This window comes from Drosophila elegans, unplaced genomic scaffold (assembly GCF_018152505.1).
Source record: "Drosophila elegans isolate 14027-0461.03 unplaced genomic scaffold, ASM1815250v1 contig_208, whole genome shotgun sequence".
Taxonomy (NCBI): Eukaryota; Metazoa; Arthropoda; class Insecta; order Diptera; family Drosophilidae; genus Drosophila; species Drosophila elegans.
The window spans coordinates 20076100-20137047 of NW_024545578.1; the positions used below are offsets into that span (position 1 = coordinate 20076100).

The following is a 60948-nucleotide window of genomic DNA, read 5'->3' on the forward strand; positions in this document are numbered from 1 at the left end:
ACGCAGATTTATTTATGGCTATTTTTACTGCATACTTTTCAGCTGCTGCTCGAATGCTCGGCTGTCCCAGCCCCGATGTTAACCCCAATTCCCCAGACAGAGTCCGACAAAAACGAAATCCCTTTTTCTATTGATTTTCCACTGGCCAGAAGCGATTATTTGTTTTGCATTTTCCACGCCGTCACCCAAATGACCCCAAAAACAGCACGCAGCTTAGAGGGGTTTGCTGGAGCGGGTGGATGGTGTCCTGGATTTTCCTGGATTGCTGATGGCATCTCAAAGCACAAGTCCCGGCCAGAAGCTCCCTTCCACTTCACGGTCCCAAGTGTCCCAACACTTCGTGCAAATATTTATTGACTACTGCGCTCTTTTGCATTGAATTATCATGCCGCCCGTCATGTGAGACTGAGACACCAGCCTCCATCGCGCCAATTCCCAGCGCCTATTAACTCATGACAACGCCAACTGATTTCCCAGCGGCCTGTTTCCCACAACTTACACACAATTTCAAATTGCATTTATCTAATTTTGAGCTAAACACGCAGTCGCAGCCTTGGACTTGGACAAACATGGAGCCGAGTATTTCCCCAGGCGTCGACGTCTTTGTTTGCTGGCCAGAAGCCGATCCTGTGACAGCAGCCCACTCAAAACATGGCCAGTGGCGATTGCCGTAAGTGATTATTCAATGCCTTTTGCTTTGGCCAACCGGGTGTATACATTTCACTCCCATTGATCAGACGGGCTTTCAATTTAATAGACGCCACGCTGATGATTCAGCGGAATGCATTCACCTTTTGTCCAGTCTTCCATACACCTTTGCATCTCCATCGCCAGATACATATATAGGAAATAGGATATAGGATATAAGAGCTGTATTGATTGGCCTGGCCATGTTTATTGTACAATGGCAAATCCGCGACTCAGCTCAACTTTTGCAGGTCGTGCGTTTCAATTGATTCCCGTGCCGGCTTTCAATGCCGTTCTTCCTTGTTGCAGTTCGTTTTTTATTTCCTCTGTGTGTGTGAGTGTGTGTGTGTGTGTGTATTCCTGTTTCCTGTCACGGATACCTAACTGGGTAGTAGAGAAAAAAGAAAAACAATGGAGCTTTGCAAATTACTTGGCAGCAGATGCACACACAGGCGGTTAAGAGCAGCTGCTCCCGTCACTTTAAAGCCAATGTACCGTGAAATCGGGCCTGCGACTCAATTACGCGGCATAGAATGGACTCCCGACGATCAGACGGCATTAACATTAACATTCTCATTTGGCCTGCTGCCTCGGCGAAAGTATTTATTTATTTATTTATGCATTATTGAAAAGCATTAAGCACTAAGAGATTAATGCGTCGGTTAACCCTAGCCATTTCATTGCGGCATATGTCAGGAATTTCGCTTCAGGATGAAAGTCGCCAGAAGGAATACACTTTACTGGACGCGCAGTCGTTTTCTTGGCTTTCCCTGTGGGCTGACCAAATCCAGCATCCTTTTATTCTGACTAGCAATCTCTTTGAATGTCTTCTTAGATTTCTGGTCCATTAGCTCCGTTTCATCGTTGTCCTCCTCTTTTTCAGACTCTTCATTTGGTATCTCCAGGACACAACAGCTGGGAAACCAGCCCCTAATGGCATCCTTTCGTCTCGAACCCTTTTTGTTTTCCTCCTCCGACCTCACTCTCTCACCATATAGCCAATAGTCCTGAATGCGAGTCACCTGCACCAGATCATCTGGCTGCAGGACAATGCGAGGATCATCGGTGCAGGGAATGTTGAGGGATGTCCACAAACCCTGTGAAATAATGGGCACCCAGTTGCCCGTGGCAGGACGAATGCACCTGTAGCTACGGGTACGAGCCCTTTTGTCCTTCTTCTGTTCCAGTTGTTCCCTGGTGATGGTGTATTGATCACATCCTGGCAAAACTGGCCAGGAGATGCCATCGCCACTGGCTAGGAAGACCTCGCGGCAGTTGGCCTTCCAGCCCAAGTTGTAGGGGAAAACAAATGGCCTGATCCTGTTGCCAGGATATGCGTTGCGACGAAAAGCCGCCTTCTTCACAATCCAGCTCTCGATTTCAGTCTGGTTCCTGAGTATCACCTTGAGCTGCATGTAGAGCAACTTAATGCTGGCCAAACCCGTGCCCGTGGTCACTCCCAGACTTAGGACACAGGCCATCAGATTTGAGGGGGTCAAGTGCACCGTGGCCATGTGATACAATCCTTGTTTGATCAGCCAGCGTCTTCCCAATCCCCGGACTACGGCACCAGCAATGCCTTGACAAAATGATACAGAGTGCCAAAGGTGTGAAACCAGATCAGGCTGTAGTTGACCACTGAGCCAGGACTCTCGCCCGGCGTCCACCACATCGCATTCATGTCGATTACGGTCCAGGTGACCACCAGGGTCAGACCCAAAAGAGTGATGGGACCCCAATGCAGGAAGCGCCGTAGATCGTCCTTCAAGTCGCAACTCATTGGGGCTGTTTGGGGCTAAGTTTTCTAAGGATTATCCAAATATTTTTCCAAACAAGGCGATTTAATCAATTGACTGATACGGCCTAGAGTGCTGTGAGTCGTCGTTTGAGTCCCACATCTAGTGTAGTTAACCTGACCCCTTTGACTCGAATCGAAACTGCTCCTGGCCAAATGGTGGATTAATTAAATGACCCGGCCACATGTTTAATGATGGGCTTGCATAATGCCCGCGGTGTTTGTGTGCAATTAAATTAAGCACAACTATTGAAAACTCCGCGGCAGTTCCAGTATAATATATAAAAACTTATTTAAAGCAACGGCAACAGGCGGGGCTCGCCCAGTTCGAGTATAAATTTGCTCTTAAGCCGCAAATGAAAAATATTTTAATCATAAAAAATGTAAATAAATTTAAAAACAATAAAAGTGCAAAATGCAGGCCATAAATAAAGTGCAGTCGTCATCGTGGCAGACACACAGCCAGTCTTTACCACGTTGCTGGTGCTATTATTATTATTATTAAGAATTAATAGCAATATTTGCTGGCGCTGTGTGGCTTAAAAAACGAAATATACAAGCCGATTGGCGGAGGCGGCAACAAAGCAACGCACGGATTCAATTGAATTTAAAATGTGCCATAAATTTATTGCATTCAATGTGCGAGTTGCCGAGTGTGTTCGTGTGTTTGTGGTGTGTGTGTGTGTGGTGTGTGTGCGGGCACAAAGAATGGTATTTTGGTATTATTTATGGCCCTGCATATATAACAATAATATTTTGGTAGCTCCAAATTCTTTGCCAAACATTTACTAATGCCATTAATTGATGATAAATGTTTCGCTGCTCGCCGACAAAATGTTATCGATGCTAGGCAATAGAACGCACTTTAGCTATGCACAGAAATATGAGCATTTCATATTCCTTTGAATTTAAAAGGTCCTGATTTTAGTTTTATATAACTTTGGTTAATTCTTTTAAAAAAATATTTTTTATATTCCGACTATTATTGTTTACATGTTATTGTAATATTTTATTTGTATATATATGGACCTAAAAACAATATTACATTTCAAATCAGAAAACTCTTTTGACATACTGAGTTCAAGTGTCTTTATTGCAAATAAAATAAATAAATAAATAAGGTTTTTGTTTGTTATGCTCTTGAATTGCGCCACTGAAAATACAGTTTCTATACAATTTATTATACTGATGTGTTATTTTTTTCTGGTCTCAGAGTCAAAAAAGTTATATAAATAAATATCCATGTTTGAAGAGTGTTTCACTTTTTTTCTGTGCACCAATGGAGCTCTGAAATCAGGAAATTCGGTTAGCGGGCTTTGTAATCGGTTGGCCGGAATATTTCGGACCTCCAGCTGGTGCCCTGATTTTGTTTATGAAATAGTTGCGTGGGCAGTTTGGGCCAATTACTCGCAATCAGTGGGACCCCCTGCAAACAGTACACCCTTTGATTTTCCCGACTGAGCGAACACATGGCTTTTGGCCCGTAATGAGTCTCCGAGCGGGGATTTGTGCGACTTGCAAGTCTCGTTAACTCGGCTAACAAGCGGCGTCATTTACCACAAAGCGACACTCGGGCCTAACAAGCCAAAGTGACAATTGGCCAGGAGAGGAGGTGCAAAAGTGGCAAGTCGGCAGGTTGGCAAGTTGCAGCAACGTAAATATAGCTTCCGCAATTGGAATTTAAAACATATCCTCAGAACTCAACGGAATGACATGTGTTTGTGTCTCCGATTAAAAATATTGTATTACCCTCACTATATGCTAAATTTTACTATTAATTCAGCTTTAAAATTAGTTGGGCCAATGACAGGAAATAAAACTAATATTTTAACCTAAATATTATACTTTTTATTTAAATTCCAAAGTTAGTTCTAAAAGACTAATTAAAGCTTATAAGACTGTTTTGTTGACTGCTTCAACTGTAATAAAATGTATGACTAAATGCAAAATGTTACTATTTTTTCCGGTTTTAAATTAGTTGGGGCAACTGCAACACATCAAAACTAAACTAACGTGTTAACCAAACGAGCATTGTCAATAATGTTTTCCGCCTTTATTGGAAAATATGGAAGCCTTCTCTCTGATTCAGATGAAAATAATTGAATTCAAAAAAAAAAACAAAAACAAACAAAGCGAATTCATTTTCAAACTTTGTTATCGGATCCACGAAAAAACTACAACATTCTCTCATGTCGATTCGCATTCTGTATTGGCTCTACCGCGCTCTGTTTGTACAACCGAAACAAATTGATTCCATTTTAATGAGTCAACATGATCAAACCCCTTACGAATGAAGTCTTAGGAAATGGAAAAAACCTGTTAATGTTGCCAGGGTGAAAAGGCACGAACATAAAGCTTCTTCAATCGGAACTTAAAACACATATCCATGGCTGCCCCCAAAGCTGATGGCTACATGTCCTCAGTGCTCTGCAAAAAGCAATCTATTTTGCTCCGCAGATTAGATGGCAATAAAATTGATTGAAACATAATTGCAAATTGATACAATAGCCGAGGAAAATTGCCCGGAAATGCCAAGAGCCAAAGGCAATCTATAAGCGAAACGAAAATTACTTCAAAGCGAGAATCGAGCAGAATCGTAACGCGTCGCCATCGTATCGACCATTATGTGCAGTTAGCTGAACATCTGAGAGCAGCTCATTCAGTTGGCCCAAACGGAACTCGAAACTCATCCTCAAACGAAAGGGGTTTCTAAGAAACCGAAGAAATTCTAAGTCGCACAGAGCTCGCTGCATAAAAAACAACATTCCGCTGTAATTTCCATATTTTTACACTCGGTTCTCATGGAGGTAATATTTTTGAAGTCATTTATTTGATATTTATTTTAGAAATTAAAAAAATAACTTAATATTAGTAGACATAATCCTTATCAGGTTTTGCGTCACCCCCGTCTAAAAAAATAGTTAATATAATAATTACAAAATAACTACATTATGTCATTATAAACTTGTAGGGTATTATTATTGTAGTGGTTTTCCACTCTTTCCAATTCCACATCGTTATTACTAAAAAGGCTTATAGCATTTGTTACTAATTAAATTTAAATGCAGTTTATACTCCAGTTTGGTTTAGGCATTTTTATTCAGCTTACATTCGAATATAGTTCTTTCAAATTACCTTCAATTCCCTTCAATTACAACTCAAGTGCCACTGAAACGTTAAGTATCTTATAGTTTATCATACAATTTTTGCTCAATGCCAAGAGTTCATTACGACTGCAGAGTGACTGCAACTGGCGAAGTGAACAGCCCAGGGCGGCTTTTGTGCAAAGCTCAAGATGAAGATACTCGGTTTGTATCCATAGAAACTTTTTACGCGAACTTATTTACTTAATTTGAAAATTAAATTCCGGCATTAAAACGCATAAATGACACTTGAGCCCGACTCGCTGTGCCTGTGTGATGTGCCAGTGTGCGAGTTTGTTTTTCTTATCAAAATGCCTGCGGCAGAGTGCTGGCAAATATCCTCGCATACACCAGAGAGTATATATCCCTTAAGACAAACAACGCGTACAAAACGAGTGAGGCTTTCGGAGGGAGGGGTTGGAAGCTAGCGGCTGGGTTGCGGCTGAAAACGAGGCTGAAACCGAGGCTGAAAGCGAGGCTCTGAGCCTGGCCAAGTGCACGCTTAAAAGTCAAAAGTGCAGAAAAATGCATGGCACACAAAAGGGGGGCACTGCGGCAGGGGCAAAAACGCAGAAGACGTTGCCAAGACAAACAAGCCAGCCAGTGAGGAAGGCATATAAATTGCGTTACTAGTGCGGGTGGTTGAAAAGGGTAAAAAGGGTAAAGAGGGAAAAAGATGAAAAGGGGAAAAGGGAAAAAAGGGGAAAAGGCATGAAAATGGGGAATACCGGCGGGGAGTAAACGTTTTTGGTGTTTGACATACGACGTGCATTAGCAGCAAAGTCAAGGATTAGCGCCACTTGAGAGTCTTGAGAGCCCGGCCCAAACCAGCACCGCATGAAATTTAAATACACTCCAGCCATTAAAGTGACTGCGAATCAATTTGGCCAACAGAAATACACACCATACATATATGCCGCAATGCCGCAATGGGGCGCGAGCGCTTAATGCGACCAATTCAATTTGGCCAGCACACGGGAGTCCCATAAAAGCCAGGCCCGCACATTGGACACAATTCGGTGTTTAAAGCATTCGGCTTTAATGGCCTGAACTTTTCAACTGTGAGGCCAAATAGATAGCTCACCCAGAAACCAAAAAAAAAAAAGGGGGATAGAAAATATGAAGGAAAAGCGGAAAAAGCGGAAAGACGTCAAGGAAATGCCAAAGCTATCGCAAACGCGTTTCGCAATTTTTGAAGGATGTGTTAAGTCAAAAAATATGCAAATTCGACGCACACAACCATGTTCGGCCGGGCAGAGTTAATACGGCCCAAAGGCGTTCCCAAAAGCTGGCAGGCATCCTGGATCCTTCCAAAGCCCCACACATACATATACATAGTAGACAGCAGTTACATATAGATGGGTGGCCGTGCGGGCGCCGTACGTGTAATGCATACGAAAGTAGTGAAAATATCATCAATGGCAAAATATGAATATCTAAAAGGGTAACGAAAAATGGAGTCAAAACGAAGCGAAAAAAAAAACAAAATTGCTAGATGGAAGTGAGACGAGCGCCAGGAACAGAAGGCATGGGCCTGGGAAAAAGTGCAAATGTCAGTTTCGAAGTGCCACGAACTCGACGAAGGGGGCAGCTCCACTCGGTTCATGACATTTGACTGAAAACTAGACAATTTCCCGGGTCTCAGGCTGTTGTGCCGACATGTTCTGGTAATCAGTTTCCCGTAATTGCATCAACTTTATGGCGTGCTGCCAGCCCCACGAAACTCCGCGAAAGGTATTCAGTTTGATATTATCACATTAATGGGGAGTTCATGGGCCACAACTTTATTTTGTCCTCGTATCGCGGTGCGGAAAGGAGCTTTTAAAAATCGCTCAGACAGAGTCCACGATTTGGGCTCAGTCTCAGATTTACAGATCTTGTTCCCCAGCCCGCATAAATTTGGCTGGAGTCTGTTGTAAATTACATTTCAAGTAGCAGCTCGCACATAAATCTTTAGAAGCCAGACCAGAGCCAGAGGAAATAAAGCAAATAAAAGTAAAACAGCGACAATACCATATTGGAACCGTCGACACCAATATATACGGACCCTTTACTGTGGGAAAACTTTAGAAAATTGTCTGAAATCACTACTTACTTTTATTAAGTACTTAATTTACTTGATTACCTATTAATTTTTTTGTTGGCTTGCTAAGCAACAATCAAGTCACCATTAATATACAATAACAATCACTAGCCTGTCGATTAACGATTACGTATTGAGCTTAGGAGTGTCCTAGTACCAATCAACAAAAATTGTATTTTTAAATGCTATCTTTGTATAAATTTATTATAATTTAATTCAAAACCTAACATAGTTATATATTTTGATTACCAGCTTTAAAACACTAGTTTATTCAATTCCGCTTACCAACTTAAGGGGATATTCTGGTCAAGAATCGTGAATTTTAGGCATATTTTTAAGTAAGATAAAAAAGAATTGAAAAACATTTTTAGTGAACAATTTTGTATATGTATTTTATCAACAGTTTAAGAACTCAAATTTCTAGACCAGAGTACATCCCTAATAGGAAAACATATGAATATTTATTCTTCATAGCTTAGAGCATAAATCATAAGTGCAGGTAAATCGAGTAATAAGTTACTGAAACCCGTTGCGACTCTTTAAGTACCGGGCATAAAAACAGAAAAATAAATTGCGCAAATACCCAGCCATGCAAACACAACGCGACAAAACTGTGTTATTCCCAATTCATATCCTGTGTGTGTGTGTGTGTGCCTCTGTGTGCCTCTGCATCTGTCTGTGGCACACCGACAGTGTCCTGTTTCTGTTTCTGTTTATGCTCCTGTTTGTGTTTGTGTGCGTTCGCATCCGCCATTTCGTCCGAGGAGCAACTTGAATTACGTACGCCGCAAGTGAAGTAATGAGCACACAGCTGCAGCTTGAGGGACTTGGCGCTGGGCACCGGAAACGGAAATAAATATTAAAGCTGCAAGAGGCGGCAACGGGCAGCCACAATAAATACAATATAAATATGCGATATTTTAAAAAGTCCAACTAATAAATAAGCGCTGCCAAGTGCTCACCCATAAAGAAGGCGAGTCCCTCGTATATTTCTATGGCCAGCCAATTGGATCGCGAGCGCTTGGACATCGCCTGATAAACGATGCTAAGCAAATAGTATAAATGCCAAGCAATTTATGTGGTGTAAAAGTTTGTATTTACCCGTAAGTCCATATCGCTAAAGCGTGACAGTAAAAATAAGAGAATTGAAGATGTTTTATAGAGTTATGACTAACACTTAACGGAACAAACTGAATAGCTTTATTTGGCTCTAAAATGGTTTGTGTATCTTTACTGTGTTCATCAAAGGTTCGTTGCCATCAAATTGATTTATAAATGTATTCAAGCTTTTAACTCTTTTTTTCGAAAGTCACAAAAAATAGATTATAATTGTATAAATAAATCCCTGAAACTTAAAACTACACTGTTACCTGTTTAAAAAACTTATTAAATGCAATTACTTTATACTCAATTCAAATATTGTTGGCTTTGATTTTCATCCATGCCGATTTTTAGTTATCTTAATCATGGAAATTTAAAATTAAGCCCTATTAAACCTTACATGAGGCGTTCGAAACAAAACACTTTAAATCCAATGCTTTCATAATTCATTCAATTATTTTAATATTAAGCCATTCAATTAAATATGTGTTTTATCCAATGTTATTATTAAATACTATTAAATATAATATACTATAGAAAAAAGGAATATAGGTAATTTTCAAATCTATTTTTTAAAAATTTCATTATATTTAAACCTAAGGTCCTAACTTGTAATTCGTCTTAAAGAACAACTCCCAAATTTTAACAAGCTCAAGAACCTTGTCCTTCTAATATGGCCAATTGCAATCGTAAAACCCATGGAAAGGCAAAAATTCACAGTCGGAATTGCCATAAGTTTCCCAGCTCATTTTATGGCTTTGTTTCGTTTGGGGTACTGTTCCTCGGTCTGTTTATGGTCTGTATTATTGAAATTGACTGGCAACTGGCAACACGTTTTTGCCAAGGGGAAACAAGATGAAGTTCATCTCATTTCGGACGGGACAGGTGCACCAGGTGCGTTTCATTTGGCATGCAAAGCTAAATGAATTGCAAGTCAAAGTAGTTAAAAGCGGCCAGACATTCGGACGGATGAGCAGATGGATAGACAATCTGGCTGGCAGACAACAAAGGCGAAGTGCAAACTCATTTAAATTGCTCGAGGACAGCCAAATCAAATTGTGAGACAGGCGGAGGACATGCAAAAACTTGGAGCGCGCCACATGCTTAAGTAACTGGCGAGAGACAAGAGCAACATCCATGCCAGCAGCAATACATACCAGCAGCAACACAACGTCTTCCAACAGCAACAGCAACACCAATGGCAATACCAATACCAATAACAACAGCGTGCGGGCCAAATGGGGCATGCCGCACTAATACACTCTCGGTTGCCAGCGGCGACGACATTGCAGCTTTGGCCAACGGAGCGACACCAATCTGGCCCAGTGTAAAGAGGATACCCTATTTCCAGGCCCCAATCCCAATCCCATCAACATCAACAACCCAACATCCCAACATCCCACCATCATGATCATCACCATCGTCGTCATCCTCACCAGGAACCTCTGCATTGTCGTCATCTTTTCAGAGTGCTTAAGGGCTGCATAAAAGCATTTATTATTAGATTTGATTCAATTTTCTATTCACTTACGTTATGAAAATGTGGCTCGCCGTGTTTTCCCCACCAGCTTTTGCCGCTTTTCCAGCTTTTTCCGCTTTTGTTGCCCGCTGCACTTAACTGAGAGCGGTAAATAAAAATCAATGTTTTGCTTTTACTCGAACTAGAGCCGAACGATACGAACGAAACGGGAGCAATCGCGTAATTTCATTTGCATAAAAGTCAATTGGATTTCGTGCCATGGAACAATTTCAATAATTGCAAACGCCTGCCATACATTCTCAGTCCCTCTAAGCCGCAATAGGCCAGTCTTCTATTCCAGGACCTGGTTCTGGCCGTGGTCGTGGTCCCAGGATTCTGTGTTGTCGCCATTGTGTCGCCCGCCCACCGAAACGCCGCCCAATTCGGGGGCAAACTGAAGTTTCTGGCCAACACAGAGACACATGGAGACCAAAAGCCAAAGGCGATGTCCATAAACTGTAATCAAAAGCTATTATCTCTGCTGGGGCCCCACCGACCACCCACCATTCCGGTCTAGTTTTTGGCAACATTTTTCTAAACCATAAATTTCGAAAGCAAATTCAATGGAATTTGCTTGCCAAAAATCGGAGGCTTCCGCTATTTTCCCGGCTACCCGGCTACCCGGCCATGTTTAAAATTTAAAGAATTGGCCAGAAATTTAGACCGGCAACCGGGAATAATGAAAACTGAATAGTTTATTTTTTTTTCTGCATAAATAAATTATGAAAAACTGAAATGCTGCTCGACATAAGCTGATTGCCGCCTGTCTATATTTATTTATTTAATAACTTTTTTTTTTAATTTTGCCTTTTTCCTTTCTCGCCTGCAAATCCCTCGAGCGAAATTGTAAATTAATTTACGCGCAACAATTTCGATTTTAATAACTAGAAAGATTGTCACTTAGTTTGCATATTTAATTACACGTTTTTTCCGGCGTTGCTTTTCCTATTGGGAGCTTATGCACTTTTTACTTTGTTTGAAGCTTAGTTTGGTCAGCACATTAAAGCAATTAGAAAGGTGACTTAAAGCCTTGGACCGAGGCCACCGAATCACATTGGCCAGCAACTAAATTCGATTCGCAGAGCACATAATTAAGTTAAACTAATGCCAATGCATACAACAATAAATTGTCATGGACCAGACCTAAATAATTCATTACGCAACGAGATGACAAAAGCAGGACTCTCGTACGACCGTCCTTTTGAGATGTTAAGAAATATTACTTTGATTTTTGGGGCCGGCCGTGTGTGCATATATTAAGACATAAATATCAAGTACAGAGCCAAGACCATACTGTAATGTGACTGCACAGGAATGCGATTCCATGTTGCACATGACGAGCTGGGAAAGATGGCAGAGGACGTGCGCATTTGCCAAAAATTACAGTTATTACTGCAGACAGTCGTCCTTGCCGGCCATCCCAGTGCCACCCCCCAAAAACCCAACCCACAAGACGCGATTGCGGCTGCATTGGAAAATTTAATTCAATTGCCGGGTGGCAGGCACATAAATCCTGCACTTTATTGCATCCGCAGTACGCAGTGAGCAGTGTACGGCCACAAGGCGAGCTAAGAGCCATTTTAATGAGCTAACGAAAATTTGGTTTATTAGATGTTGTTGAGTGAGATATATGTGTGTGGTCGAGCTGAATCACGGGCGGGTCCATTGAAGTGGGCCATCAATTTTTATTTATCCTCCGCTTGCGTTTCCTTTCCCTTTTCGGCGAGAAGTGAGATGCAAGCAAGCAATAACAGTTAGCAGAGCGACCGGAAGTGGGGCACTTTAGCGACTTCCGGCGGCCATCCTAATGGCCACTTCCTACTCTCGATATTTGCGTGCTACTTTTGAGTTAATTCCCCTGTACTTGCCTCGATTTGTGATTTCCTTATTACATTGCCCCACTGCCGCCTACGTGGCTTTAAGTCCCCAGCTGGCAGCTGAAAAAGGCTTAAACTGAGGCGCTTAGCCTAAGCCCCCAAGCTGAAGTCCAAAACGAAGCGAAATATCATATCGCACACAATGCAGCCTCGCAATTAGACTTAAATGCATGCAGCCGTGCAAGGAGCAGGGTCCGGATCCTGCGATCCCTTCCATCCTTTCCCCTTTCCCCCTTCCCCTCTCCGCCACTCCGCCTTTTAGACAAACAATCCCGGGAAAGACCGAAAAAAATATATGAGAAATGCGCCAACTGAACGTCGCGGCGGGGTAATTGAAAAGGAAAATGAAAAACATGCCGCGAGCCAGAGGCACTGAAACAAAAAATGAAAAGGTGGAAACAGGCAGGCCATGGAACGAAGTTGGGAATACCCTTCAGCCAAAAGAAACGAAGACAACGGTGGCCGGGCTTCGGTGAAAAATATAATTCTTTAAATAACTACCATTCACTTTGGAGGCAGATCTTCGGCAGTCCCCAGTAGACCGACCGACCGACCTTTTGGGAACCCATCAAACCCCGAGCTTCTCAGTTGATAAAAGGTAATAACGACAAAGTTGCCTCCTGTTTGTTTGTTTTTCGTCTTCCAGCCGTTTCTTCCGCTGGTTTCCCGATTCCGGCCAGCCACTTGCGCCGTGTATCTTGAGCCCAAATGCAGGTCATTTGGCAATTAGGTCGTCGTAGTGCCTGCCGGCGCTTCCTTTGCCCATCCACCCCCCCAAAAAAAGGGGAGGAAAAAAAAACACAGTTACCAGTGTCATTTGATTTATGCATTAAATTCACAACCGGCCACGATTGCTAATTAAATTCTACTCAAATAATCAAACAGACAATCTGCAGACGTCGCAACTTCCCGGCCACTTTAGCAGTCGAGGACCGCCGCCACCAGCAGGCACAACAATAACCACGGAATGCGACTGCAACGCCAGCTGCGGCATCTGCAGCATCTGCAGCCTTTCTATTTACCAGTTTTATCTGGGAAAAGGCTGTCAGCCTTCGGAGCACTAAGAAAAAATGTACAGAAAAAGAAAGTACAGAGAGGCTTTGTCAATTTTTTTTTTTAAATGTCACCAAAAAGAAAAACATATTTTATCTCAATTGCTTTGAAATGAAAGCGAAGTATTCATGAAAAGACATTTATTTATAAAGCTATACTATTTATTTAATTACTTTATTGCGTTTGACTATAAATAAAAATTAATATATATTTAACAGAGTCCATAAGAAAGAGTAACCAGAAATATATTCAACAAGAACTGTAAGTCTTTAATTTAATCAATAAAAATTTCCCCGAATTTCGTGCACTCTAATTAAGGTCCCTTAAATACATTTAATGAGTTCAAGGCCAAATTCGCCATTATTTTTGCAAGTGCTGGGAGTCCTATGGCTTCCACTTTTTCACACTGCTCAAGTGGCCGGCGGAGAGCGGCATCCGCATCCTCGAGCATAATGAACACTTGACTCCTTTGGCTTTTGCCCGTCCTGCAGATGACAATGCCCAGTGCAAACATTTCACCGCAGGCTAAGACAAAGGGTTGACAAAATGAAGCGAGTGGTTCGCGAGTCCTTGGGTCCCTGGGTCCTTGAGGTTTCAAGTGTTCTTTTGAGGCGCAAAATGGGCAGAGCCGGTCGAGCTATAAAGTTTCGATGCTCTCCAATTGACCCAAATAAGGAATGCAGCAGCGTGGATGTGAATTCTTTATGCCTTCTTGGTAGCTGAAAATATGCGAGCGATGCTTCTTACCTGTTTGAAGCCATCATGGCTATCAACATAAGTTAATACAACTAAAAGCCCCTCAAGGGACGTGCACGTTCCGGCGGCATTCATTTGCCTATGTAAATTGTGGGCCCCGGAATAAATTACAAAATTAGTCGGAACACACGAATTTCGTGTCGTCATCTCATCTCAGCTCTCGCTGTGTCTGGCGTAAAAACTATTTCAATTTAAATTCTTATCGTATCGCAAACTAGGCAAATGAGTCAGGAAATCTCCCCATCGGCAATCTTTAAGCGTCCTTGTTCCACCTTGTTCTACTCGATGTCCTTGTTGCCAATGGCCGGGCCATAAGCCGCTTAGCTTTTACTATTGCCAGGCCTAACTTTTAACGTTTCGACGCCTTAAAGACTGCCTTTGGGCTCGGCTTCCAGTTCCAGTTCCAGCCAGTTTTAGCCACAGTCACAGTTACAGGCAGAGTCAACGATATCCCACATCCCCATCGCCTCCTGGTATCACATATCTTACTTAACGTGCCTGCGAGACTTTTTTCATTAGGATAAGTCTATTTTATACCAAGCATCCGGCCCACAAAACACACATGCCCCTGCACACATGCCATGCCACATGGCGCATGGAAGTTTTGGATTCGTTCTGGATCCCGGAGCCTCGAGTCTCGAGTCTGGAGTCTGGAGTCTGGAGTCCTTAGTCTGTAGAAGCCTGGATCCCGGTGGCCTGGCCTTTGCCAAAATGTTTATTTGGTTCCTTGTGTTATTTATTTTATGGCACCTTTTGCCATACTTTATTTTTCTGCTATTTGGCTGCTTTTCGGCTACAGCTGTGACGCCTGCTCCTCGATGGCTGCTCATCGATATAACAATATCCTTTTGATGTAATTTCCGCTTATGGCTTATTTTCACAATGGCAGGTGTAAAGGTAATCGTTGATTGTAAGTGCCTGCCAAGCCAGCCGACAGGATTTTATAAGCTAGATGTATGCGAGTGTGGGTCTGAGTGTGGCATTTGGTGTGCGGTGTGGGCTGATTGTGTGTTTGTTTGGCTTTTATGTCAATTCTCAATTATATTTCAATCATTTTTATTACATCTCCTAATGCCCAAAGAAGATTACTTGCCATCATAAATAAGTTATAAATTTAATTGGAAAAGCTATCTTCGTATGCGTGTGTGCTCGCCATTTTGTAGCCATTTTGTAGCGCATCTGTGCGCTTGTGTGTGTGAGGCTGATGTCGGGAAATGGGAAAAATCTCGGTCTGCGTCTGTCTGTATCTGTGTTTCTGTATTATTCCTCCTCATTTCCGTCGCTTAATTAGTTGCTAAATTATTACCACTCCGGGCTGACACGGCCGCATCTCAAGTGACAGCCAATCGATATGTCGCTGTGACCTGTGTAGCTTTTTATTGTTGCACATTTGATTTCAATTGATTTGCGGCACGCTTGACACTCGTGACACGCGACGAAAACAATGCCAATCATGGCTGGCAATTCGCGTTAATTTCCACATGGAATAAGGCCGCATAATTGCCGCACTCGTTCCGCTGAAAATTGGCTTAGCTGGCGTTGCGTAAACGCCGCGTGCTTACCCAGGGGATGTGCCTACATCAGCATCAAGCATACGCCCCATTGTGCGGGTAATGCGACGCTTGTCCGCTCAATAAAGTGTGAGCCTTTTGTATTGCGTGCTTAATAGATATGAGCAAAAAAAATACTGCTTTAGACTTAATACCATTATAAAATTTTGTTATTATACTTACATTTTTTTTTTAATATTTTGACCTCGGTCCAAACATGATTTGATTGTCCCCTAACATCAATATTTATACCCTTGCAGAGGTTATTATTCAGTCAGACCCTATATAGTATATAAATTCTTGTTCAGCAGTCGATCCGTCTGTCCGTCCGTCCGTCCGTCCGTCTTAATAATAATAATTAAAATAATAGTAATAATAGAAATTATAACTTAGCTGTTTTTCATTTTTTTATCATTCTTTAAAGTATTATTTTGGAATTACGGTTTAAATGTTATCAAAATCGGATGACTACATACTATAGCTCTCACGGAGACCATCGGAATATTTAAAAATAATTGGAACAAAATTGTTACTTTTCTTATTATTAATTTTTTTGTAACGGCTTTCCCGAAGTTTCCTTCCTTTCTTGTTTTAAATAATTTTACTTGTTTTATAATTTAAAGTAGTAACTTAATTTTGTTATAATAAAAAATTTGATACTTACCCGACTTCCTCTAATAGTTTGAGCCACTTAACATCAGCTTCAAAATAAGCTTTCTCACTTTCTCGTAATATATTAATGCAATTTGTATTTTAAAGTATAAATATCACCTTTATCATTTTTACGACCTTTTGTTCTGTGCGCCAAAGAAATTACAATAAAGAACCCTTAATAAGCATATAAATTTCAAGCAGATGACCATTAAACACTAGAGCACGCCAAAAAGAGTTCAAAAGCGAGCTTTAAATCAAAGGAGAATAAGAATGAAATCTCATTATTTACCAATAAATTTAAATCCACTCGCTTGGCCTGAGTTCCAAGAGTTCGTTTGGCATTCAGGTGTTAAGATATACGGCAGCACGCACTGTGAGTTACGGATTGCCTTATAAATAAATACGTCAGTGGCCCAGTTTTCTTTTTTTTTTATATTACTTTGGCCCAGCTGCTTGTTGCCAAGGTGCTGATTGCAATTACTTGTGTGTGACGACGACGACTACCCGTTGCTGTCGAGTGGCGCGGAGTGGAGTGGAGTGTGGAACACGGAGTCCGCACTCCGGCGGAGTCCCACGCCCACTCATCCGCTGCCGCATGTTTACGGCCGACCACATCAGCTGTGGTGCGGCAGTGCCACTTGCCACTAGCAAAAGCAACAGGCAATAATGCCGCAGTACCGTGCCACTCACACTCACACCCGTACCCAGAGACCCGTACTCCGACCCGGATACGGATCCGCAGCCGATGAATTGCGTGACTGTGCAAGTGAAGCTGTGGATATAATAAAAGTAATTAACAAGTGTTTGCGCTGCATGATGCGGAATTTCAGGCGCGGATAAGCGAGCATACGTGTGGCATATGGAATATGGCGGAGGTGTGCGATTCGCTGGCGAATGGCACTCTGAATGCGAATTACGAAATCCGCAATTCGGAAAGGGACTTGCTTTAAGTGGCGCACAAAAAGTCTAATAACGCGCCGGAGGTAAAAAGAGCCGGCGATCGGAGCCCATCCCTAGTGGAGCCGAAAATCTCTCGACAAATACTTTTGACAGCCCGGGATATTTGATGCTGAAAAACAACAGAACGTAAATTGAAAAGTTTTACACTTAATGCAGGTGTATGAGTGGGTGTGGGTGTTGGTATGGGTGTGGGTGTGGGTATCAGGGCAGCTGTGTGCGTGCGGTGGTGTTATGTAACTCCGCTCGAAGGCCCCGGGCTGGAAATCAATTTGTGTGCATTTATTGAAAATTGAATTTCCAATGAGCAGCGGCGCGTGCACACATGTTGCTCCTGCAGGACGAACCTTCATCCTTGAATTGGCCACTGAAACGGGTCTAGTTCTACACGGCTCCTGCCGGCCCAAATTCCGGGGTCAGGGGTCAGGGGTCAGGCGCCAGGCTTGTTCCTACATAATTGCCATGTAAAACGGTTTGTTCTGCCGCCGCTTACTTAATCCCTCCACTTTTGTTGCAGCCAATTCTGGGGCACTCTAAATTCTGCACAGTTTGGCAAGCTGGAAATTCACAGGAAAAATGCAAACGAAGTATAACACATTTCAGATGTTTGAGTTTCTTCTCTTGAAGTGCTCTTAAATGGTTAATCTAATTCCTACATTTCATTGATAGCTTTGTAAAAATGATACAAATGGAATACGTGCAAAAAATGTTCTCATATGATTAACAGAAGATTTACAGACTTTGAAAATTTGACAAAAGTTGTTATTGTCATTGAGATTGACCTAATTTGTGACTAAACTAAATCCATCTCGATAAGTATTTTTTGAGAAACTTGTATTAGAAACACTTTATCCTAACGTAAGGTTAACAATGATTCCAGTATAAAAAGTGCAATGGCAGTTTTTTTTTCAGAAAGATATTTATCTTGTCTAAAAATGGTGTCACTTGAACTTTCTCTTCAAATGTTTTTTTGGAACATCTACTATTATTCACCAAAGAACTCAATTAACTTCCAAAATTGCAAACAATTTACCCCAAGAACTTAATTTATCAAAGCATGTTTTATTATAAATAATTTTCTAAGTGCTTTGTTTAAATTCAAATAATTCAAAAATGATGCCACTAGTCCAAACAGGCTTTCCTAAAAATAGTGTCACTTAATTTTTTCATAAATTTTTTACTGCCTATAAACATTGCAAAAGTTGTCATGAATATTCAAAATTTTGTGGGCTTACAACTCCTTTTATTACTTTTGCCACATTCGGGTTGCGCAGATCCGTCGCACAATGCACCTTCTATATCCTTAAATCGTACTAAGCGCTTGACCGACGCCAATTTCGACGAAGAGTCTATACGACTGTCTCAATTTGTGGTGTCTATTAGGACAAGAACTGCGCGAATGTTTTTTGGAGACAATCATTTCTGCTCGGGAGTCATCCTGTCTCCAATCTTCGTTTTGACCTCATCACACTGCCTTGTTGAGTGGGTTTATGGTGAGCTTTTGAAAAAAGAAGGATAAGTTATAGTCAAAAATCTTCCAGCAAGCGAAGGATTAGGTATGCCAGTCGAATGCTGCTCGTTGTTGCTGCGGCTGTCAATAGACTCAAGTATATAAAGCACAGCACTTTCGTAACTCCTGTAAAGCGGATAATGTTGCCCGATAACTTTACAAAGGTCAATCAACAGGATATAGGATTATTAAAGTTGAAGAACGCGTTGCCAAGAAATAGTAAACATATTTCCGTAGCTAAGATGCCACTTCAGAGTCCTCCGCCGGGTCTTCGATGTAATGTCATGGGCTGGGGAAGAGTGTATCAAGTAAGTATATTGGCATTATTAAGACATAGTTTTTGGTGAAATTATTAAATGAAATAATTTGTTATAATTACTTAAACCATTATCAGCTATCAGAATTGATTCTAATTATGGAGCTTTCGAGTTCAAACATTTCTTTTAAACAAGTTCGGGCTAACGAAATTCGAGCTATGGAAGTTCAACTTCATTAAGTGTATTTTCTTTTTTCTTATTTTCTGGTATCTTAGCTCTTATATACAGTAATTCTTTGTCGAGTGGCCATAGAAAATAAAAGTTTACAAAATAGTATTTTAGGATTTTATGAAATTCAGCAATATGCCAGTTAAGCCTCTTTCTGTATCGATTTAAAAGAACTGCAAAGCGTATTACAATTTCGATCAAAAGTTAAGGAGACATTTTCGACCCTATAAATTATATATATTCTTGATCAGCCTAACTTGGAAAGTCGATCTTGCCGTGTCAGTTAGTCCGTTTACGCGCAAACGTGTTTCTAACATGCCGATGTGGAATTCCTTTCTTGTTAATATCAATTTTATTTATCAAATCCGAATCTTTTTTCTGCTCAGGACACAAAATACACTTTTTTTAATATACAACACAAACTGAACTCGATCTAATTAGAAACTTTACTCATATAGGCCGGTCCGATGGCCTCTTACTTGCTCTATATCGACGTGATGACGATAGACTCCCTAAAATGTGCCAAACTTCTGAATGTTCCAACAATGGGCCTCCTTTGCGCCATAGACGATAACCCAGTCACAGCACAGCAACCGTGTGTCGGGGATTGGGGGTCTCCTTTGATGCACGGCAGTACAGTTTACGGGATCGTAAGTGTTATCGTGGGATGTGGCGATGATAAGCCATCTGTGTACACCGATGTGTACCTGAATATTGACTGGATCAATAAGAAAATAAATACCGACACGAGCAGCACTATCTCTGTACCCCATTGGTTGATCTATTTTATTATTGTAATTGTTCAAAATAGGTTATTTTCACTTTTCATATTTGTAAGACAAAATTAAGAGTCAAAACTGCATGTAATTTATTATATATGATTGAACTAAGTTCAAAAAGAGTTTGTATATTTAAAATAAAAACAAAGAATAAATAAAGTTGTTTTTGAAAATTTCAAATGTTTATTTTTGTTTCTTATTTCTAAATCTGTTTATTTAAAAATTAAAATTAACACTGAATAAATTTTGGAAGATTTTCCAAGGACTAAAAATTAGTTTTATTTTATTTATATGAATCTGTTGGCGTTTGCCAGTGGCTTACTTTAAGCACTTTAATTTATCTCGGCTCCTAAGTTCTGGCTATGGATTCCGGCTAACACTCGGCTTTGGCTTAACAACTAACCAAATGCCAAGAGCAATAGCAACAGCAACAATTGCAGATTGTGCTGCACTCACGAGCGGGCCATAAAAGGGCAACCGACCAGAGAACGACAAGATGTACTCTAGTTGTTATTGCTGTTGCTGCTGTTGTTGTTCTGGCAAAGAGTAAATTTAAAGAATGAAAAAGAATAAAACGGTTACTAGGTCAGTAACACTGCCAGAAACACGCGTCTGCCAGCGGGTTCTCTCGTTTTTGGCCGCTTTGCAGACAGTTGCGTGTGCGCTCGCTCTCTGGGCCCGAAAATCTCTCGCCGAGCCGCCCTTTTTAGTACACTGAGCACAGCCTCCGAGTTTTCCGAGTTTTCCCGAATGACGAGGGAGAGCCGCACTTTTGTAGCTTTGTCGCCCTGCCGGATTTCGAGTCTCAACCACACCTGCTCAGCATCCAACTCAGTACTCAGTCGTGCGCGCGTCAAACAGGACGATTACGGCGGATAGTCCAAAGGATGCTGGCTCTCTAGCGGACTAGGGAAATCGGAAACTCGGAAAATCGGAAAATCGGAAGACGGACTTTAACGAACTTCAGAGCGGATCGGGCCAAAAAACCGAATTCGAGGAGAGTGATAAAAGAAACCGCAGGGCAAAAAAAAAAAGAATAAGAAAAACCGAACCGGAGTCGCGCGCATTAAGTGATAATAAAGTAGCGGCAATCATTTTTAAAATTGTGTGCCAGCAGCTTATGCAAATGTAAAAGTCGCTTAAGAGCCAATTCCCAAATATTCCTCAAGTTTCGCCCAAAAGAAAAAGCTAAGCAAGAAAAGCCGCAATTTAAGTGTGCTGTGTGTGACCAAACAACTTTCAAGCCACCAACAAAACGAAAGTAAAGGAAGAAAAAATAAATCCGAAGGACTGGAAGGAATTGTAAGCCGCAAATGAACAGCGACAAATGCCCGGCCCTCTTTTTTGTAAGTTGCCAAATTTGTCGAGGCCCCATTGACTGACTGACTGAATGACTGACTGGCTGACTGAATGACTGACTGGCTGAGGGAATGACTTAGTGACTCTGTAAGTGCCCCGACCTTTGGTTATTGATGAGCATTAATATAAACAGCGGAATTTGTGCTCATTATTTGTGACTTTGGCTTTCGTTGGCATGGGAAATTCTCAGATTCAGAGAAAGAAAAATAAATTATCAATTATCGGGGCACTTGTCTTTGATTGCCACGATTTCTTCGAATTTTTCTCGGGATTTAGGCTAATTACAACGTAAATATTTGGCATACAAACATGAAAACAGAGTCATGATAAAGATATAATTTTTGGGGCAGCTGAACCAAAAAACAGATATAATAAAGTGTCATTTATATAAATTAGAAGAGATAGCAAATTGAAAATTCAGATATGTTCAGTTATTGGGTATGGATGTTACCTTGCTTTTTCGGCATGACATTGGCATACTAATCACCTCATTGAAATGCAAATGAGCTGCCTTATATTATGGATTTTATCAGCGGCCTAATAATTTTCCTGTTACATTTTTATCTCGCCGGATTCGCTAAATACCTGGCATCGTGTTTTGTTTTCCATCCACGGGTCGCACGTGCCCGTCGACAAGGGAAAGGAAAAAAAAACATTGTGGCAGAGTTCGTTTTCAGCGGCAAATTTTGAAGGTCCCGACTTTGGGCGATGCCTATCATCTGGCTGGCTGGCTGGCTGTAAATTACTAGGGCACTCACAAAGGACGGCCCCGGATCCGGCTCAGTATTTGCAGTATCTCGAGTCCAAGCAACGTGTTAAGTTGCGAATGAATAGAGGCGAGAGTCGGGCGAAAAGTAATCAGCAAGTGGCTACAAAATAATTATTTAATTAACGGAAGTGCCTGCGCAGGACAGCGATGCAGCTCCTCCGCTTCTCTGTCCTGAATGGCCATTCATTCGTTTCACTTATCTGGGTCCGCCTGTGTTTGGGCCGCCTTTTTGTTTGGCTCCTCTAAACAAGCCAAGTCCCGGGCGATTCGACTCAGATCCACTTAAACGTCCGTGACGTTCAACTTTAGGCTCCTAATTTAAATTTAATTAAGTGGGATCATTCGTTTAATGGAAATGAAAGCTGGCCGGGCCGAGTCGCAATTCTCGTCGCACTTTGCGTTAGTTTTGCCATCGTCATTATAACGAATAAAGTTCCGAGTGCCAGTGCCTCGAGGCATGGCTATATGAATATTAAGCGTCTGTTAACCTATTTTCTAAATGCGCTAAATAATCCCGTTCGCGATGAGCAAGCCCGTTCCACGGCGTTGTCGCCGGCGTTTCATCCCCGGACTCGCACTCGAACCCGGATCCGGGTCTGGACTCTGGTTTTTATGGGCCCGGCTAAAATAGACACTGAAACTGAACAGACTGCAACTTTTCGCTCAAGTGGTTTTATGTAGATTGCTTCGGTCAATGTTTGCCTAATGAATGAATGGGCCCAGTCGCAGAGAAAGGGTTCTCTTTTTTGTTGCCCCTGGGACTAGTTACTGCTACTGATACGCTTAAGGAGTGGTTAAACAGCAAAACAAACTTCAAAGGATAAAGTTTTTCAAGTACAGGGGAGCGAACTCTGGATAGGCTCTATCTATAACTCTTTGAAATTTAGAATTTAAAGATAACTTAGTTAGCTCGAACAATTTTTGTATTAACGCTACTTGGGAAAACCATTTTCTTCACTTTTAATTAAGCATTTCTAATTAACATAATAAATATTTCGCATATAACTAATAAACAGCATGAATAACTTATATATTTTTATTAAATGAAATATTATACAATATTTAAAGAACATTTAAAGAACCATTTAACTCTTTTTTTATCGCTTTCCTAACTATTTTTAATCAAGAAAGTAAATATTTCGAATAACTTTTATATTTTTATTAAATAAAAAAGCCCTCTGTATTCATTACCCACATACTCGTAAAGATAAAATTCTGTGCATGCATCAGTAATACAATAAGTTTACAGAAATAGTAAAGGTAAACTGAAATCGATCTGCCCCAAACCGAAATCAGATAAACAATGCCCAAGTTATGAATATTTATCCTTGAAAAATACAAAAACCGATTTCGTGTAACCCAGCAACGTTCAAGAGTTAACGAGAACGAAGTTCATACAAATGGGCATGCTGTGTGCGGCATACCTCAAATAAGCCGATTTAAAAACAATTTCAAAAATTAAACCATTCTTAAAGCCCTGGGGGAATGCAGACGTGAAATGTAAAAACATTTCCCCCCATAAAAAACGGCGATCCAAAAATAAAATTCCAATAAGCGTGCGTTTTTGGGTGGCTTGCTCGAAAGTGGGCGGAAAAACAGGGAAAAAGGCCAAAGGGATATGGAAAACAGACATTTTTGAGAGGAAGGACCCACAGACCGACCGTCAGAGTCACACAGCCAAGCGGGCAGTCACTCAGTCAGCCTGAGCTCTGCAATTTTAAATAATTAACAATAAAAGGCATAAAACAAAAACGTAAACATAAATAAAGCAGCAAAGGGAGCGCACAAAAACAACATGCATAAAAGACATTTAAAATAAGCGCAAAATCAGCACAAAAACAGTCAGCGAACCGAAAGGATAACGACTGGGGGATATGCGCCGAGGGGGCGTGGCAGGGGAAGCATGTGGAAAAGGAGGCATGGCAGGGGCGGAGGCGGAGGCGAAGGCAACAATAACTGCACAAGCTGCTGGCACAGTGACACACTGACAACGCACAAACACAACAGCAAGACACATACGCACACGCAGCGCACACCTGCATATAGACCAGGTGTACATATTTGCATACAGTTCACTGGGCACACACTCGCACCCACACTCGCACAAATGCCAGCCTCAGCGGAAAGTGAATGGAAGGCGACAGTTGCCAAGTCGGTTGCCATTGTGCCAGGTGCCAGTTGCCAGTTTACCTGTTGCTACAGAGCAAGAAAATGCTAGACAAAGTGGTCTGAAATTCTGTAACTTTTCAACTTCAAAAATAATATTTATCTGTCATATTTTTCAAAAATGTTAAGAAGTTGGTATCTGACAAGCTTTTTAAAGAGTCTATTTCATTCCAAACAGAGACAGAAATCTTACCCAAAGCAGTCCCAAATTCTAGAAAGTTTTCAAATTCAAACAAATTTCTATCTTCGCTGTTTTAAATTAAAATTTTGTTTATTCCGTTATATCAACTAACTCTGCTTACAAGAAAGTTGGAATGTTTTAAGTCAATAAATAAGAGTTATTATCTAAAATCCGTTATAAGAATCCTGTTTTAACGACAAAGTTAGTGCCAATGCGTAATTTTTGCCTGAAATTAGGATATAGTCGATTTCTACGCTTTTCCGTAAGCTTATTAACTTTAATTCAGGGAAAGTTCCAATTCAGTAACTTCTTAGGAAATATTATTTCCAGTGCAGTTCTCACTTTTCAGGTGTCGGAGACACGTGCAGGCCAACGCGTGCCGAAGTGAATAGCTTGGGGGTGGCTCAAAGGTTGGGCTTAAAAAATACATACTAATTTGCCCCAATAAGCAGGGAAACGTTTAATTAAGCACACAAAGCCAGAAATTTAAGCGACTTACACGGACGCAATTTGCATGATAACCTAAAACGAAATCTCCCGAAAATCTTCTGATATATTTAACATACTTTCGCCCTCTCCATCGCTGACCCGAAAAATAAATGCAGGCAGCACAAATTATGCAAATGCTGCGCTAAGTGCGGCAAAATGCTCGCAATGCCAGCGACGACAAGCGAACGCCACAACAACTACAACTACAACTGCGGAAAATAAGGGGAAAAGCGGAATTAACAGCAACAACTAGTGGAGTCCTGCTCCGCAGGAATAGGATATAGCAAGGATATAGCAATAGCAACAAGGCAGCACCGCCAACACCGGCAGCACTGGCAGCATCAGCAGCAGTATCAACGGGCTGCAAAATGCGCTTTGGCTTAAGGTTGAGCTGCCTTTGGCCAAGCTTTTTATTATGGCTAACATGGAGCAGCGGTGGCAACGGGGACGGCGGCGGGGGAGTTAGCGCACAGCCATCATTAACCGAGAAAATCCCATTAGGTGAGTAACCGTAACCGTAAGCCCAATGCATCTGACAGCGACTCGAGCTGCATCCGCCCAATGGCAGCCGCTCGTGTCCTGGTTTTGTCCCGGCACTTACTTCTATTTTATAGCCGCTCAGCTGCACACGCCTCAGCTGCAAAATGGCAAGAACGACCCCAAAATCCCCCTTTTCTTTGACACTCGGAAAAACCACCTTTCAAGGAGAACATTATTAATAAGCAAATAATTTGTTTTTAAAGTTTTTAAGTTTCTAAGAAATACGCTCGTTCTTTTAGAGCGAAGTAATATTGTATCTTCAACTTGTTTATAACTCGCTTTAAAATGCTTGAGTTTATTTACCACAATTTTTACTTATTGGATTCTTCTGGAAATCTAGCTCATATTTAAGGCAAATATCGATTACTTGGATCTTAAGACATTTAACTTAACAACTGCAATTAGAATATATCCCAAGGCTAGGATTATTGTAGATTGAAAAAGTAAAAAATGTACCATAAAAACCAATTAATTTTTTAAGAGTTTGCATTAAAAAAATTCAAACATTCGTAAATCAACAATGTTTTAAACTTTTTTTTATCTTTTGTTATATACATTTCGTTGCGAATCATCTGCCAAATGAAGTTTGCCAAGAGTCAGTTTCATTCTATTTCGCTTTATTCCTCAATTTTTTTGTTGGCCACTTTGAAAACTGAAACGCCACGCTTATTAGCTTGCTGCAAACGCCACTTAAAAATTGGCTCAAATTGCCCACCACAACAACAACACCAGCCAGAACGGCAGCAACAAAGTTTTCCCAAAAATAAAAAAGAGAAGAAAAAAAATTACAAGAGCAACAACACAAATAAAATTCGAGCGCAAAAGCAATTACAAAGTTTAAAGTGCCTTTGCTTTGAACTTAATTGACAATTTCGATGGAGCAGTAGCAGCATCCCCAAAAAAGCGAAACTTTTCCCCGGGTCGAGCACTAACAGCAATTTTACACATCTTTGCATGTCGCCTTCAACCTGTCTACCTGGAACAGGTGCCATTTTCGAGCAGGGAACCGACGAGGTGCAGTCGGCCTTCAAGTATGCGATGCTCAATCACAACCTGAACGTCTCATCCCGCCGATTCGAGCTGCAGGCCTACGTGGATGTGATCAACACGGCGGATGCCTTTAAATTGTCACGACTGAGTGAGTATCGGGTGGGGAAACTCAATAACTTTATGGGGCAAATCAAGAACTCAAAACTCTCGTTAGGCAACAATTATTTGAGCTATTGAATTTTGATTCATCTCTGAATTAAATTCATGAGATGCAGTCGACGTCCATGAATATTGTTAGGCCATGCAACAGTATAAAATGTAAATACACCACAAGATATCTCGTTACGCTGAAAATCTATTAATTATGCGCATTTTTAGAAAGTCTTCCATTACTTTTTGTTTATTTTTCATTTTTTGTTATCATTTTGCTATTCAACTCGAAAGTAAGAATATACAATTTGATTTTGCATTTGGTATTCTCTCATTTCTAAATAACAATGGGATATTGCAAAATTGTTCGATAAATAAAATTTAAAAATATCTTCAGTCGACAAATAACATTTACTTACCAATTATTGGCCACTTTTATAAACACTTATTTTACTGTTATATTTTCTTATTTGGAATTTGAATCTTAAATCTTTACAACATTTAAAAAATATATATATAAGTAATATTGATGATATTTTGCTGCGAAAGTTTAAGCTTAAAAGCATATAAGAGCAAAAAATATCATAAAACATTTATTTCCCATTTCTCCTTCGCTTTAATCTCTGCAGTTTGCAATCAGTTCTCACGGGGCGTATACTCGATGCTGGGCGCCGTCTCGCCCGACTCCTTCGATACACTGCACTCCTACTCGAACACCTTCCAGATGCCCTTCGTGACGCCCTGGTTCCCCGAGAAGGTGAGCCCATTAAGGCATTAATAAATATTAAAGCGGAGCCAAGCGAGTGCCAAGGTCGTTTGCCTATTTAAATATGAAATATTAATCATACGCACTGTTGGCTCGCAATATAAATTGCTAACCTTGAAAGGCCCACCCAAAAAGGCACTCCGCACACAGCTGGGCCAGTGGCCAAAATATTTATGAGCCGCCCAGGTACAAATCATTATAAATACTAGTGAGCTGGGACCAAGCAGGGCAACCTGGCCACTTGTTTCTAATGATGTCCTGCCCCGCCCGTTGTGTGCGTGCGCTTTAAAAATTTATAACACACTTTTGGCCTCGTTTAGGCCGAGCGCCCTATAAATCAACCAGGCAAATGCCCGAAACGAGCCCAAAACAGGGCCCAACAACAATGAGCACTCAATAATGATTCATGTTTACTAACTCGCCATGTCCTTGCCCTCTTCCCCACTACCCCATTTCTCCTTCTGGCCCGATTTGGCGGCTGCTTTCCATAATTTTCGCGTTTTAGGTGCTTACGCCATCGTCTGGCTTCCTCGACTTTGCCCTCAGCATGCGCCCGGATTATCATCAGGCCATCATTGATACAATACAGTTTTATGGCTGGCGCAAAATAATTTATCTCTACGATTCCCACGATGGTGAGTACAACCAGCATGCATACTAATACATGGCAAAGAAATATTATAGAAGGAATTATATAGGAAGCGTTTTCGCTTCTCGCAACCTCATCTATGCAAACTATGCTGTTGGGGAGGGGTCTCAATAATAAATACACTCTAGAAAATTGTTTCTTACAGATTGCATAGTTATTTTAAAAGAGCTCTAACCTTTCTCCAAAAAAGTATATAAATAATGCATTCCGTTAGAATAGGCGATTAATATATCTCCTAGAACTAAACTAAGCTTTCAACCTTATAGCATCATTTTACTATTTTAATATTTTTCTGCAAGTGAAATTGTAAGTCGTGCTTTCCTCATTTCACTCTTGCGTAAATTTGCTTTGTTATAAGATTCTGCAAGCATTTTCCATTTACCCAGTGCATAAATAAAATTTAATGACACCGCCGTCTGCATTGAGTCCCCGTCTGCTCCTTTCCTCGCTGACATTTTGCGCCATTGGCAGTCGGACAATTGGTTTATGTGGCCACCGACGGACGGATGGAGAAACGGAGGTCGGTGTCTGGCTCTTATTCATTATTGTTATTAATGAAAGCCACGTGAAAATCTTTTGCGGTGGCCAACGCCACTCAATCAATTCGAGCCAGTTTATGATCTCCTGCCGGCTGTCTGTGTTTGCTAATCTCCCCCCTCATTCTGCTTTCACTCTCAGCGTGTGTTTGTGTAGCTCATCGGTTGTTTTAAGCCGGGCCAAATGCTTAGTGGCACTCAATCAATTCTGTGGCTTCTTGTTAGCAGCTTAATAAATTCTGATTGCCTGCATATGGCTTTAAGGCCAATTAATAGATATGAGTAGACAAAACTGCTGGGCCGTTTTTCATTTTTACCAAATTTCCTTCTCGGCTGCTTGCTTTATGGCCATGTTTACATGGCAACTTCTGGCACGTAGCACCGTCCACGCCCCTTAACGGCCTTTGTTTTTGGCCAGGCTACTGTTTTGTCGTGGAATGGCTTCCTCTTTTGTTTATTCGACGCGCCAACGAGTTTATTACAAAGAAATAGGGAAAACATTTTGCGCCTTGCCTTTGCAAGATGGAGAAAACAAAATGGGCCGAAAAAAAAGAACTATTTATGGGCAATGGCCGGCTTCAGATACGATTTTTCGAGTGGCGTGTAGAACAATCACAACAGAAACAACAATCGATGCAAACACAAACAATATTTTGTTATGGGTTTTTTCCCCTCTCGCCGGGATCTAATTCATGCGAAGTGGGCCAGCGGCTTAGAAGTTTATTCTCGCTTGTATTTACGACTTGGCTTACACACATTTTCCTTTTAGCTGTGAAATTATTGTATTTACCCGACGCTCGTCGAGTCGCCGGAAAATTCCAATACGTGCCAGCCCCCGGCTATGCCACATTATATTTACGCTGTCTATGTGCGCGAGTGTGTGAGATTGTTCACTAAAAAACACTTGCGCCGCCTGCGGCTATTGGATTTTCCCGACAAGAAAAGCGGGCGGGCCATCTACAGGTCATCAAACAAATCCGCGCACAAGATTCGCTCTTAAAGTTTGCGACATATAAATTCCTTGGGAGTTTATCCTTTAATCCTTAAACTGAAGTTTACTAAACTCCGTTGCAGGTTTTAAATAAATAAGTGTCAAATATTTAAAGTGATATTGTTGATTATTAAGAACTAATTGGATCTTGGCTTAAATGTTTTTCGTTTGGAATTAAATCACTATTACTTAATTACTTAAGGCTTTTAAAATTTTGTTCAAACAAATATATAGGCTGCATACAACTATGGTTTTAAAAAAGCGATTTGATTTTAGATCGACTTAAACAGTTATTACTTATTAGAGATTATTTGCATTTTGTGAAGAGGTTATCAAACGAAAACGAAATCGATTCAAATAAAGAGTATTCGTACATAAAAAAATTTAAATAAATTCTATTTATTCAAAATATAATTTAAAAATATAATTAATTTCAATGTTTTTAAAGGAATGGAACTTAGATTTCAATAAAGTGTAAGAAGAAGTCAATCGAGATTTAATTGTGCCTTCCAAGTTCTATTATTTTGCTTATTTTCATTATTTAAAGCAAGGACGAATAAGCACGCCCCGTAAAAGAAAACACAATGTTATCACTTTCCACTCAACCGATTGAAATGGCAGGAGCAGCGCACAAAGCGAGCTGAAATAACTTCATTCCATATGGGGGCAACTTGACATGCTAACTGCTCCGAGCAGCTGTCCCGCTTCCAGTCATCGACGCCAGCCACGTCAAATGAGCCGTATAAGCAAATTTCCCACAGACAGGCAGTGCCAATGAATTGCAAAGTATTTGCACGTACGAGACACTAGAACAAATGACATGTACAGGCAAAAGTGACAGGTGGCGATGCTCGGCTAGCCGATTTCCAGCCAGATTTCAAGGATCCGTAAGACATCGCGAAATCTCTTCTTTAATTCGGATTTTTTTGGCTCACCAAATCATTAATTTCCCCTCTTTATGAGAGTGTGAGCAAAGTGTTATTTCGGTAGCTTTTTATAAGATTGGTAGAAACCAATTTCCCATGACCCCAATGAGTCTGCCGCGTTGCCATCGATATTTCGGCATGAAAAAGCATACAATCAACAGTCTGCAATGAAAGCAAATGTCTTACTTACATGTACGTATATAGATATATATAAATATATATATACATATATGTGGGCCATGTGTGTCCTGGCAGCTGCCGAAAATGAAGAAGGAATCTGGGAATAAAGAAGAGAAAGCGCCGAGTAGGCGTGGTCCTGCCCATTGCCGTGTTAACAGCACATTGACTTGCCGTGAAATGAAATTTATTACGGGGGCCAGGGCGAGAAAAAAGGAATAAACATTCCACGCAGAGTTCACAGATACAGCAGCACAGATACAAAGGCCCAGATACAGATGCCAAGAGACAAATACAGATACAGATAAGTATACAGAGCGGTGCGTGGGCTCTTTTAAGGACGTGTGAAAATCTGCTTGCTCATGCTGCAATGAATACGTCAGCAATTCACTCGACTGACCAGTATGGTTTATTAAAGACACCGCCTAGGTATTAAAGATGAAGTTGAACCCCACGGCTAATCAATGCGACCCTTGAACCCTAACTGCAGAATTATGTAAATGGTTTTGTTTATAGATGAAAGACTTGATTGTGATTCTGGGCCAATGGAACCCAACCGAAATCGAGACAACAAGGCCTGGGCTGGAGCCATCAAATATGTATCTTCCGTGGCAATTCGACGTTCGATATGAGTGCTTTGTGTGGATATAAAAATCTGAAACGAATCTGGGATAGAGTGGGCATCATGAATAATAAGCGAGCGCTGATTGTTGCCGCCATAGAGAGTGTTACATAATTTAAATCACAGAAGAATTTGCATAAACTGCGTCAAATGGCAGCGCAAATTGCGTTAAGACAACGGACGCGTCCTTGGCCAGAAAAGGAGAGGCTCAGGCCTCCAGTTCCGGCTGACTGCCATTAATTTAACCATTATGGGGTTTACTGCGCTTTCACTTTCATGTTATTTGATACATTTAATGCTGCCAGCCACCGCTTTTGCCGCTTTTCCCCGCTTCTGCACCCCCCACCCCCTTCGGAGGCCATTGAAAACATATGCGCAAAGCCTTTGAGCTTGTCAGCATAATTTTCCCAGTTGCCAGTAACCGAACGAGGCCGCAGTTTGTAAGTAATTATAGCGGCAAAGTTTTTGATAGCAACAACAGGCGGACCAGTAAAAAACCATAACAAGCTGCTAAATTGGGGCGTGGCCCTCTGCTGTGCCCTAATTACAAGCAGTTAATGCATAAATTATGGAATGTTTGGATTTGCAGTCAATCGGGAAATGAAAAGCGGCTGGTGGCAGGCCGTGTTTCCCGGTGGCCATTACTTTTTCCCAACTTTCTCCATAGTAATTACATTTGTTTATCTACTATTCAAGCGTTTCATCCCCCCGCCATCAAGTTTCTCCATAAAATATGTTAGCAAATGTCTTACTTGTTAGCCGTGTGTGATATCTGATGTCCATATCCGTATCTCTTTCTGTATCCGAGCACGACTACGACTATCTGTGTATCTTTTGCATCTGCTTATGCGAGCTGGTGTCGCTACCGATGGCAGGAAAACTTCATTTCCGCAAAACTAACTTTTGTTTAACATAACAAATTGTCTTGTTTACTTTTCGCATCCGAGTGAAAGTTGGGCGTGGCTGTGGCTGACAGATTTGCATAGCCACTGGAGAGATAGAGATAGTGGATAGTGGCCAGATTGAGTGGCAGCGAGCTCTGCAATCTTCGTCTCCTGGCACTTTTCAAATTCAATTCCAATTCGCCTTGTGCTGCTCGAAACAAATTGAATTTGGCCCGGCGGTACAAAAAATAAATATAATTGTGAATTAAATTCGTTACATAAAAGAAAATGAAAGAGCGCCGGCCACAGCTCGAAATAAAACAATAAAACTCAACGGAAATGCTCAAACACACAAAGATACGAGAACGGACGGATGGGGACTTGAATTGGGATTTGGGTTCTGGGTACTGGTTTCTGGTGGGGATGCCATGCCAATTTCGAGGCATAAAGTCGATGGGCGGGAGGGAGGAGGAGGTGATCGGGAAACTCGAATTATATGCGAGGCGAGCCACAAAAATGTTTTGATATCAAAAATGAAATAAAACAAAATCCTCGGCCGCAACAGCATGCTCTTCAATTACACTTTCGATTTTCCGATTCACACACATAGATGCACACGCACATACGCACACCCCAAATCCAAATCCGGGCGGCAAATCTCGAATCGAAAAAAGCACAAAAATCAAATCCAAACACAAGCCAAGCGAATGGATGCGAAATAGATGGAATGGGGGGCTTTGTGGGAGGCAGAGGAAGTGCCAGCAAATGAAATTGTATAAAAGGCAAGGCAGAAAATTTATTGCACAACGAGCGGAGCGCACAAAAAATGGCCGCTCACTCATCCACACACACATCTACACAGGAAGATATAGAGTCGGGAGTCTATATATTATTCAGGACGAGTTGATACCCAAAAAGGCTATATACCGATCACAAAGAGTATTCATTTTCAGCCATTCAAATGGTTGAATTTTGTAAATGAGTGTGTAGAGTTTTTTCTATTTAAAAGTAACATATTATTTTAAAATCTAAAACAGTTATAATACAAATATTTATATTTATTTATTTCAAAGAGCCTTTTCCATTACTTGTTTTATAAAAAAACAATTGTTTTTTAAATAAACTTACAAAAGAAACTACCTAATTTTTACTTTAACTTATAATCTCCATTAAATTTCGTTAAAATTTGTGGTTAGAAATAGATAAAACTTTTGATTAGACATTTTCTGTTGTTCAAGCAAAAAATATTTTTAATAAAACTAAAACACTATTATTTTATTAATAATAATATATGAATATATACCCACATTTAAGTTTAGCTTCTCCAATCTGATTATATTCGCTCAAAACTATGGTTAGGCTTAATTTATAGACAAACTTCCGATTTACCCCAACTACCCCTGCATACCCTACAAATTCGGGATATATACGTCTTCCCCCCGCATAGTGCAAATCAAAGCAACAACAAATTGGAAATGTATTGAGTACGCTCCGCCCGTGCGTAGCAGTGGGCGTGGCAATCGAAACAGCAGTAGCAGCGGCAGCGGCAGCAGCAACAACAATGTCTAAATCAAAATCCAGCAGAAGCCAGAAGCAAAAAGCAAATCCCATTTTATCCGCAAACATAAATTGAAGGCGCATTGGAGTTGCACCGCCATGTCTCATGCGACATCCATCGAGAGCCAGTCGAGATTTTTCCATCCTCGGCATCCTGGCTGGCTTTTCCTTGGTTTTCCACAGCTCCTTCACATTTTTCCTTTCGCCTTTTCCTTTGTTTGCTGCGTAGCCTGTAATACAAATCATCTGGCTGTCTGTTTGTACGTACTCCTCTGTCCCAAGCGCATTGAATCGTTGAGTCCTGACTCGTAAAGTTAAGGCAAGTCCTGCGGGAGGACGAAAAGGAGAAGCCCGAGACGGAGCCTCGAGCACAGCGCTCGATTTAAGTGCGAATGAAAGCAGTTAGTTGCAGCCATAACTCAATAAGCACAAATGCAAATTGCGCTGGCAGAGGATTTGGATTCTCGTGCGCATATCAGGATGGCAGTGGGCCGACGATGATGCCGGAATTGGGCTTCCCCTGGCCCTGCCAAGTGGTCCAAAAGTTGGCCTTGCCCCGGGCCCTGGCATTGCCAACATTGCCGCAGTTGGCCTAAATTCGGGGGCCCGAGTCCCATCAACCCGTCGTGGGGTATCTGCTGGATACGCAGTGGCATGTACGCATCCTTGTATCCGTTTTCGGTAAATTTCAAATTGAAACTGATTTTGCTCCTTTGGCTTTTGTTTGTGCGGGGGACGGGGGCAGGGGCGAGGTTGCCAAGGGGGCGTGTATGGCCTATTTTTAGACAAAGCAAATGTCAAGGCGCAGGCGACAAAGAAAACTGGAGCGTTGTCAAGGCAGATTTTAAGGGATTTAAATTTAAGCACAAATGTTCCCGAGTTTAAGAGTGAACAGACTTAAATGTGGACATTTAAGTTATAATTAGCTGGAACTTTCATATAGATATATTACTTGTTTTTAAGCATTTTTTGAAGTGCTTTCATTTCTTATATCATAAATGTGTCATAGATTTCAATATCATTGGTACCTTTTGAAATTGCCATATTCAGGTTAGATATAAGCTTAGCTTATGACATTAAATAATTGTCAGAAACTAAACAAATTGAAAGCTTAAAAGCGTGTCTTTTGATTTTAAAACATAGTTGGTAGACTTTACTCTTTCAATGCCAAAGATGTACAAGTAAATCAATATTTTTTCATATTTTTCTAAATTAACAATTTATAAGCCCTTATTGTTGTTACAAAAATATCCTCTTCAAATGGGCTTTCACTGTTCCCTGAAAAAACGAGATAACTGAGTTGATAACATCAGCTGATTAGCATCGGTTCCAATAAAGTAAGGCGCTTATATCCGAATTTAGTTAAATTCGCATTAAACGAGCTTTCTGCATAAGCAGATTTTGGCGTGAATGGTGCTGTGAACTTGATTTCTCGTCGGGTGGATGGGCGTAACCCCTTGTCTGACCCCTTCCAGCCCCTGGGCTTCCTGTGAGCTGCAAATGTTCGTCTTGTTGATAAGGGACTGGGCGTTGGGAGCCCATGGGCCCCGGGCTTATTCCTTCGCAGTGGCTAACGACTCGCAAAACTGTTGATGGCTGTAATTTGTGTGCCCCTGCTAATGCATCTATGTATCTGACCATATGTCCGTGTCCGGGTGGCCCAGAATGTGTGTAAATTTGCCCAAAACTCAGTTAATTAACAGGATCACACTTGATAACCCGCAGGTCTGCTGCGCCTCCAGCAAATATACCAGGGCCTGCGCCCCGGTAACGAGTCCTTCCAAGTGGAACTGGTCAAGCGCATCTCCAATGTCAGCATGGCCATCGAGTTCCTGCACACGCTGGAGCAGATCGGGCGGTTCGAGAACAAGCACATCGTCCTGGACTGCCCCACGGAAATGGCCAAGCAAATACTCATCCAGCATGTGCGCGATTTGCGACTGGGCCGTCGCACCTACCACTATTTGCTGAGTGGTTTGGTAAGTGTTAACACCACACAAACCCACGACGAAACCAATACTTAAGACCAGGATCAGTGGTATAAATTAAACCACTTATGTTCCGATTATCCCTATTTATTTCGTTTATTCCCACCAATTTTATTATTTTTAAATGAGTTTGTAAATAAAATAATCTGCAAAAACAACTTAAACAAGAAAGAAAGCAAACTTCGGCAAGCCGAAGTTCATATACCCTTGCAGCTATCGCAAGAATTAAATATTTTTGAAAACATTAAAATTATGATTTACTTGCGTATATGTTTAAAAACATTGAAGCTATGACGATTTGCAGCTTAATTATTTGATTGTTCTTTTATATAATTTTATTATTTGTATGGGAGCTATATGATATAGTCGTCCGATTTTGATGAAATTTTAACCATAATTCTGAAATATTTAACCATTGCTATATGTCGAAGAACTAAAAAAAAAATTAAAAAACAGCAAAGTTATAATTTTTTTCAATTATTTTTCCGATTGTTCCTATGGGAGCTATATGCTATAGTCGTCCGATTTTGATGAAATTTTAACCATAATTCTGAAATATTTAACCATTGCTATATGTCGAAGAACTAAACAAAAAATTAAAAAACAGCAAAGTTATAATTTGTTTTCAATTATTTTTCCGATTGATCCTATGGGAGCTATATGCTATAGTCGTCCGATCCGGCTCGTTCCGACTTATATACTACCTGCAATAGAAAGACAACTTTTGGGAAAGTTTCATGCAGATAGCTTTAAAACTGAGAGACTAGTTTGCATATAAACGGACGGACAGACGGACGAACAGACGGACAGACGGACAGACGGACGGACAGACGGACATGGCTAGATCGACTCTACTAGTGATGCTGATCAAGAATATACATACTTTATAGGGTCGGAAACGTCTCCTTCACTGCGTTGCAAACTTCTGACTGAAATTATAATACCCTCTGCAAGGGTATAAAAATTACATTTATATATGTATATATGAGCCACTTATCAAAAGAGGTACAATTTAGTTTTCCTAAATTATAAACACCATGAGCTTTTTTGTTATGATATACTTTGTTAAAAAATTTAAGTTATCTAAAATTCATAAATTTTCGAATAACAACTTAATTTGCGATTAAGCGAATGTTAAATGAAAGGTGTGTGGTACAAGGCATAATAAATAAAACCTTTCTTCCAATTTCTCCATTGTACTTGTATCAGCTTTAAAAAAATAACTTAGATATTAGTTTTACAATGTTGAGTATAATAATAATATAATCATATTTATTTGTTAAAATAATTGTACACCTTAAAAATATATTTGAATGATTAAATTGCGTAAACAATTCGTAGTACATATTCATAACTACCAAAAATAAAACTTAAGTTTTAATATGTGTGTCTTCAAAATAAGTTAATAAATTTTTTTGATTAATTACTATCTAGAAGAGCATAAAACTGTGGCTTTAAGCCTTATTTTTTTAAACGATATATGTTTTAATTTGTTACTTTCGAGGTATTAATTTAATACTCATCCTATTGAGAAATGATTTATACCCAAAAGTTTAAAATTCGTGAAACAAAAGTTTAGTTTATATGACAATTTTTATTTGCGTGTAGTAACCCTTACTTATAAACACAGAATTGAATAAATTTATTAATTTAATTTAATCTTATAAAGTACGTTTTAAAACTATATTTTTATGATTAAATGCGTTAAAATATTATCTTATATTTAAATTGACCATAATAACAATTCAAGCTTAAGCCTCATAAAGAAGAGGAAACACTCCCAACTACTACCGGTTTCCCCCTCTGTACCTTTATCAACCCAATTGCAATTCCATTGTCCCGTGTTGCAGGTCATGGACGATCGCTGGGAGAGCGAGATAATCGAATTCGGTGCCATTAACATCACGGGCTTTCGCATCGTGGACACGAACCGGCGGCTGGTGCGGGAATTCTACGACAGCTGGAAGCGACTGGACCCCCAGATGAGTGTGGGCGCTGGCCGTGAATCGATTTCGGTGAGTAGCCGCTGCCGGCGAGGCCAGCACACTAGTTTGGCAGTTAAATATTTGCGGGGACTTAATGTTTGGCCGGGGCGACGGGTGTCGGCAGTGTAGCATAGTTTGCGGCGCTTTGTCGCTGCTCTGCGCTTTGTTTGCGCTTGTGTTTGTCCCTCTGTTTGTGTTGCGTGTAGTCAAATACTCGTCCTCTTAGTCGCTCTAGTATGCGCATCCTGCGACAGATTTCAGATTTCACTTTTACCGAGCGAGCGGGCAGGAGACAAATTGCCATCGCACAACTTGCAGTCAAAGGCACATGTGTCCTTGTCGCAACTGCTCCGTTGTCCTTGTCAATGCTGCCAGAACCTAGACAAATACACTGCCAACAAATGACCACAAATCCAAAGCAACAATAAAATGTATCTGAAAAATAGTTCAGATTTTTAGTTCAATATTGAAAAGATTTAAATTGAACTTAAACTAAATGTAGTCCCAAAATCATACATCACTTATTTCTAGAATCATTGCATTTCGTATTCTTACAAATTTTTTTGTAATGGTAATTAATGAAATTTTAAAAACATTTAGAAAAGAAAAGGTTGACAAAATTATAATATTCCTTGGTATATTATTATTTATTTAACAATATTTCCTTATTGTTAGTTTTTTTTGTAAAGATTTGTTAAAGTGTAAAAAAAGACAGCCTTGCGACAGCAGCAAGTTGGTTTAGTTTGCGCTTGCTGGCTGTTTATATTTGTATTTCCTTGGCATTATCCTTGTTGACAAAGATTTCACTTTGTGGCGCTTAAACGTTAGTTGAATTCAGCTGCAGGACAGTTCTCTCCGGTCCAGTTCGGTCCGGTCTGGTCCGCTGTCCTTTCCATTCGGTCCGTTCCGGTCCAGCTTCTGGACCGCTGCTCTCTTTGGCAGCGCTTGTTTGTTTATTTGACTTGCGTGTGTGTGCTGGGGGAAATTCACATTAAAGTCTTTGTGTGGCATTCCCTTTCGCTCATTTCGTGTTTGCCCAACTGCCAGTAGGCCAGTTTAAGAACTCGCCCAGCCGGCGGTTAAATATTAAAACAAAGTTTGCCCCGCTCTGTTGTTTGGGTTAATGTGCGACACGTTTCGTGGATCAAGACCCGCTGGGTCTTGGGCTAGCTTAACCCTTAACCCCTAGTTGCCCCACCTGCCGCACCTGCCCCGTTGGGGTATATAAGGCGAATGATAGCTCGGCCCCAGAGGGCAATGGCTGGCAAAATTGTGAATAACAGCGTGTAATGCACTCATTAAACCACCTCACCAGTGTCGAATCCGAGAGGGGCTTTATGGACTATCATCGCGCTTCCTCGAGAATTATATTATTATTATTCCCAAAACAATCCTTTTAGATACGGTTCATAGCCAAGTCCCGTGCTCCTCTAGCAACTTTAACTTTTCTCTAATAAAAAAATATCCATTTTTAGCATAAAATAATTTAAAAATCCTGTATATTAGGTCTAAAAATTACAACAATTAATAAAATTTGCAATTAATTATACTGATTGCATGATCATTTTAGTAAAATTTTCATAAAAAAATTAATCTTGAAATCAGTATTGAAAGACTTTAACAAAGTGTTAGTGGGAAAAAATGTTTAAAGCTTGAAAAACAAATCACAATTAATAAAAATTTAATTAATATAATAGTTGAGATATAAGGTCTAAAAAAAAGGAATGACTTTGACGAAATCCATTTTAACTAGGTAAATTTAACGCTCATAATTGCTTTTTATAAAACTATACTCTAAAATAGCAAACAACTTATCTGTTCTTATCCCGAAATAAAAACTACTAAGCCTCTAGTCATACAAAAAATGTAACTTTAAACCGGCATTGAAAGCGTATAGCGAAAATATAATTATAGTTGAAGGGTTTTGGTGTATTTTAATATATGAAAATAAAATCGCAGCGAATACAATTGTAATTAAATTGATTATTGAGAAATATATTTATTGAATGCCAAAAAAACAAAAAAATCAGGAGCTTAAGTTTATCAACTTAAATGTTAAACGTTATTAAAATAACAACATTTAAAGTTTTAATTAAAGGTATCCTCCATTTCATTGTGATGCAAAGCATTATAAAGCTTAGATGCCATTCTTAACCTTTAACTTCTGTAACATTTTCAATAAAACCCATGCTATAATCTTGATTTTCTAAAACTGTTAATTAAAATATCTTTCAATTTATAAATTTTTTCACGAAACGTAGGCCCAGGCGGCGCTCATGTACGACGCGGTGTTCGTCCTGGTGGAAGCGTTCAACAAAATCCTGCGCAAGAAGCCGGACCAGTTCCGGAACAACGTTCAGCGCCGCAGCCAGACGCTAATGGTGGCCCAGGCGGCGGCCTCGACGTCCAGCGACGGCTACAACTACAATGCCAGCGGTGGTGCCAGTGGTAGTGGTGGTGCGGGCGGTGGATTTCCCGGCAGCGATTCCGGCGTATCCGGTGGCATGGCCTCGCGGGCACTGGACTGCAATACGGCCAAGGGCTGGGTGAATGCCTGGGAGCACGGCGATAAAATATCGCGTTATTTGAGAAAGGTGAGTAAGGGCATCCATGTCCCAGACGACGAGATGATGTGGACACAATGTACCGACATCGTCGACATCGACGACATCGATACACCTGCCAGTCGGGAAAACTGACAAAGCAATTAAGCACACACCCCCTAAATGTAACCACTCTGTACTGAACATTCCACTTGGTATCTTTCGCCCTGCAGGTGGAAATCGAGGGACTAACCGGGGACATCAAATTCAACGATGACGGCAGACGCGTCAATTACACACTGCACGTCGTCGAGATGACAGTAAACAGCGCCATGGTATGTGTTTTGCTGTCTAGTGTTGTTTGGGGCTGAGTGTAATGGTCCGCGGCAGCGTTCCCAGCCATCCGGGAAAATGTTAAATCCGTTTGCCCTGTGCAACTTCTAGGCAGTAGTTTTAGCTTGACTTTAATTAGGAAAGGAAATAATTCTATCTATTTATAAACAAGCTTTTGCCACAAAATATGTTCCACACTTTTAATTAAGTATTAAATATTTGGTAATGTTACATTTTGAATGTATGTAGATTTCACTTTTGAAAATAATTGACTACATTTTGTAATTAACATTTTTGATTTCATAAAAAGTAATTAATCTTTGTGAATTATCCCCAAGTAAACAACGCTTATCTAAATGTTAGCACTGTGAAAAACAGAAAATAATGCAAAGTTAGGCAAATATCGATTCGGTTTGCTCCCTCTTGGGGAGCAAGGTGTCGATGGCTGCATTATTTATGGCCTGCCCACCTTAGTAATTTATAATCTTTTGGGGCTTCTTCTTCTCTGACAACTCAGGTCAAGGTGGCCGAGTGGAATGACGATGCCGGGCTGCAGCCACTAAATGCCAAGTACGTCCGACTGCGTCCGCACGTGGAGTTCGAGAAGAACCGGACCTACATAGTGACCACCGTCCTGGAGGAGCCCTACATCATGCTGAAGAAGGAGGCGTTTAACGAGAAGTTGCACGGCAACGAGCGCTTCGAGGGTTACTGCAAGGACCTCGCCGATCTGCTGGCCAAGGAACTGGGCATTAACTGTAAGTGAATGCGTGATGCGCGATGCCCTGCTTAATCGGGCGTGTAAGCTCTCCGCCAGCGATATACGTTTTGGTGCACTGAAGCAAATTTTTATACTGAATTTGTTGCGATTAATTTAATTTGTATTTTAATAAAAAGTTACATTTCGTAATGTTCACCAGCACCCGCCAATTTATAGCTACAAAATCAGTTTTAAAACTATTTATTTTTAAACTAACATATTTAGTGAAATTTTGAATTAGACAATACACACTGTATTATTTTTTTTCAAAAAATTAACATATCTTTTAAATCATTTAGTAGTGCCACAAAGCTTTTCTAAAATAATAAGCCTTATGTCAAACAACTATAGTTTCAACGTTTTATTTTGTTAAATAAATGCTTCTTGATATCAAAACATACAAAATTTGTTTTTTAAATTAATTGTATTTTAAACGTATAATATATTTTATTATTATCAATAACATATATTCCCCCTTTTTGCCTGTGTGTCAATTGCAGATGAGCTGCGCTTGGTCAAGGATGGCAATTACGGCTCGGAGAAATCCAGCGCCCACGGGGGCTGGGACGGAATGGTGGGGGAGCTGGTGCGCAAGGTGAGTTCCTCCGTCCGGAGTGTCCCTTTCCCCCTCCCGCCCCCTCTGACCCATGATCCAACTGAACTCCTTCGTTTGCAGGAAGCGGATATTGCGATTGCCGCCATGACGATTACCGCCGAACGCGAACGTGTCATCGACTTTAGCAAGCCGTTCATGTCGCTGGGCATCTCCATCATGATTAAGAAGCCAGTGAAGCAGACGCCCGGCGTGTTCAGCTTCATGAATCCTTTATCACAGGAAATTTGGGTGCGTATATGCTGGGAGTTTCCCGAGTTTCCCGAGTTTTCCTATCCCCTAACCCCTTTCCCCAATCACCTTGTCCTTTGGATGCGTGCACTTTGCTTCATTGGCACCCAGCGAAGCGATGCAACTCGAGATGCTGGCACTGCTGCGGATTTTCCCTCGCCCTTCCCGATTGTGGGTGGATTATCCTTAAAGCCGAGAACATTTTAATCAAAACTTAGCCGCTACTATTGAAATTGCCAGCTAGCACTTGGCTCTTGGCACTGCCTCCCCATTCCTAATTATTTCCTGTCTCAAAAACCGTCTTGGACTTTCAGCCGACTAAACACACAGCGCAATGTGTTTATTTTCACTTTGGTAACGAGTCAAAATGTTGCAAAAATTGCGCTGCATACAAATGAGTAAAGTTTTTAAACAATTTCTTCATTTCTGTTTCTGTTTCGCCGCCGTTTCCGTTGGTAATTTTTACGCTCGCCAATTTTTTCCTCTATTTTCATTATTTTTCGCGGGACTTTTTTTTTTTTGCCTCTCGTCGAATGATGTAGAAGGCTGCTTGGGCAAAGTTTGCCGTAAAGTTTCGACTTGTATATTTATTTCTTCTGGTTTCGGCTTCAACTTGGCACCACGTAAGCTCCCAAAGTTTAATAGAGTAAACGACAAAGTTTTTTGTGCTTTTCCCACTGTTTGCCTTTTTTAACATTACTCGCATAAACACAGCAGCAGTCGGTGGGAGTTTTCCCAAAATTACGTGGCCGTCAAGTTTTAAATTTAGCGCTAGTCTCTGGTCCGAAGTTTGGTGCTCGGGGCTTGTTTAAGTAATGGCAAGCCATCAAATTTGTATGAGCGTTTAGTTGATGTTTATGTTGCACACGGGCGTCCTTCCCCAACTACTAAAAGTCAGGGGTATAGGATAACTGGTTAGACAATTAAACAAATTAGATGAGTACCCACGAACCCACGACCCACTGACACTAATGCGCAGTAAATGCCAAAAATTATGACGACAGAGGCTGTTAAATTTATGCACAATAAAATATTCATAAAAAAAGGGGCACAGCCTAAATCCGAACGTCGAAACGAAAGTCAAAGAGTGTTGACAGCGCGACAAACGGAAAATTAAATGCTAATAAAAGTCGGCGAACAGCGCGCCAAAGTGAAAGCTAATGCGTAATTTGACATGAGCTAAAAAATTACAAATGCAAATTAGTTTCCAGGGGTCGGGAGTAACTGAACTCCGAGTAAGGAAGCGAAAGTGTATGGCGCAAAAGAAAAGGCAAAAGCCAAGGCGCAAAGTTAACAAGCTAATAAAAAAGTCTTTTACAAAAAATTTATCATAAATTAAATGAAGCATTTTAGCTGCACACACATACACAATCTGAAAAGCAGCAACAAAGCGCCACAATCCCATTTAGAAGAGTGTGAGAGTGTGTAGTGAAGCCATTGAGGCATATGAAAGCGGCGGCGACAAACGACAAGGACACACCTTTCCTTCCGCACAAAGGCGTTCTCCATGGCACCCATTCAGGTGCCGACAGATCCGGCACAAAGACGCACAAACACTTGGAAGCCCTACACTGGGGGAAATAGCCGGATCTAAAAATGTCGGAAATACTTATTTCTTTAATAGCCAAATTGTGTTAATTACAGATTTTTTGTATCTTTACATTAGCTTACAAAAATGAATATTACGTAAAAAGTGAAAGAAAAGGGTCAACCATACTGCAAAGTCTATAAATGAATTTTTAGGTTTAATATTCAGCTGACATATTTTGAACTCAATTTAAGTATTTTTCACTTTGATTTTCATACACTGCGGTGTTTAGTATAAATAAAATATTTATTGTAAATAAATTATGAATTGATCTATATTCAATAGTCAGATATTTATTGGTAGTACTTGTTTAAGGACTTTGACTTTAGTTTTTATACTTTACGCAGATATTGTTAATGATTTTGTATGTACTTTCGAATGCACTTTTTCACAAATTTTCCCTCCAGCTGTGCTGTGCATCAGGCATAATACTTAAATCGTAAATAATTAATTCAAAATTCAAATAAATTATTTTGCGCTCAATAAAATAATCAAAAAAGAAATTGTTGTCTGTGTAGGTGCTGCAACACCAACAGTAGCAACTGTTGCCGACAGCAGAGTTGCTGTTGCTCCTGTCAATGTCCTTGCCTGCTATTGTCTTGCTCCTTCGCACTCCGCACTCCGCGCTCCTCTCCAACGTTCCATTAGGTTAATGTTTCGTTATTTTCTAGGAAGCCCCGGCCGCTTCCGCTTCAATTAGCTAAGAAAATTTAATGAAAAAAAGCAGCAGCCGACGGTAAATTCGCAGTGGCTGCTGGCACTGGTGCCATTCTTCCATGTTCCGTGTCACGAGCGTCTCATGTTTACTCACCACCTTTCATTTTGCAACTTTCTTTTTTCCTTTCTCCTGCCAACAGGTGAGCGTCATCTTCAGCTACATCGGCGTGAGCATCGTGCTCTTCTTTGTGTCGCGCTTCTCACCACATGAATGGCGGCTCGTGCAACAGCCGCCGCAGCAATCACAGTCGCCAGGTAAGTGTACCTGCACCCACACACCTGTTCACTTTTTTTTGTTACTAAAACAGAGGACCACGGTTGCCTGGCTGGCAGCTTGGGGTATTTGAATATTGAATTAAATTGCGCGCTCACGAAAAGTTCATGCTGGAATAGGAGCAAAAATGTTTTAATGGGGGCTCTTGCTTAAGAAAAAAAGCTGAATAATTTTCCCTACCCTAAGAGGTCCTTCATAAAAGGAGCTCTGCAACTGTATGACAGAGCTTAATTCATTGAAAATGAGTATTCATATTTCTATGGGAAACAATTATGACTTAAGGCATGCATAACCACTGAACATTTTTACAATTACTTTGGTTAAAAATATTTTTTACAATTTTTCGCGTCTTAGATTTACTTCAACTTTTTGTCATATTTTAGAAAAGAGTGCTAATATTTTTAAAACTTTGTAGGTCATATGATAAAACTTAGAAAAGATTTACCAATATTTAGGAAAGTAATGATGGTGATACAATGTGAATCAAACAGTAACTTGCAAAATTTTCTCTTAAAATTACTTGATTTTCCTCAACAAACTAAAAGCGGGAGACGCAAAAGAATTAAGTTATTTAAGTTAAATATATCAGCATTTATTGTACCGCTTCTGAAACTCGAAGCTTGCATAAGGGCACACAATTTCTTTAAGTGCACCGTGCTAAGATATCAGTGTTAGCCAAAAAAAAAAAAGGAAAACGGATGCCAGGCGGAAGACCCAAAATCTCGTAATTGTATGCATCTGCTACAACTTTCGACTTGTTTTGCATTCGATTTCATTTGATTTCATGGAAATTCAATTATATCAATTCAATTTGCCTCACTGGCACTGCTGTTTTTGTAGGAATTCAGTTGACAATCGGAGCCAGAAACACATATGAACTGGCAGTTAGTCAGACCAAAAGAGAAACAGGACCGGCGATGTGGAGTGGCTGTTCATAACAATCTATTGACATCCTGCAAAACATCCTTAATGTAATTTTAGCGGAAAGTAAACAACATTTTGTATGCAGGCAGCGTTCGCAGACAGTGTAAAAACGGAGATAGATAAACAGAGACCCAGTGCTTTCGAGAGCGACAAAGGCAAGTGCAAAATAGAACCTGGCACAGAGTGCAGGAGCATGAAAGTACACGCCATGCCGGCAGCAAAATCAGCATCAGCATCCACATCAGCATCCACATCAGCATCACGAACAGGAATGTCAGGAGAATGGGGCGGCAGAAGCGGCAATGTCATCACATCTCCGCCAGACAGTCAATGGCTTTGCAATTGAAGCAAATGGGGAACAGAGACTTGGCTATGGGTTTGATTGCATATCAATTAGAGCAGGCGCAAAAAGCCAAGCCAAACGAAATGATTGAAACTTGGACAGTCGACATGGGCACGTACTGGCAACTTACTCCCTGCACAATTCCCGTTCACACTGAGCGAATAAACATGATTTGGGATCAGAAAGAAGAATAGGTTATTTTTATCTAAAAACGTTTTGTATTGATTAGGATCACCAAATCCTAAGTTCAGCATCTGCATCTTAGCTTATTTGGTGTACTTTAGTGGCAAACTATTTTATATTATACAAATTAAAAACAATGTATGTATATTTATATAACATATTAATATACTTACTGTTGTCTAGAACTAGAAGGATTTGTTTTCGGTGCTTCACCAGACTGCGTTTGCCGTCTGCGGTTTCGTTTTGCGGCCAACTCACAGGGCTGATTCCTCTTTCAGATCCGCATGCACATCACGAACAGCTTGCCAATCAGCAGCCGCCCGGCATTATCGGGGGTGCCCCGCTGCCCGCTCCGCCCGGCCCGCCCACTCCGGGCGCCCAGACGGCAGCCGGAGCGGCAGCCCTGCAGGCGGCCCTCTCCGCCGGCAGTCTCGGAGGAGCCGGCGGCTCCGGCTCGACGGCGGTGAACGAGTTCAGTGTGTGGAACGCCTTCTGGTTCTCGCTGGCCGCCTTCATGCAGCAGGGGTGCGATCTGTCGCCGAGGTCCGTGTCCGGACGAATTGCAGCCGCCTCATGGTTCTTCTTCACCCTCATACTCATCTCCTCGTACACGGCCAACCTGGCCGCCTTCCTCACCGTGGAGCGGATGGTCACGCCGATCAACTCGCCGGAGGACCTGGCCATGCAGACGGAGGTGCAGTACGGCACTCTGCTGCACGGCTCCACCTGGGACTTCTTCCGGGTGAGTAGCAAATTGACAGGGGCCTCTGCACTGAGGGAAATCAGTTCGGCACTACAATTGTTGATTAAAGAAAGACCTTTCTTGATTTAATGCAAATTCAACTTTAAAGTAGATGTATTTTACTAGAGACATTTATGGAAAACAGCTTAAAATCTAAAAACAAAGGAATCTTACTTCAATGGCTTTGAACACAGAGTTTTCACTCAAATATTTTTACTCAAAAACTTCAGAAAAATATAAAGGCCAAAGTAAATACTCCTATTTTTCAAAGATTTTTAAAACCAAAACGTCTTGAAAAGTAATAAAAGAAATCTATAAAAAATCATTAAAGTGTGCTATCTGGTAGGCACTTATCATTGGCTGGAGCTTTAAAATATGCTGTTCTCAATTATTTTTACTGCATACCTATGTACTTTCTTTTTTATCAGACTCCCCAGAGACATAAGAGTCCCGATTGCCTAGCAGCCAAATTAATTTAGGGTGCTCATGTCACACTCATTTGACAACCGCACAATGGGCGAATCAAAGACAATAAAAGCCAACAGTCAAGAGCTAGAAAACCATTAGAATTTGCGAGCTGAGCCTTTTGAGACGTCAAAATTGAGAGGCCCCAGCCGGGCCAAGGATTAATTTGTGTTAGACGAGGAATAAAAAGCAATTTGCCGCCCGTCACCGCCCCTTTATGCACGCCCACCCACCCATCCCTTCGTTCAGCAATCCACATTCCATTTCTCGGGCCGTCAATCGGGCCAAAAATGCAAAAGAAATGGGACGCAATTCTATTTTTTATGGCTACATTTATTTGAGATGCTTTTAAGCACACTTACGCCCTGCTGCCTCACCATGTGAGCAGATATTTCTATATATTTGGGGTACATATATAGGGCGACAGTCGTTGGTAGTCGACTAGGAACATTATGCTGATGGATGTCTGGCCAAAACGGGTGTCCCTATCCGCCTGCATTCGACTGTCGCGGGATGCCGAGGCGTATACGTACTATACTATACTATATATAGGGCGTGCCCATTCCGGCTTATCCGTACTCCGCACTTTATATTTTCGTTCGTTCGTCCTTTGTGCCCGCAGCGCTCCCAAATCGGACTCCACAACAAGATGTGGGAGTACATGAACTCGCGCAAGCACGTCTTCGTGAATACCTACGACGAGGGCATCAAACGCGTGCGCACCTCCAAGGGCAAGTACGCCCTGCTGGTGGAGTCCCCCAAAAACGAGTATGTGAACGCCCGCGAGCCCTGCGACACAATGAAAGTGGGCCGCAATCTGGATACAAAGGGATTTGGCATCGCCACGCCGCTCGGTTCGGCGCTCAAGTGAGTACACTGCGGGGAAATGGGGCTTCTTAAGTTGGGCATTTACAGACCCATTTTACAGCTAGACATAAAGAATTTTATATTACAATTCAACGTTTTTGTTTGATGCAATAATATTTTTTTGGAACCAATGAAACCCTATCAAAACCACCCCTTAAAGACCATTTATTATATTATATAGACCAAAAATTACGTAAAAAATGTGCCAATCAGGTGTCCCAAATTTTATGGCATCCTTTTTCGATATTATAAAAATATTCATTTTCCAATTGATTTTATACTAAGCTTTAATGGCAATACAAATCAGTATTTTATAGAAAATACTTCTTAAAGACGGCATTTTATCAGCAGTTGAAAGCATGCTTAATCCATTTACTTACTTAACGTATCGTTGTTTCGAGTTAAAATTGTTTCTCCAAATCGGAATTCCCCGTAAATCCCCTAAAGGTATTGCTCTCAGTGTAGGAACGGAATCCGAGTGCTGTAAGGCAGTCCGAAATTGATGCCTTTTAGGGTGAGGAGCTGGGGAGTTGCGAACCAGAGATGAAAGCTAACCCACATACTTAACAAAGCCACCTTCACTCTCCTCCCCCCACCCAACAGGGACCCCATCAATCTGGCCGTGCTGACGCTGAAGGAGAACGGCGAGCTGATCAAGTTGCGCAACAAATGGTGGTACGACAAAACGGAGTGCAGCACCCACAAGGAGGGCGCCTCGCACAACGAGCTATCGCTGAGCAATGTGGCTGGGATATTCTACATACTGATTGGCGGCCTGCTTGTCAGCGTGTTCGTGGCCATCCTGGAGTACTGTTTCCGGAGCAAAGACTCGCGCTCCGCTTCCGGCGGATCCGGCATGGGAATGGGCATGGGCATGGGCATGGGGCTGGGCGGAGTGGGGGGCGGCAGTCTGGGCAAGGCCAACGGCTCCATGATGCTGGGCCCTTCGAGCGCCGTGCCCGGCGTGATGCCGTCCACACATCAAAGGAGTGCGCTGACGGACACCATGCACGCCAAAGCGAAATTGACCATCCAAGCGAGCCGCGACTACGACAATGGACGCGTCGGGGTGAGTTTAAAAAACATATATACAGTTTAAAGTATCAATTCTACACTTGCTTTCACCAACTTGTTGACTTGTGAGCACGGAACATTCAGAAATATATAATATATAATAATATATATATAATATAATAAATATATATATATCTACCGAAATATAATTTCAAAAACATGTTTCTAAGTCTCTGAAAATGTTCAATTTTATTTTTAAATCACAATTAAAAAAAATATTTAAGGTTTTTTCATAATGATAGACTAAAATTAACGTAAAAGTAATCGCTAATTATTTCTTAAATAAAAAAAATAACGTAGGATAAAAATTAAAATGTTTTTTTTGTCTGTGTCAGTGACAATTCCTAGCTACAAAACTGTGAAAATGCGTTCTATTTTTAACGCACTAGCGATGTGTATCCGGGCATTGATTCTAATCCACGCACAGTATCTCAATTGTGCCTCGTTGCAGTATTACCCGCCCGCCCAGCTCTCGGCCACGCCCCCGACACCGGGGACGCCCTGCACATGAACGCCCACGGGCAGGTCTGACATGAGCACGCGCAGGAGTCGCGCCTCTGACGCACCCCCTGCGCCCCCACGATCCGCCGGATAATGGCCAACAGTCGCCAGGAGACGGAGAAGATGATGGGTGGTGGTCACGGTGGTCACGGTGGCCACGGTGGCCACGGCGGCACCGTCAACGTATCCGTTCCGGCCACCTGCTCGGGCAGCATGAACGGCAGCCACGAGGGCAGCCTCACCTTGTCGCCGGGCAGCGGTAGTGCCACTCTGATGCGCCACTCGCCGGACATCAACCAGCATCCGTATGGCAAGTAAGTGCTCGGATGGGTTAGCAATAAGGACACCTAGTTGTAAGTACCACTTGAAAAGCCGCCAAACATCTGCATTCACATACACACGGACAGGAGCTCATAAAATGCTGCATACTTTGAGGCGTTGGCAGGAAATTTTTCGTTATTTCGCACCTTCTAACTTTCTCCGAAGTTAAGCAAAGTTATTTTGAAATGTTCCCAATGAACCCATTGTTCTGCTTATTCTATATAATGTTTGAAAACCCTTTTTTCTGTATTTCATGAACAATTACAAAAAACAGTGCCAAAATGTTTAAAGATTTAACTGAATTAAAAAAATACATTTCAAGCATGCACCTTAGCATTAAAATCTGATGCAGTTTTAAGTCAAAAGCATTGTTCTTTTCATGCCACGAACTTAAATAAAATGGATTGCAAAAGTGAAAATTGTAGAATATGTCATAATATTCTTGGCCCACTTGAGGAGCGATTGCTTGCGATATTAATGGTTATAAATTTGCAATAAGTGCACCAGAATTTCAACAATAAATCTCGACGCTGAGCGATGCAACAAAGTATGCAGCTTTATTTATGTGGCCAAATTCAAATAATTGCGCTGCGCAATCAGTTGGCAAATTTTTTTAGTCTGTCAGCAATGCAATGCAAATGAATGGTATAAATTATTGCATTACTGTTAACAGTCAGCTGAGCTGAGTTGTGCTGAGGATCGGATCGGATGAGATGCAGTCAGGTGGGGCGGGAAAATGAGGGCAAACAACCGAATGACAACATAAACGAGGCGGAAGAGACAACATGCTAAACACGAAATAACCATAAACACACACAGAAATACGCGGCCAGCTGCATACTTACATATATAAACACTGCAATTCATTGCATTCAAATGACTGATTAATATTTTTAATAAACAACACATGCGCCGCAACTCAATAGCTAACAGGAAAAATGTGAAAACACGCACAAAACATGGGATAAGTGTTCAGAGCGGGATATTCATTTTTTTTCCTCCTCAATTATCATTGCGGGATTTGTTGTCGCTTATTTGTTTATAATTAAATTACAGAAAATATGGGCAAAGAAAAAACGCTAATGAATACAAAGCGAGTGTCAGAGGGGGGCCCAAAACAAATATTGTAATAAATTAATTAGCGCTAAATAAAGAAAATAGTTTAACCCATAGTTCAGCTCATGAATGCAAAACAAACAACTGAAAAAATGAGACGAGAGGCTCAAAAGCAGAATTTTAATTAAATTTATTTTAATTGAAATTGTTTTGATTTCTGAGCTGCGAAAAGTTGGAAGAACTTTTACAGATTATTACGTTTAGACAATTTCAATCCATTTTTGTTATAAACGAGATTTATGTTTTGTTTTACAAATATATACATAACTTTACTAGGTAAAAAAATGTTTTACCTTGGCCCCCTATGAGTAGCTACTAACTATTAGGATAGGCTAGATATAAAGTTTGAATTGTGAGCCAAATCAAGCAACAACAAGAGCCGCATACTTCCGCATTGAAATTGGACAGGGCAAACCGGATGTAGCTGTAATTAATAATTGTAAAAAAAAACAAACTCTAAGTGTAGTTAAATTTTAGCATATTTGGTATATTTTGCATTGGCATGGTTCACATTCTTTATTGTACATAAAAAAAAATGAGAGATGCCACATAAATGGGCACTAGTTGAACGTTATAACAATAAGAGAAAGGAGCGAAATACCATAACAATGATCAAGTCATATCAAAAGGCATTAAAAATGGTACTAAGATTATCCAAACTAACATAACAAGATGAAAATAAAAAATTTAATTGAGAAATACTTAAAACTATTGTAAAATATTTATGAATTTATCCTTGTTAGCTCGAATTTGCGTGTGCATAAAATTGGTTAGAGATTTTATTTTTAAAATCAAATAATTCTTCGGGTTATGCTTACATTCCTTATGGTTTTCGGTATTTTTGGGAGCCTAAATGTTTTATAAGCCAGGGGAGACTTCTAACAACAACTGTTGCAGGTGAATTGCATTTAAACTCAATTTTAGTTATTTAATCTATGACAAAATCAAAACTCAAATCAAACAAAGCCGCTAAAGTGCATAAATAAATTTAATATCAATAGTAAACAGAAAATTCAAATAAAACTACCGAGATATATGTATGTGCAAGTGCAAGCGTAAATACCTATGAATATGAATGGTAAACTGTCTAAATAAATAAGTATTTATATATATATCTACAAATACGTATGGAACCGGACAACTGGAAATGGGTTGCTAGGAAGAACTGCGAATCAAATCAGATAATAAAACCAGAGACAGTGCCAAGCCCGAATGAAAAAACTCAATTGACACCGCCACAAAAGACAAGGCAAATCAAGCAAATTTTGCCCACAGCAACATGACTACAATATTAAAGAGATCAAAAAAACATTTAGTATTAAAAAACATAGCTGTAAGTCTAAATCAAAGTTGAATATAAAAAATTGTATTTTGTGCCATGACACTTTCATTTTCATTGATTGAGTATTAACGTTGCCCGGAAACCTTTGAGATTCCTTTTTTTTTACACCCTACCGTATATAGTCGTGCATAACCATGTGTATAAATTTCAATTTATTTGTAAAATATTACCAAAGTAAACATATGGAAATGAGCAACATACGGAGCGGGACATTTGATATATTTATTAATATTTAGCAGACATATTGTTATCGAATTGCATTTAACTGCCCGAAACCAACGTGAAAGCATAATGACAGCAAACAAAGATGGTAAATAAAACTAGCATAATAATAAACATTTTAAACGCCTCGTTCGTTTCTTTTGGGGGAATAGTAAACGGAATTGGAATCTGAATCTGATGGATCATCTGGCTGAGTAAATGAATTATTCATCTCCTGCCAGGGTCTTAGCACAACATTCTTCTGGCCCGTCGTTAATCCAAATGAATTAAGACAAATTTGGCTGAGCAAATAAACCAGCCTGGTTGGCATTCAGCCCGGTCGAAGCCAACTGACTTAGGTAGCTGAAAGCATTTGCACAAATTGACGGTCTACCGCACTTGCCACATGCGGCAGCTGAGAAATGCTGAAGCACTCGCACACACAAACAGGCGGGAGGATGCCTTTATTATGAGGTCGCCGTGTGCATTGCAGTGACATGGAGAACAACCCACTTACCGCCGAGTAACCACCAACCACCCCTTAAGCCAGAGATGAAAAAGGTATACCTGAAGTACAATTTAACTTACAAGCCACTTTTCTTAAATAAAATTAAATTGAAACATTTATTTAACCTAATTAATTCGACTAAAGTGTAGACATTTATAACCGCACTTATAAAAAAATTATTAAATATGCAGTACATATGATCAAACATAAATGTTAGCTATGCACTTCCTTCTTTCTCTCCTTTTTACAAAGCACTTTTTAATCTTATGGTACAACAAATTAATTTTTTGAGTAAGTTTATGCGATCACTTTTAGATCTTAATTAGTGGGAATTCAAATACAGCCTATTCAAAATAAACACGAAGGACAACTGGCTGTTTAGAACTCCTTAATGTTCATATTTAAACGAAAACTAAGTATCAAGACATAAGGAGTTTATTTCCTTTTCAAAAGGATATAAACAAAAAAAAATAAAAACAACTACTCCTTGGTATTAATTTTTTATTCATATTTACTCAGCCGAAGAATGTATTATGCTTGGTTGAGGTAAGATGTATTTAAGCTAAGTACCTAGATGTGTACCTGAATACACTCCATCACAGCCCCAAAACGCAGTAGCCTAGGCCCCCTCCTTCTGATTTCGGTAAACTATTTACTAGATTCCCTTGCTGTGTGTGCAACATGAACTAAATGCGTTTGCGGTTGAATTGTTGCCTTGCCGTTTGTTTTGTTGCCACCAACTCCACTGCAACATAATTAGAAAGCGGGATGGCGGAGTGGCGGAGTGGCGGGATGGCTGGCAAGTCGGAAGTCATGATTCACGAGTGCCGCACACGCCGCAGTAATTAACACACAAACAGCCAAGTCAGACCCACCAACTGCTGGAGTTAGCAGGGCGGCTTAAGGACGCCCAGTGTTGGCTTAAAGACCACTGCAAACCTCAAAAGATCTGCAGCTCTCAACCGCCCACTAGCACTTACTCTCCACATTAGCATAAAAACCACTGGGCCAGGGCGTGAGACTTTTGGGCCCAAGAAACCCCTCCGGCTAACAAAGCAGCCCTTGGGGTATGAAATTTTCCATTTGACAAGTGCCAAAGTTGGGCCGTCATAAAATTAGCGCCGTTTTTAACTTTGCTCAGTTCACAAAAGGCTTCAGACGGTGCTGGTATGAGAGAAAATGGTGGGTCGAGTTCCCGAAAATCCCTATCCCCAAAAAAATGTACCCTCCCCAAACGCACACACTAAGCAAATAAAGAAAGGGCCAGCCAAAAGTGGAATCATAAAAAGAAAATTCCACAAATTTTCAGCTATGGATGATCTCGTGACTGAAGATATCAACATTTTTCAAAATAAAAGTATACCGAAATATTATATGGCTTTATAATACCTTAAAATTATAAACAGGAAAAAAGGTAATCAAGCAACTAAAAATGAAAACGAAAAACAAAATTAAACTGAGTTTTTAAAACATATAAGACATAATCAAAGAAAAGATAGTCCATGGTATTTTCACGAAAGTATAGCTCATCCCTAGCATAGGCTAGCGAATTTTTGAATACCTTTCGGATTGGTGCAGGCCCCTTCCTTTGGGCCTTCCCCTCCATTTCGTCCCTTTGGACTGGGGCATAAAAACAAATGGGGCCCCAAACGTGCGCTGGCACTTCGCTCGGCGGGCGGCCCAGCGGAGCGTTCCGTGATGAAATGGCAAACATTCCGGACGGGTCCGGTCATTTCTCATAGCAAAAGTAAATAGGCTGCCGGGCCAGAGGGCGCTGCTTTGATGGCTCTAATCGATCAAAGGCAAATGCCAAATCAATTGCCCGCTGCCTCCTGCGATTCTGGGTTCTGTACTCTGTACTCTGGTTGTGGATGTGGATGTGGGTGCGGAAGTGGCCAAGGCTGCGAATCACTTACCATAATGAGGGCCTCGATTGTCCAGCCCGACCGGCCTGCATACGTGCTAATAAATCTGCCCGAATGTGTTTATTTATTTGGTTGCCGTAGCGGTTGAGCCTGTCAATGATGCCTTACACTTTCCATTGATTTATGCCGACCGCGTTTGTCGTTTTAAATATTTATCGAAATGATTGGCGTCCACTTGCCTCACATCTTAATTATCGGTCGGAGTTGAATGAAAATGCATGAGGGCGGGCTAAAGCCCCTCAATTTACATGGCAATGGAGTAGTGAATACACAGTGGATTACACTGGTCATCAGGATTACGGTTTATAAAAAATACATTAATTACATACATTTAAATATTAACTCTGGGAATATTGAGTCACCAATGACTTAAGTAAATTGTAAACACTAATAATAATAAATAATAAATATTAAAAGGATAAAAACATTACATAGAATTGTATTATAATAAAACAAACTTTTAACTAAACTTCATTTTACTTCGTAAAACTGTGAATAAGTGTAATTAAAAAAAGGGTATATAAACTACTAACCCTCTATAATTTTTTTAAACCAAGACGCTATTATATACTTATTATATAATTAATTTAATTATGTTTAATTATATTTCCTTTAATGGAATAAAATCGGTTGCCCATGAATGTAAGGTATACATTTTGCAGCAACCATGTTGACAAGTGTATTCCAATTAGGACGTGGTATGCGTGCTTCGAGTGCAGCTCCGTTTATTCCACTGTTCCGACGAGCTTAATGAGCGGTCATCTTCAATTAATGTGCAAAATATGCATTCACCATTTTTAATTTATTTTAACCATCCTTGCGCAACGGCCTGAATAATAGGAGCGGAACGGGGGGTGGCAAGTTGGAGTGGCAAGTAATGCCAGTTGCTGGCCGCCATATCACTTACCTTGCATATTTTATTGAAATTCAACACCCGCATATAAGTTTTGTGTTACTAGAGCCGCCGACCAGCGTCCACGTAAATTGCCAAATTACGTTGCCAGCATTCGAAATGCGGCCGGGAAACCCAAGAGGAACGGAAACCGGAGAGATTGGTACTGCCTCGTCCGCCTGTCTGCGTATGCCTTAATTACCCGTTATATTAGAACGGACTCCGACTCTCGCCCGCTGGTCCGTCGCAAGACGGCTCGTATTTTTCGGTCCTATAATTGATATTTTGGGAATTGCGGGTCTGCCTTATGCGAACGAGTCGTGTTGCGTAACATTCAAAACGCTTCAAGAATATTAAATGCGTCTCCTAGATGGGGCGTATTTTAACATGATTATCAAAATGCAGTTGCTTCGGAGAAAATTGTGTTGTATTAATGATTAAATCTAAACAAAAATTGCATAATTATTAGTATAAAAATATTAAAATTAAATAAGCAACACTGTAATGATTTTCAAAAAAAAAAGTTTTTTACACCACCGATAATATCGATTATAAATGTTGTCCAAATACAATCAGATGAAAAGTAGAAAAACAAAGTAGGAAAAGTAGCTGTAGGAGAAATTTAATATTTTAATTGATATTTTATTTAAAAAGTAAAAAATGTAATTACAATTTTATAAGCATTATATTTATTCTCCCTTTGAGATTTTTCCCTTTGAGATTTTTCACTCCAAACAATTTAGAAATGTTCAATATCATATTGGGTTAACATTAGTGAGTATGTCAACAAGAACTTTCCACTAGCATAAAACGATTCTCGATCCATTTTGAATAAGCCAAGAGATCGCAGCTTTAATGGATTTCTGGCCAGATTCAGAGTGAAGGCCTCGAACTGCAAAGAAATTTAACAACTTAAAAGATCTTATTATTTTTAAGGATTGTTGATCACTCACTACTGTTTCTAATCTGCTATCCAATCCTGGCTGAATAAGAGTCATTTGACTCAGAAGTGCGACCATATTACCGTGAGCTTTGAGTAGGTAAAATACGTTGCTTGCGTCAAGCCAGCAATTGAGTTGGTAAAACACTATGGTAGCAGTGCTTAAAACTATAATGATGATTGAACCATTTTCCGTAATAATAATGCGTTTTTTTAAGCTGAACAACAAGTATAAAAGTCCCACTCCATTCAGAGTGTAAGTAAGTATAATGCATACGACCTGACATTGGTATGCTCTTGAAAAAACATCGATGAGCTCTTGTAATTCAGATTGGTTTCGGGCGATTTCCTCCAGCCGATCGGCGAGGCAGCAGCATCTAGTCTTAAAAGCACCACCTCTGTTTGCTATTAACGACTGTGCTTCGACTATAATCGCTTGCAGATTCTTGTTTAAAAGGATGTAGCGTCCTCGTAAACTCGCTATAGCAATAAAATATTGTGTTGAGATCGCATTTACAATCACCGTCTTACAGAATATGACACAAATTAGAAGAGTCCATGAAATAGTTAGTTGATATTGCATCAAAAGAAGAACGAATATGGCATTTAGGGCATCCGACAGTAAGACAAAGAAGCACTTGCTAACGATACTTCTGCGGCAGAGCTTGATTATGTCCGGATTGTTTTGATAAAGGCGGCGGAATGAGTTGAAAAGCCGCAGGAAGGTCCGTCCCTGGGACCATCGACTGACCAAAGCCAAGAAAACACAAATCATCCGCAATCCTGATGCCACCACGAAGAAGTATGCTTGAAGAGAATTAAGAGAATTCCACACACTGGGCAAACCATGAGTATGAATCAGATGGTAAATTGGTGTGATGAAAATGAACAAGTGCAAGCCGGCAGCACATATTGTAGCTCGTTTGGTGACCAGCGTTCGACCCGTTTTAATATCGATCTCAAAATTCAGAACGCCGGAAATACGTCCATAAAAATAGGACACGATCAGACACTTCCTTACAAGGTTAACCATTGCTGCTTACTAAAATTCAGTTCATGGCAAGTGGTATATGGCTAGCCAGTTTCGATGTTTCAAATGCTTTGATATATGAGAATAATTAGTAATGCTGTATCAGTTAGTCTCGATTCGATTTATTAACTAAATTAAATCGATTGGGAGTCAAAACGGCGTGCTTAGTGTTATACCATTGCAAACGATATTTGTAGCTGAACTATTGTTATTTCGGAATAGAAAATAAAAGGAAAGCTTTATTGCTTTCCAAAATTTTGCCTTGATGATCAATACACTATTGGATTCTTCAAACCATTTCTCTCAATACACCTTCAAAACATGGTTTTAAAACACTTCATCTGCTTTTTCGGCGCTCGTTAATTTTAAATTTAAAGTCGGGAACTAAAGAAGTCATTGGAAGTTGGTTTCTCCGATGACAAACTGCTAGCATATGGTCGTGTACCATTCCGAATTGTTAGATATTACGAATATCTAAGAACATCACTCTATATCAACTATACTCCTGTGTGCTCATACGCAGATATTCTTTACTTAAACAAATTATCCTAAATCCTTAAAAATACAAATCCCTAAAAATCCAAATGTTAATCTATATTGTTAGAAAAATTGACAGCTGATATGATGTGTATTATTTATTATAAATATTTAAGAATATAAATATAAACTATATCAACTATGCTCCCGTGTGCTTATACGCAGATATTCTTCATTTATATAAATTATCCCTGAGTCCCTAAAAATATAAATTCCTAAAAATCCGAATGTTATATATTACGAATATATAGGAACCTCCCTCTATATCAAATATACTCCTGTGTGCTGATACGCAGATACTCTTCATTTAAATAAATTATCACCGAATCCCTAAAAATCCAAATGGCAATTACACACATTTTGTAGGACATTGCCCCCTCATCGAATAGCTCATTCCTCAACGGCCTATCCATTATTAAAAGGTTTTGCGGTTTCTCTGTTAACCAATTCGCTTGTTTCCCGTTTACATGTGAATGCCATTCTGGATATTGAACTGCCGTCTCATTCCGTCAGTTGTCCACCGCCCGTCGACTGCTGCTGAAATATTGAAAACTTTTGTGTGGTCGGCTGTTGGATTTTTATCCGTGCATTTCCGCAATTGTCAATTAAAAGTATTACAGCCAGGCCCAGGGGATGGAAGGGGATTGGGGGGGATTGGGGTGGAGTGGAGTATCGCCCACAAAGCGGCATGTAAAAATCAATCAGAGGACGGCGACATCGACCGCATTAGCTGGCCAACTAGGCGAACAAACCGGTGGAGGGGGGGGACAGGACGGGTCGGCCGAGAAACCGCAGTCAACTTGCTGATTGCGCTTTGTCCTCTGGCCATAATCCCAGGACCAAGCCCAAGTCCTGCTCCTTGTAGCTGCCCCTCTGCTCCTGCGGCTGCTGTGGTGGCCTTTGTGCTCGATTTAGTTTCGGGCCGAAAAACTTTTGCCGTCTGCCAATACAAGAGTAATTATCGGAAATGCGGTCTAGACGTAATCCCGGCTAATGAGCAGTTACGACTCCTTCAAGTGTTGCAGAGGACAAATTGAAATACGTTCAGCTTGTGGCTGTGTTCGTGACTGTGGACATGTCAAAATATGAACTGTTGTGGCATTAATACAGCGAGTGCATCTGACAAACCGACGACGGCAACTTCTGCTAAACTTTATCGTACATTTTTCCGAACTGAAGGATAGACGAGTCGCAGTCCTGACAACTGATTGATGCATTTTGCAATTATTTTTGACGCTGTCGGCGAGCTGAGATTGAAAACTTGTCAGTTGCATTGACGGGAAGTGCGGAAAAATACCGAAAATGCACATAAATGATGCGACAACGATATGGGTTTGTTAACACGATTTATCAGTTCAAAAGAGAGAAGAAATTGTCTAGCTAAAGTGTATAAGTTGCAACGATTTCTAAATTTTTTTATTTATTTGAATAGGATGGGGAGGAGGGTTAACATTTGAATATATATCTTTCCTATTTCACCAATACCAGTATTATTATGATTGTATGAATAATAAGAAATATCTTTGCATAGTTACAAATGAAGCAAATATAAAAGTTTAATAAATTACTTGGGTTAAAAAAAAAACATATATTAGTGATCAGTTTGAAATACAAATATATATAACAATTTTGAGTCAAATATTGCTAATCAAAGCTTGTTTTAATTGTGGAGCCTTGTGCAGAATACGAAAGTAATAAAACAAGCTAAAATTAATTTTTTGTTAAATTAAATAATAATTAAAACATTAGAAATAAAAAATCAACAATTTTTGGTGCTGAAGGTGCGATTGTCACCATATTCTAACCTCATCAAGAGGAGTTTTTGTTGGATCTTTTAGACATCCGTATTATATTTGTAAGCAAAGTATATAAAAATTGTAGGTACATTTTTTTATGAAATAAAATAGTTTTTAAAAACCAGTTGCTTAACTTTTTGACACTACTTACTTCGCTGCCCGGCGGCAAATGACCCAGGCAACTTTCAGCACACGCCTGAACAATTTTTATTTGCCACATTTTATCTACATCGAAACTTTGGCGTAACAAAAGATTAGCAAAGTTATGCCAAAAGAGCGAAACTTGTTCTTGTCGAGCTTTTCTTTTTTTTTTTCACCCGCTTTACCTTTGCCGGTTACAATTTTTCCCTGGCCAATTCCCCGGTGTGCCGGTGGAAAATGCATAGAATTTAACTAATTAAGACGCAGGACGAGGAAAGACTGAGGAGAGCGTGCGAGAGATCTTATCGTTTGTGCGGAGGTGCTGAAAATATTAGAAAGTTTCACTGCCTCCAAGGAAACTTCTGCC

At 40.5% G+C, this 60948-nt stretch overlaps 4 protein-coding genes across 7 annotated transcripts; 2 read left to right on the top strand and 2 right to left on the bottom strand.

The window, feature by feature from the left end:
• Nucleotides 1-1423: 1423 nt before the first annotated feature.
• Nucleotides 1424-2467, bottom strand: LOC108142189 (palmitoyltransferase ZDHHC6). The gene is given in 2 exon segments (XM_017265873.2): nucleotides 1424-2258; nucleotides 2261-2467. Coding segments are annotated over 2 exon segments (1041 nt in total). The 3' UTR covers nucleotide 1424.
• Nucleotides 2468-18349: 15882 nt separating this feature from the next.
• LOC108142294 (trypsin alpha-3) lies at nucleotides 18350-20108 on the top strand. 4 transcript variants are annotated; one of them, XM_017266043.2, is made up of 3 exons: nucleotides 18350-18657; nucleotides 18717-18993; nucleotides 19629-20108. In XM_017266043.2, the coding sequence occupies exons 1-3, from the start codon at nucleotides 18383-18385 to the stop codon at nucleotides 20016-20018; spliced, it is 942 nt and encodes a 313-aa protein (XP_017121532.1). In that variant the 5' UTR covers nucleotides 18350-18382; the 3' UTR covers nucleotides 20019-20108. The 4 variants fall into 4 exon arrangements, with proteins under 4 accessions (XP_017121532.1, XP_041564055.1, XP_017121533.1 ...); XM_041708121.1 differs by having other exon boundaries at nucleotides 18555-18668; XM_017266044.2 differs by having other exon boundaries at nucleotides 18555-18668; nucleotides 18726-18993.
• A 694-nt stretch (nucleotides 20109-20802) lies between these two features.
• LOC108142628 (glutamate receptor 1) lies at nucleotides 20803-51341 on the top strand. The gene is made up of 17 exons (XM_017266619.2): nucleotides 20803-21295; nucleotides 25030-25414; nucleotides 26439-26591; nucleotides 27223-27350; nucleotides 27865-27994; nucleotides 35427-35680; nucleotides 37540-37704; nucleotides 39936-40268; nucleotides 40451-40552; nucleotides 41068-41308; nucleotides 41811-41905; nucleotides 41987-42154; nucleotides 44600-44714; nucleotides 46462-46925; nucleotides 48013-48257; nucleotides 48861-49326; nucleotides 49759-51341. The coding sequence occupies exons 2-17, from the start codon at nucleotides 25282-25284 to the stop codon at nucleotides 49840-49842; spliced, it is 3276 nt and encodes a 1091-aa protein (XP_017122108.2). The 5' UTR covers nucleotides 20803-21295; nucleotides 25030-25281; the 3' UTR covers nucleotides 49843-51341.
• A 5535-nt stretch (nucleotides 51342-56876) lies between these two features.
• LOC121467057 (putative gustatory receptor 59d) lies at nucleotides 56877-58110 on the bottom strand. Its single transcript, XM_041707874.1, has 3 exons — nucleotides 57609-58110; nucleotides 57355-57557; nucleotides 56877-57029 (listed from the first exon to the last, which is right to left on the bottom strand). The coding sequence occupies exons 1-3, from the start codon at nucleotides 58108-58110 to the stop codon at nucleotides 56877-56879; spliced, it is 858 nt and encodes a 285-aa protein (XP_041563808.1).
• Between the last annotated feature and the right edge of the window lie 2838 nt (nucleotides 58111-60948).

What these genes read in the sequence shown, in the direction of transcription:
- LOC121467057 (XM_041707874.1), bottom strand. Translation starts at nt 58,110, where the DNA reads ATGGTTAACCTTGTAAGGAAGTGTCTGATCGTGTCCTATTTTTATGGA. An exon ending in TCTAATTTGTGTCATATTCT is followed by an intron (nt 57,558 to 57,608) that starts GTAAGACGGTGA and finishes TTATTGCTATAG; the next exon opens with CGAGTTTACGAGGACGCTAC. An exon ending in GAGCATACCAATGTCAGGTC is followed by an intron (nt 57,030 to 57,354) that starts GTATGCATTATA and finishes ATTTCTTTGCAG; the next exon opens with TTCGAGGCCTTCACTCTGAA.
- LOC108142294 (XM_017266043.2), top strand. Translation starts at nt 18,383, where the DNA reads ATGAATATTCAAAATTTTGTGGGCTTACAACTCCTTTTATTACTTTTG. An exon ending in TCATCACACTGCCTTGTTGA is followed by an intron (nt 18,658 to 18,716) that starts GTGGGTTTATGG and finishes AAAATCTTCCAG; the next exon opens with CAAGCGAAGGATTAGGTATG. An exon ending in GCTGGGGAAGAGTGTATCAA is followed by an intron (nt 18,994 to 19,628) that starts GTAAGTATATTG and finishes TTACTCATATAG; the next exon opens with GCCGGTCCGATGGCCTCTTA.
- LOC108142628 (XM_017266619.2), top strand. Translation starts at nt 25,282, where the DNA reads ATGCGCTTTGGCTTAAGGTTGAGCTGCCTTTGGCCAAGCTTTTTATTA. An exon ending in CTTTAAATTGTCACGACTGA is followed by an intron (nt 26,592 to 27,222) that starts GTGAGTATCGGG and finishes TAATCTCTGCAG; the next exon opens with TTTGCAATCAGTTCTCACGG. An exon ending in CAAGGAACTGGGCATTAACT is followed by an intron (nt 41,309 to 41,810) that starts GTAAGTGAATGC and finishes TGTCAATTGCAG; the next exon opens with ATGAGCTGCGCTTGGTCAAG.